Source organism: Mangifera indica, chromosome 7 (genome assembly GCF_011075055.1).
Source record: "Mangifera indica cultivar Alphonso chromosome 7, CATAS_Mindica_2.1, whole genome shotgun sequence".
In the NCBI taxonomy this organism is placed as follows: Eukaryota; Viridiplantae; Streptophyta; class Magnoliopsida; order Sapindales; family Anacardiaceae; genus Mangifera; species Mangifera indica.
Window position 1 is genome coordinate 5,543,159 of NC_058143.1, and position 72,089 is coordinate 5,615,247.

At 31.4% G+C, this 72,089-nt stretch overlaps 5 protein-coding genes and 1 non-coding gene across 7 annotated transcripts in view; 2 read left to right on the top strand and 4 right to left on the bottom strand.

Annotated features, from left to right (window-relative positions):
* Positions 1-625, bottom strand: part of LOC123221745 — a 3,717-nt gene extending 3,092 nt beyond the window's left edge. Inside the window, exons 1-2 of one of the 2 annotated variants that reach the window (XM_044644649.1) lie at positions 546-625; positions 381-433 (exon numbers count right to left, since the gene is read on the bottom strand). In XM_044644649.1, the coding sequence (XP_044500584.1) occupies positions 381-420 (40 nt within the window). In that variant the 5' untranslated portion in view covers positions 421-433; positions 546-625. The other variant, XM_044644647.1, reaches the window with a different exon arrangement.
* Positions 626-20,220: 19,595 nt separating this feature from the next.
* LOC123221406 (F-box/kelch-repeat protein At3g23880-like) lies at positions 20,221-21,534 on the top strand. Its single transcript, XM_044644262.1, has one exon. It carries the CDS (start codon positions 20,221-20,223, stop codon positions 21,532-21,534), a length of 1,314 nt encoding a protein of 437 aa, XP_044500197.1.
* Positions 21,535-23,523: 1,989 nt separating this feature from the next.
* Positions 23,524-23,874, bottom strand: LOC123221407 (protein PELPK1-like). Its single transcript, XM_044644263.1, has one exon. It carries the CDS (start codon positions 23,872-23,874, stop codon positions 23,524-23,526), a length of 351 nt encoding a protein of 116 aa, XP_044500198.1.
* Positions 23,875-42,085: 18,211 nt separating this feature from the next.
* On the bottom strand, positions 42,086-42,192 carry LOC123222229. The gene has a single exon (XR_006503553.1). It is a non-coding gene; the product is annotated as a small nucleolar RNA R71 (small nucleolar RNA).
* Positions 42,193-52,780: 10,588 nt separating this feature from the next.
* On the top strand, positions 52,781-54,253 carry LOC123221408. Its single transcript, XM_044644264.1, has 4 exons — positions 52,781-52,838; positions 53,202-53,498; positions 53,610-53,951; positions 54,153-54,253. The coding sequence occupies exons 1-4, from the start codon at positions 52,781-52,783 to the stop codon at positions 54,251-54,253; spliced, it is 798 nt and encodes a 265-aa protein (XP_044500199.1).
* A 1,538-nt stretch (positions 54,254-55,791) lies between these two features.
* Positions 55,792-56,142, bottom strand: LOC123221409 (protein PELPK1-like). Its single transcript, XM_044644265.1, has one exon. The coding sequence runs from the start codon at positions 56,140-56,142 to the stop codon at positions 55,792-55,794; it is 351 nt and encodes a 116-aa protein (XP_044500200.1).
* Between the last annotated feature and the right edge of the window lie 15,947 nt (positions 56,143-72,089).

The following is a 72,089-nucleotide window of genomic DNA, read 5'->3' on the forward strand; positions in this document are numbered from 1 at the left end:
AAATATACATTATATTACTCTTTATAAACGTAATGAAAATACATATATAAAAATTTGGGGTCACAGTGACATTTAACTTTAATTGTCATTACAAAGTAATAAGTGTATTTTCCATTTTTTCCTTGCTTTTGCTTCAAATATCAGAAGAATTTAATAACAGGATATGACAAAAGTTGCAAATTTTTCATTTCAACTTAAAAGGTGAAAACTTTTATTTTGACATAATTCGGTGGGAAATAGTAGTTCTGCCTTTCAAGAACCATTTTTTTCCATTAGTCAGCTAACATCTTAACCAGAATATTAACATTTATAAGTGTTCAAACGAATCTTTCTTCTATGTAAATTCAATAGAGATAGCAGGGAAGCATGGAAAAAAGTACCTCTTGAGATGCCACTCTGATCAGAGAAAGGAGAATCCATGTTGAACTGCAAGCTGAAATTAAAAAACAATCAGAATTTTTTAGTTGGGTTTGGCTCTTATACACTGAAATCTGAAAGACATGCAACTGAAGCCTAATTAAATTGATGATGATCCAATACTCCACCGTTTTCTGTTCTTCAGCTCTTTATAGCTTCTTCATATCTCCTTCGAATTCCTTTCCTTCTTGACCAAGGCTTGAGAAAATTATTTGTCTCCCCCACAACTTTGAAAAAGATTAGGCCAAAAGACTCATTCCCACCCAAGTTTTAGTCCACACCCACTCTTACCCACGGGGTTTCAAAAATGCAAATACCCACCTATCCCTAAACTTCTGTTAGAATTATCAATTAAATGTAAAGATAAAACTGTAATTTTAATAATATTATTAAAAACTATATACCTTTATCCTATTTTTTCCTCAAGTTTTGAAAATTAACAATTTTCTCCTTAGATCATAATTTTTTAGGTTTGAAAATGGCAATTTCACCCCACCCTGGGTTTTACATTTTCTGTATATTTTTATCCTTCAATCACCCCCTAAGTTTAGAATTCTATGTTTCACCCCTTGTACTTCACATTTTGCAGGGCTTGGACCAACCTTCTCCTTTGTCTCCAACCGACTGACCTTCTTCTTCATCTCTGATCGAATGTCCAACTTGAGATCGAGCTGACACCGATCAAAGCTTTTGGCTTAGAGATGGGTGGCTAGACACGTCAATCGAGCCAGGTCAAAAGGGGGTCCCGCCTAAAGCACAAAAAAAAAAAGCTCGACACGAGAAGACTTGGCTCGACAATGTAGTGTATCGGGCCAGACCCATAGGCCTATCAGATTGAGTTTAGGGCTTTAATATTAAGCCCATGACATAGCCCAGCCTGGCTCAACACTGTATAAAAAATTAAAAAAAAATTTTCTTCTGCCTTGGAGAAGCAAAGCTTCTGGCACTTGGTAGAAACCCTTTTGCTTCTGCCTAGTGGAAGTCGTTGGCCTTTTCAACAGCTTCTACCAAGTTGCTTAATTTTTTTTATTTTTTAATTAATTTACTTTTTTCTATATAAACCATTCAATTTTTCTTCATTTTCACTTTTATTTACAAATCTATCAATCTCAATTATTTAATTATATTTTTAATCTCATTTCTCTCATCAACTCTCTTTCAAAAAATATATGAATCTGCAGATAATAATTCTTAGAGTTTATAATTTCATTTTATTTTAATTTTATCATTACAAAATATTATAAATGGATCCAATATCAAATGAATTCAATCTATTTGAATATCATTATTACAAAATATTAAATGTTATATAGTAAATGTATTTTATTTATTTTTTGTAATTTATATAGTATATAAATTAATTTATTTGTATTATGTTATCAATTTATAATATTTTTTATCATGTAACCACGGTATTCCTCCACCACAAGTGAGAGATTATAAATAAAATATTCATGATACTATCTTCAGTTTTAATAATTGAAAAATAATTTGTGTTAAAAAATTTTAATTAAATTTTTTTAAAATATTAATTAAATGATTCATCTTCGATTAGTGCTCCTCATGCTTCCAGTTGACAAATTGAAGGGAGGAAATGATTGTACCATCATCGACTATTGAAGGAGAGGTTGCTAATGACTCTAAATTGTTGAGATATATTGAGATATTGTTGAGATATTGTTGAGATATTTGTATAGATAGTGAATCATAGAGAATCATATAGATTAGGAATGCTATAATATCCTTCCTAAACTTAGATAGGAGTAGTTAATGGTCTTCCTAAATTAGCTATCCTAATCTCCTATATAATTATAATTCTATTGAATATGAAATATACAGAAAATTATATTTTCATGGTATCAGAGCCTAGAATAAGAATTTGAAATTTTTTGGCATTCTCTATTCAGTTTTCGGCGAATAAAAACCCTCTTTCCGGCTGTTTCTCCAATCACCGTGATTTCATCTTTTTTCGGTGATTGTGCTCACATTAGAAGGATCAGAATAGTCTCGCCATCAAACCCGTCGAAGTCCCATTGTCGTTATCCGCTGCACACACCTACACGCGCGACTTGTCTTTTCGGTATTCTCCGTTGCCGATCTCCTGTTCCGGCGACTGTGGAACGACACCACCCTCTCTATTGGACTCAAACGACATCGACAATTCTATCTATGGAAACTCCGCTGTCATCCGACGTCAGAATATCTCGCACGCACTAGCTGTTGTTCTCGCTCAGGCTGTGATCTCTGATCTGCTTCTCCGGAGAGCGTGCTGTCTCAGCGTCGACACTTTCAATTACAGAAAGCTTCGGTGATCCTCCTCCAACCATCCACGCGCCGTTCTGTCACCGTCCGCCGCTGTTATTGTCGAAAATAAGTTTCTGTCGGCCTTTCTCTTCTCTTCAGGCTGTGATTCTTCTATCGGCCTCATCTTCGGGAGCTTTTCAACGCTTCTTCTACCAGGTGGATTAAGTTTTCTATTTTATTCTGATTATTATGGCTATTGAAAGCTCCAAAGTAGGTACACCATTCTCTTTCACTTCCTTGCCTATAATTACAACTGAAAAATTGATTGGTAGCAGTAATTATACTTCATGGCCTGCTTCTATTGAGTTATGGTGTTTGGGACAAGGAATCGAGGACCATTTAATCACTAAGGTTAAGGATGTTAAAACCGATAAGTCTAACTGGATTAGAATTGATGCTACTTTGTGTAGTATGTTATGGAATACAATTGATATCCAACTTCAATAAATTTTTAAAGCATATCGGACATGTTTTGACCTATGGACTCAGGCTAAACTTCTTTATACTAATGACATCCAACCACTATATTCAGTGGTGTCTAATATGGTTAATTTAAAACACCCTAGGTTGAGCATGTCGGAGTTTCTTGGACGGATGGCTTCCCTGAAAACTGAGTTTAATTCTCTCCTTCCTACCAATAAATCTATTGCAGAAGACTTGGCACAGCGAGATAGATTCTTTATGGTATTAACTTTAGCTGCTATCGGCCCGAACCTTGATAATGTTTGGGATCAAATTTTGGCTAGTGCAGTTATTCTATCACTTGATGAGGTTTTTGCTCGATTGCTCCGTGTGTCCTCTCCAAGTATTATAACAGGTTCCAACCTAGACTCATATGCACTTGCCTCCCAGACTCAACATGGAGAACGTACTGGTCGGGGGAATCAGCCACGATGCAATTATTGCCATAAATGGGGTCATACTAGAGACAAATGCTATAAACTACATGGTCGTCCTCTTCGGGTTGCCAATGTTATTCAGATGGATAGTTCACACTCTTCTAATAATCAATCTCAACCATTATTAACTCTCACAGGTGCTGATTACGAAGAATATCTCAAGTATCAGGCATCGCAGCAGTCCTCATCCAACATTGCTTCTAGTGCACATCCATGTCACTTAGTCGTATGCTTCACTCAGTCCTCTCTTTCTAGCCCTTAGGTTCTCGATTTTGGTGCTTCTGACCACATCCCTAGTAACCTTAATTTACTTTCTCATTGTACTAAATCTCAGTTTCTACCTGCTGTCATGTTAGCCAATGGTTCTGTAGCTCAAGCAATGACCTTAGGTCGAGCACTTCCTCTTCCTTCTTTACCTTTAAACTCTGTACTTTATATACCTGAATGCCCGTTTAATCTCATCTCTGTGAGTAAACTCACTCATTCTTTACACTGTGTCATTACCTTTACTAAAGATTCTTTTGTTATACACGACCGCAGTACGAGACAGACGATTGGCACAAGACGTGAGTCACAGGGTCTCTACCGCTTACATCTACCATCTGAGTCTATAGCCTGTCCAGTTATTGAGTCTCCGATAGTTCTTCACAATCACCTCAGAGATCCTAGTATCTCCAAACTACAGAAGATGGTACCTAGTTTGTCTTCTTTATCATTTCTTCAATGTGAGTCGTGTTAGCTTGACAAACATACTAGAAAAATATTTCCCAAGCGAGTCAATAATCGAACTGCATCCCCTTTTGAGTTAGTTCATTCAGATGTTTGGGGTCCTAGTAGAGTCGCGTCTGTTTTAGGATTTAAATACTTTGTTACTTTTATTGACGATTATTCTCGTTGCACTTGGTTGTTTTTAATGAAAAATCGATCTGAATTATTCTCTATTTTTGAGACTTTTTGTGCTGAAATAAAAACACAATTTTCTACTACTATATGTATCCTTCATATTGATAATGCTATTGAATATTTCTCTGCTCCTTTCACCAAGTTTATGTCTTCTCAAGGTATTTTACATCAGTCATCTTGTGTTTATACCCCTCAGCAAAATGGGGTTGCTGAACGTAAAAATCGACACCTCCTTGAAACTGCTCGTACCCTTCTTCTACACAATAATGTCCTCTCTCAATTTTGGGCTGATGCAGTCCTCACTGCTTGCTTTCTAATAAATCGAATGTCGTCTTCCATTTTACAGCATCAGGTACCTCACTCTATTTTATATTCTGAACAACCTTTATATTCTCTTTTTCCTCTTATTTTTGGGTGTACTTGTTTTATTCATAACCTATCTCTTGGTCAGGACAAGTTAACTGCTTGTGCTCTCAAGTGTGTTTTTTTTGGGTACTCTCGTCTTCAGAAAGGATATCGGTGTTATTCTCCTGAAACAAGTCGATATTATATTTCTAATGACGTTACCTTTTTTGAGTCTTCTCCTTATTTTTCTTCTCTAGGTGGTCTACCTATCATAGAAACTCTTCCATTGCCTTCTATTATCTACTTTCCTAATTCTCTGCCTGAGTTTGCTCTTCTAACTGAGGAGTCTCTTCAGCCAAGTACGGGTCCTATAGGTGAAGATGTTCATGAGGTAACTCCTGAGATTCTTGTGCCTCCATTTCCTGCACCAATCTCCTGCTGATCAGTTTCCCATTGCCATTCGTAAAGGTATGCGTTCCACTCGTAATCCTCATCCTATTTATAATTTCCTTAGTTATCATCGCTTATCACCGCCATATTATGCATTTATGTCCACATTGTCCTCTATTTCTATTCCTAACAATATTCATGAGACCCTTTCTGACCCTGGATGATGACAAGCAATGCTGGATGAGATGTCTGCTTTACATGCCAATGGTACTTAGGATTTAGTTCCATTAGCTTCTAGACACACCACTGTTGGTTGTTGGTGGATCTATACTATTAAGATTGGTCCGGATGGCAAGGTTGATAGATTAAAAGCTCGGTTGGTTGCGAAAGGGTACACCCAAACATATGGCCTGGACTATTATGAAACATTCTCTCCAGTGGCTAAAATATCATCTATTCATCTGTTTCTCTCTATGGCTGCCATTAGGCATTGGCCTCTACATCAGTTGGATATCAAGAATGCTTTTCTACATAGTGAACTTCAAGAAGAGATTTATATAGAGCAACCACCTGGTTTTGTTGCTCAAGGGGAGTCTAGATTGGTTTGTAAACTCCGACGCTCTTTATATGGCTTAAAACAATCTCTCTGTGCTTGGTTTGGATGTTTTAGTACAGTAATTCATGAATCTGACATGAATAGAAGCGAGTCTTATCATTTGGTGTTCTATGGACATACCTCACAAGGGCAAAGTATCTATTTGGTTGTTTATGTGGATGATATTGTTATAACGGGAAATGATCAAGATGACATTATGCAATTAAAGCAACATCTGTTTAGACATTTTCAGACTAAAGATTTGGGGCCACTCTAGTATTTTCTCGGCATAGAAGTGGCACAATCTAAATCTGGAATTGTTATCTCACAAAGAAAGTATGCTTTGGATATTCTGAAAGAAACAAGGATGTTAGACTGTAAACCCATAGACTCTCCCATGGTTCCTAATACTAAACTCTTACCTAGACAGAGGGAGCCTCTTAATGATCTTGGGAGGTATCGCAGATTAGTTGGTAAGCTCAATTATCTCACCATAACACGACCTGACATTTCATTTTCAGTTAGTATTGTTAGTCAGTTTCTTTAGTCGCCATGTACTCATCATTGGGATGTTGTTGTTCGGATTCTACGGTATATCAAAAGAGCACCAAAAAAAGGTCTACTCTATGAGAATAAGGGTCATACATAGATAGTTGGATATTCTAATGTCGATTGGGCAGACTCACCTTCAGATAAACGATCTACTTTTGGGTATTGTGTCTTAGTTGGAGGAAATCTTATATCGTGGAAAAGCAAGAAACAAGATGTTGTGGCTAGATCAAGTGTCGAAGCTGAGTATCGTGCTATGGCATTAGTTACCTGTGAACTTGTTTGGTTGAAGTAGTTAATTCAAGAATTAAAGTTTGCAGATGTTCCACAAATGACATTATTTTGTGATAACTAGGCTGCTCTTCACATCTCTTCTAATCTAGTTTTTCATGAAAGGACAAAACATATAGAAATTGATTGTCACTTTGTTCGAGAGAAAGTTATATCTGGCATTATTAGCACAAGTCATGTCAATTCAAATGATCAACTTGCTGATATCCTGATAAAATCACTTCGAGGGCCACGAATTAATTATATTTGTAACAAGCTTGGTGCATATGATTTATATGCTCCAGCTTGAGGGGGAGTGTTGAGATATGTTGAGATATTGTTGAGATATGTTGAGATATTTGTATAGATAGTGAATCATAGAGAATCATATAGATTAAGAATGCTATAATATCCTTCCTAAACTTAGATAGGAGTAGTTAATGGTCTTCCTAAATTAGCTATCCTAATTTCCTATATAATTGTAATTCTATTGAATATAAAATATACAGAAAATTATATTTTCATAAATCAATAGAAATTGATTCAAATCATTCGCTCAATTTTGGTAGATTTCAACATGGTTTCCATGCTAGGAAGCCACCGGAGAGGGAGAGGATGATGGCAGTTCAGATCTTAGGAAAAGAGGTCATCAAAGATGGAGGGATATGACATCTGAAAAAGAATAGCAAACCGAAAATGTATGGGCGATTGGAGAATTTTCGTAAAATTTGAGGGGCGAATGAAGAATGAAATTTTGAAATGTATGAACCTTAGAGCTAGGGAGAAAAATCATTTTTCAAACATGAAAAATATGAGTTTAAAGAGAAAATGATCTATTTTCAAAACTTGGGAGGGAAACTGGATAAAGTTATATGTATTTTAATAATATTATTAAAATAATAGTTTTATTCTTACATTTAATTAAAAATTCTATCAAAAGTTTAGAAATAGGTGTATTTTTAAATTTTTAAAATTTAATATAAAAGTGTTTGTGAATGAATGAAAACTTGGGTGGGAATAAGTCTTTTGGCGACAGATCAAGACTTTGCAATTAATTCGGACCCATCTTATATTCTATCGCTGACGTCATAAAACTTGGGTGGGAATAAGTCATTTGGCCTTTGAAAAATCGAAACTTTAATGCACTGGTTTTAAAAACTTTAATCCTCCCAAATGCACTGGTTTAAGGGACAATTAATGTTGGCCAACAGGATTTGACCCGCTTTAATGCATTAATTGCTTCACATCAACGGTTGGAATTATTTTGACGAAAATCAACGGCTCAGGATAACGTTTGAATGTTTTAGCCAATAAAGTTGTAACATCTGAAGGTCTCTTTTGTCATTTAACACTGAAATTTGAAAATGGTGGACGAATAAACAATTGTTTATTCGTTTGATGACAAATGATAAAATGCCACGTGTTCTGGATTTCATACGAAAACTGAAAAAAGCAAAAGAAAGTCATTTGGCCTTTCATTTTCCCTTTCCATTGGCTTCTGGTAGCGTTTTGCTCTGAAACTTTTCATTCGTAAAAGTTGTGAAACAATCAGTGAGCTGTTTATGAAGATGGTTAAAACGGCAATGATACCTCCAATAATACAGAAAAACGCCACTTATTTAGTCTAAAATGCAATTAATGTGATTAACCAATCATATCTAACGATTATAATAATTGGATAAACACTGCTTATTTACCTTGGTAAAGGGTATTTTGATTTTTTTTTTTGGAAAAAAGTTTAAAACAATCATTTAAATTGAGGGTATTTTGGTTATTTCATCAGTTAAGGGATAGAATTTATATTAACTAATGAAAGTTTAAAACAGTCATTTAAATCATATATTAACAGAAACTATTTAATTTAACACTTGATAGGGGGGACAAAATCAGTAAAGGATTATTCAACAAAATTCAATCAGTTATCCCAGTATGCCCTCCAAATAGCTAGTATAGAAGTAGAGCGTATACACAAGTTCATGCACGCGCTAGATTTGGGGATAGGCAACGATGTTATGACTGGGGTGCAACCACCCAAGAGTATGCTTTTGGTTCATTTTCTCTACGTTATAAATGATAATTTTGAGATTGAAAAATGTTGTTTTTCATTTGAGGTATCTATATGTGTGATTTTGTTCATGGTAAAGAGTTGAGAAATATTTACAGTTTTACTAGTAATTTCGTTCCACATTTTGATTACATTATTTGATGAATCATAAGTACAGTTATAGTTCGTTGAAAAACTCTTTTTTGATACGATACAATAGTGTATTATACTCTTACGTATGATTATATCATTTATTAAATTGACCGGTCAATAAAATTTAATAATTCATTATTTTTAATAAATTTATAATTATCCATTTGTTTTCAGTATGAATTGAAAAATATTTTATTTTTAATTTTTTTAATTTTAATTATATTTCAATAATGGTATTTTATTTTTAATTTATTCTTTAATTTTATTTCATTCATCTGCCAATGTTTTCTTAATCTTCTCTGGTCCTTCACAAACCATGTATTTGACTCAAATCAAATCAAATCAAAGCACATCTGAACCATCAAGTACACCATATATTTGATTCTACTAAGTAATCCATCAATTCTAATCAAATCAAATCATGCGATAATCTATCCTTTATTACTTATATTGAATTCGATTCGAATTTAATTAAGTAACTCAATAATTATTAATTGAATTCGAACTGAATTAAATTTGATATGATACAATGGTGTACTATACTTTTACGTATGACTATATCAATTATTTAATTCAATTAAGTAATTCTATATAAATTATTAATTAGGTAATTCTATATAAGTCTCGATTTGATTCGGTATAGTGCATCAATTCTATTAAGTAATCCATCAATTCTAGTCAAATCAAATCATGTGGTAATTTATCTTTTGTTACTTACATTGAATTCGATTCGAATTTAATTAACTCAATAATTATTAATTGAATTCAAATTGAATTAAATTTGATACAACACAATTGTATACTACACTTTTACGTATGACTATATCAATTATTGAATTCAATTAAATAGTTCTATATAAATTATTAATTAGGTAATTCAATATAAATCTTGATTTGATTTGGTACAGTGCATCAATTCTATTAAGTAATCCATCAATTCTAGTCAAATCAAATCATGTGGTAATCTCTCTTCTATTGCTTATATTGAATTCATTGGAATTTAATTAACTCAATAATTATTAATTGAATTCGAATTGAATTAAATTTGATACGATACAATAGTATACTATACTTTTACGTATGATTATATCAATTATTGAATTCGATTAAGTGATTCTGTATAAATTATTAATTAGGTTATTCAATATAAATCTCGATTTGATTTGATAAAGTGCAATGTATGTATTGTATAATACGATACAATTAATAATATATATATAAATTTAAACCAAATCAAACTATAAACCATGTATTTAACTCAAATCAAATCAAAGCACATTTGAACCGTCAAGTTGAGTCGAATCGAATCTAATCCATCAGTTCTAGTGAATTCAATTAAGTAATTCTATATAAATTATTAATTAGGTAATTCAATATAAATCTCGATTTGATTCGGCACAGTGTAATGTATATATTGTATAATACGATACAATTAATAATATATTTAATTACTTAATTGAATTTGAGTCTAATTAAATTTGGTGTGACACAATGTATGAATTCAAATTAAACAATAATTTGAATCGAATAAATCCAAGATTTATATTTAATTACTAAATTCGTAATTCATTTTAAAGTCTTCGATCCATATACGGTTGGTTAAGGTTTAAACTCTTCGATCTAAAATCCAAATTGATATGACATGAACACGACGAATTAAATCAAGTTGAGATTTACAATGAATTACAGTGCAATGTTTATCTTTTATTACTTACACTGAATTCGATTCGAATTCAATTAAGTAACTCAGTAATTATTAATTGAATTCGAATTGAATTAAATTTGATATGATACAAATTTAAAAAATATTTTATTTTTAATTTTGTAAATTTTAATTATATTTTATATTATTTTTAAATTGAAAAATATTTTATATTATATAATATATTATTATATAATATAATATATATATTACAAATTAAAAAAAATATATATATATTATTTGTCTTCACATCTTCCACAGTTGCTCCACCTCCCGCTGCAAATTAAAAAAAAATATATTCCACGGTCGTTCCACCGTTCAGTCTCCTACAAATATTTCCACCATCACTCGTTCCCTTGTCTCTTTGCTGACCTTCTTTCAGTTTCAATCCCACCTCTGTCGACTGCGCCCACCTTCTTGTTTGAGCGCCTCGTCGATTCAACTCTGTTCAGTCAACTTCGTCAGCTTAGGGCAGGAGATTTCCACGACATTTCAAGTAAGTATGAACAAGGATTCAAGGGTTTATAATTTTAGGTCTTTGCTATGTTAAAATTTATTTGTTTTCACATCTTGCACCGTCGCTTCACCCCTCAGTCTCCCACAAAATCATCCACCATCACTCCTCCCTTTATTTAGAATTCAAGGGTTTATAATTTTAGGCCTTTGCTGTGTTAATTTATTTAGAATTCAAGGTTTTTATAATTTTACTGGATTGATTTGTTGGATTTTTGGATGGATTTGTTGCTGGCTGTGTTGAAGGGTTGCTTTGTGTTGTTGGATTGTTGTTGTGTAGTTGATTTGTTTCTGGCTGTGTTGAAGGAGTATTTTATTTGCTGTGTTAACTTTTTTTTTTCCTCAACTTTGGTATGTATTAGAGAATGGTTACTACTAATTTCTAAGGCTCACCCCCTTTGGTGTCCTGTTGGAATGGGAGGAGGGGCTTTTGGAAAATGCTTAATAAATTTTGATCAATTTGATGCATTGATTTCAAAATAACCCAAAAAATGTCATTCAAACATGAAGTTGAAGCAGTCAGAGTATCAATACATATTCAAAATAATTTAAAAAATTATCACTAGAATCCACATCTTGAGTGACTATCTAAATGCATGTAAAGATAGGACTTAAGAGAGGCACAAAAAAAAAAAAAAAACAGATCCTGTAAACATAAAAACTTACAGTGAGCAGTCTTTAACACGTCGACTCATATTCAACCCCATATTCAAATGCAAATACAACCTCATTATCGCCCAAGTACCCTCTTTCATCAAGACCATTTTAAAACATTTCACTTCACAACATCAAAATTGTTTGGAAAACTATCACTTAAATATAATAAAAACAAAAAAAAATTTTAAAAAATACCCAGTCGGGACTCAGCCTAGCCTCAAAATGTTGAACGGAAGTCCCGAAGTCACAGACTGTGGCCTTCAAATCATAAACTGCTATCTTAAGATTTTGAATGATACCAAAATTCGGCTGGATGGCATTTTTTTGTTGTTGGCATTTCAAAAAAAAGAGACGAATTGCTGCACCAACCAACACTGCGATGACAGCCCACAAGAGCAGTACTGTAATGACCATCAGTACCTCCATTTCCTGTAATGGCCTTGAGTGCGTTTGGAGTTGCAGAATGAAGGGGCGGGAGATAAAACGCGTTATAAGATGCAGAGGTGGAGGATTATTGGCAGGTGATAGAAATAATATATATTATATAATATATAATAAATTTGAAAGGACAAAATGAGATTCATGAAGGATTATCGGCAGGTGGTAGAAATAAAATTAAAAAACTGTTTAAGCAATAGGTGGATGTCAAATCATCATGTGCAAGAAATAAGAGTAACATCTTTTATATATATTTTTGTTACTGCCTGAAAATTGTACATATATATTAAGTAATTTAACTCAAAGTTTGAAAACGAATCATTACGAATCATATTATATAATTATATTATACTAAATTTAATTAAATTTAAATTCTATTAACATGGATGGTATTGGGTGGAGCTTGATATCGTGTTTACGTATTGTTAATCGGGTAGCAGGTGTCAGAATCAGATTGGTTTTTATTAGGCGGATGAATAAGAGTCTTCCCAACTTCCCATTCTGTGGGTGATCAAGTTAATTAATGTTCTACAAATAAGCTTATTGATGGGTTTGATGCTTCAAATTTTGTTGGCCAACCATTTGTCATTGGATAACGACCCTCACTCTCTAGGATTATAATAATTAAATAAGATTAAGAACAAACGGCTTCAACTTGCAAGCCCCCAATTATTGAAGCCTAATTTTATGCTTTGGCAAGCACATTATTACAAATAGAGTCACCAAAGGTCTGATCCAAAATCACTTTTTCCGTATAAAGCACATTCCTTTAAAACCCAAAATCAAATACCTTCACGAAAAATATATATTTAAAAGGTAACACATTTTTATTTCATAAAATTTATAAAAATGAAAAAAAAAATGACCGACAAAAGATGAACTTAAGATAAGCGGTCCTAGTTTGAGCAAGAGAAGGTGGTGATGAAGCAAGATCAATTGTAGTTTGACGAAGAGAAAATAGTGATGGATGTGAAGTCAAGATCATAACACAAATTGATAATAATCATGAAAGGATTGATGAGAGTTATAATAGTTAATGAATTGATGAAATAGTGACGGTGAAGATTAAAAGAGATCCGAGATCAACAAAGTTAGTAGAGAATAGGTGCGAGTTGTGAACGTCAGTGAGTTGATGAAGAAATATTAGTGGCAAAGGCAAAGAGAGATTTGAACATTGTTTGAGGTGGAGTCAGTTTGTGTTTTTCAATTTTTTTTTTGTTGGTTTTGATTGAATGAAAAATGAGATGATTTAACATACTATCAAATTTAAGTCTTGTGTAAGAGGAAATAGATATTGAGTTATTTAATAGAATTTAAATTTAATTAAATTTGATATAATATATATTATATAATATGATTCGTAATGATTTGTTTCCAAACTTTGAGTTAAATTACTTAATGTATATGTACAATTTTCAGGCAATAACAAAAATATATATAAAAGATGTTACTCTTATTTCTTGCACATGATGATTTGACCTCCACCTGTTGCTTAAACAATTTTTTAATTTTATTTCTACCACCTGCTGATAATCCTTTATGAATCCCATTTTGTCTTTTCTGATTTATTATATATTATATAATATATATTATTTCTATCACCTGCCAATAATCCTCTACCTCTGCATCTTACAACACGCTTTGTCTCCCGCCCCTTCATTCTGCAACTCCAGAAGCACTCAAGGCCATTACAGGAAATGGAGCTACTGATGGCCATTAAAGTACTGCTCTTGTGGGCTGCCATCGTGGTGTTGGTTGGTGCAGCAATTCATCTCTTTTTTTTGAAGTGCCAATAACAACAGAATGTCATCCAGCCGGATTTTGGTATCATTCAAAATCTTGAGATAGCAGTTCATGATTTGAAGGCCGCAGTCTGTGACTTGAGGACTTCTGTTCAACATGTTGAGGCTAGGCTGCGCTCCGACTGGGTATTTAAAATTTTTTTTTTTTGTTTTTATTATATTTAAGTGATAGTTTTTCAAGCAGTTTTGATGTTGTGAAGTGAAATGTTATAGGATGGTCTTTATGAAAGAGGGTACTCGGGCTATAATGAGGCTGGATTTGCATTTGAATATGGGGTTGAATATAAGTTGTCGTGTTGAAGACTACTCACTGTAAGTGTTTATGTTTGCGGGATCTGTTTTTGTTTATTTTTGTGCCCCTCCTAAGTCCTATCTTTATATGCATTTAGATAGTCACTCAAGAGGTGGATTCTAGTGATAATTTTTTAGGTTATTTTGAATATGTATTGATACTCTGACTGCTTCAACTTCATATTCGAATGACATCTTTTGGGTTATTTTGAAATCAATGCATCAAATTGATCAAAATTTATTAAGCATTTTCCAGAAGCCCCTCCTTCCATTCTAGCAGGACACCAAAGGAGGTGAGCCTAAAAAAAAGTAGTAACCATTCTCTAACACATACCAAAAACAAGATTAACAAATGAACGTATAATATTTTTTAACCATATAATGAGACATGAAAAAGACAAATTAAAAGTAATACAGGGACGCTCTTGCAAATATTGTTTCACTGTTTGCATAAAACCAACCTTAGCCACACGGGAGTTTGCAGACACAATTCATCAGCAATTTCCTTTGTTCTCCCTTGAGGAAAAGGAAGCCAAGGAAGGGGAATTGTTACAAACTGAACAAATGAGTCAGAAGTGCAGGGGCATGGTGTTTAAAAGGAACATTACATGCAGTAGTCGTTTGAATAAAGCACGGGTGATGGAATTAGTGGGATTCCATTACGACGTTGTTCCATTTTAATTCAAGGGAAATTGAAATTTTTAGCACTTTTTTATTCCGTGTATACAAAATTGCCACCTATCCTAAAGCTTTCACAAATATACCACAACAGTACTCACCTTCCCCAAAATACCCCTCTTCAATCTTTCATGCATAAATTCTCTCTCCTCTTCTCTGCAACTTTTTTTTCTCTTCTTTCTCTTCTTCCAAAGTTATAAAGAAATCACTCTCTCTTCTCCCTCATCTTCAAAAACAAAAACAGGAAGGAAACAACCAAATTCTTCAAATTAAGAATTCTTCAAAGTAAGGATTTTAAAAAAAAAAAGGGGAAAAAATAGAGCAACCTACAAGATAAAAAATGACCATCGAAGAAATGACCATGTAAGATGATCATGTAACAGTATTTAACTAGAAAAAGAAAAAAAAATTGATATTTAAGGATTTAAGTAAAACAAAAAAAACTGGGCATTTAACTTAAAAAAAAAAAAGGTTGGCGTGAAAGTTGCTGTGTAACGCCAACCCTTAATATATGTATATAATATTAAATAATATTATTATATTAATATAATATATTATATACTATAATATTATAATATATTATAATTTATATAATTAAATTATAATATTTTATAATATAATATTACATATATAATATAAAATATATTATATATAATATATATAATTATTACAGGGGTTGGCGGCATCGCCAACCCCTGGTAATATATATTATATATATAATAATAATATTATATTAAAATATTATAATTATATATTAATATAATATTATTATATTAATATAATATATAAAATATTATAATTTATATAATTAATTTTTAATATTATTATAATATTTTATAATATAATATCATATAATATATAAAATATATTATATTATATATTCTATAATTATATATTATTATAATATATTACATATTTTATATAATAAAATTTATATAATTATAAATATTATATTATAATATAATTTTATATTTTATAAAATATATGTAAAAGCAGTCTGGGTTGGCGATATGGGAAATTGGCCTGTAGCATTAATGTAGGGTGGGCCCACCTTTTATAAAGCAAAACATGATTTATATATATATATAATTATTTAATTTTATATATATATATAATTATATTATATATTAATATATGATATATTATATTTTAATTAGAATATTATAATTATATTATATAATTATATATTATAATATATTATATACTATAATATTATCATATAATAATATATTAATATAATATATAATATATTATAATTTAAATAATATTATTATAATATAATATTACATATATAATATAATATATATAAAATATATTACATATAATTATTACCAGGGGTTGGCGGCATCGCCAACCCTTGGCGTCGCCAAGGGTTGGCGATGTCGCCAACCCCTGGTTATATATATTATATATTATATATATAATATAATATTATAATATAATTTTATATTTTATAAAATATATGTAAAAGGAGTCTGGGTTGGCGATAAGGGGAAATTGGCCTGTAGCATTAATGTAGGGTGGGCCCACCCTTTATAAAGCAAAGCATGATTTTTATATATGTATAATTATTTAATTCTCTATATATATATATATATATAATTATATTATATATTTATATTAATATATGATATATTATATTATATTTTAATTAGAATATTATAATTATATATTATTTATATTATTATAATTATTATTTTATTATAATAGTATATTAATATTAAAATATATTATTATATATTATTATAATATTAAAGATATTCTAGTATTAATAATTATATATTATAATATATAATATTATATATATTAATATAATATATATAATATTATATTAATATATATTTTTTACAGTATTAATAATTATATATTATAATAAATAATATTATATTATATATAATATTATTATTTTTATATATTATATTATAATAAATAATATATTATATTATTAATATATATATATATATTAATATTATATATTATATATATAATATATAATATATAATTGCCAAAGGTTGGCGGCATCGCCAACCCTTGGCGACGCCAAGGGTTGGCGACCCCGCCAACCTTTGGCAGTATTAATATATATTATTAATATATATATATATATATATATATATATATATATATATATATATATATATATATAATAATATTATAATATATAACATATTATAATATAAAATATTATATATATAAATATAATATTATATATAATAAAATAATATATTATATATTATAATATAATTATATTATATTATAATATAATTATAATATAATATAATATAATATAATGGGTTGGTGCCTGGTAACGCCAACCTTTTGCCTGTAAAAAAGTATTATGGGTTGGCGTCCTATTTTAATTTATAATTATGGGTTGGCGTTTCCGCCAACCCCCAAAAATTATAAAACACCAACCCATGCCATCCATTTTTAATTTTTTTTTTCCAGTTTTCTTTTTAATTAAATACCCAATCTATTGATAAGATTTCCAGTTTTCTTTTTCCAGTTTTCTGAAATCTGAAATTTACCGAATAAGATTTGCCAATCAGTTTTATTCTTCAGTTTTTTTTTTTCTGACAACCTGTTTAACTTTTTTTTCAGAAAACCTTTTTAATAATATATATAATATAATATTTTATATTATAATATGTTATATATTATAATATTATAATATATATATATATATATATATATATATATATTTATAATATATATTAATACTGCCAAAGGTTGGCGGGGTCGCCAACCCTTGGAGCCGCCAAGGGTTGGCGATGCCGCCAACCTTTGGCAATTATATATTATATATTATATATATATAATATATAATATTATATATAATATTTATATATATTTATATATTAATAATATAATATATTATTTATTATAATATAATATATAAAAATAATAATATTATATATAATATAATATTATTTATTATAATATATAATTATTAATACTGGCAAAAAAATATATTAATATAATATTATCTATATTATATTAATATATATAATATTATATATTATAATATATAATTATTAATACTAGAATATCTTTAATATTATAATAATATATAATAATGTATTTTAATATTAATATACTATTATAATAAAATAATAATTATAATAATATAAATAATATATAATTATAATATTCTAATTAAAATATAATATAATATATCATATATTAATATAAATATATAATAAAATTATATATATATATATATATATATATATATATATATATATATATATATATATATATATATATATAATTATACATATATAAAAATCATGCTTTGCTTTATAAAGGGTGGGCCCACCCTACATTAATGCTACAAGCCAATTTCCCCTATCGCCAACCCAGACTCCTTTTACATATATTTTATAAAATATAAAATTATATTATAATATAATATTATATATATATAATATATAATATATATAACCAGGGGTTGGCGACATCGCCAACCCTTGGCGACGCCAAGGGTTGGCGATGCCGCCAACCCCTGGTAATAATTATATATAATATATTTTTTATATATTATATTATATATGTAATATTATATTATAATAATATTATTTAAATTATAATATATTATATATTATATTAATATATTATTATATGATAATATTATAGTATATAATATATTATAATATATAATTATATAATATAATTATAATATTCTAATTAAAATATAATAATATTATTATATATATAATATATATTACCAGGGGTTGGCGGCATCGCCAACCCCTGTAATAATTATATATATTATATATAATATATTTTATATTATATATGTAATATTATATTATAAAATATTATAATTTAATTATATAAATTATAATATATTATAATATTATAGTATATAATATATTATATTAATATAATAATATTATTTAATATTATATACATATATTAAGGATTGGCGTTACACAGCAACTTTCACGCCAACCTTTTTTTTTTTTTAAGTTAAATGCCCAGTTTTTTTTGTTTCACTTAAATCCTTAAATATCAATTTTTTTTTCTTTTTCCAGTTAAATACTGTTACATGATCATCTTACATGGTCATTTCTTCGATGGTCATTTTTTATCTTGTAGGTTGTTCTTTTTTTTCCCCTTTTTTTTTTAAATCTTTACTTTGAAGAATTCTTAATTTGAAGAATTTGGTTGTTTCCTTCCTGTTTTTGTTTTTGAAGATGAGGGAGAAGAGAGAGTGATTTCTTTATAACTTTGGAAAAAAGAGGAAGAAGAGAAAAAAAAGTTGCAGAGAAGAGGAGAGAGAATTTATGCATGAAAGATTGAAGAGGGGTATTTTGGGGAAGGTGAGTACTGTTGTGGTATATTTGTGAAAGCTTTAGGATAGGTGACAATTTTGTATACACGGAATAAAAAAGTGCTAAAAATTTCAATTTCCCTTAATTCAATTGCAATAAACAGTAGTGATATGCTGTCGCTTTATTTGGATTCGAAATTCCATTTTATGTACATTGTCGTTTCATTATAGAAGTTGGTTTTAAAAGGTTGAAATAATATCGGCGGGACCAGGCCTTTGCAAATGTTTCATGAATTTTTTTTCTCAAACCCTCTGTAATTCTTGTTCTTAATTTAACTTCTCTATGATCTCCGTTCTTGTTCTTGAGTTTTAGTGGCGACACGCATCATTATGATTTTCTGCAAGTTGATTTTCTGCAAGCTCAACAAAAAGTGATTTTATCAGTAACTGATAACCTCTGAAGTTACCACTGTTACGATTTTTGTACCTGAAACTGCGATTTTCGCCATCATTTTGAATCAACCCACCGAATTTTGTCCTCCCCGAAAATTTTTTTGTTAAAAGAAAGCTTCTAAATTCAAATTGAAGGAGTCCAATGAACCGAAAACGAAACTTTAGAGACAATCGGTGCTATTAGGAGAAAATTTCAAACTAACAAGAAAGGTATTTGAGGTAACCAGTTAATACCTCCATGAGCAATTTGATGTAAAGGTGGTCTTTCAACTCTGAGGACAAGTTAGGGAAATGTTAGGCATGTACATACAACATTAAAGGAAGTCTTTCTAAGGATTCGACGATTTCCCATTCGGCCCAACGACTTTAATTTTCATATTAGGAAAAATAATCTGAAAGACTAGGAAAGTTGAGTTAGTCTTTTATTAGGATTCATTGGGAAATTGGGGCTATATAAACCCTGCAAAATTAAATATAGAGGCAGCTATTCAAATTTCTAGGAATAAAATTGCTAGATCTGAGTGATACATACTGTGTTTCTATGGAGGGTTTTACCGTTTACAGTACAGAAAGTGCAGCACCAGTGCCATTCTTTCCGGATGATATCATACAGCAAATCCTTCTCAAACTACCCACAAAATCTCTCTTGCGATTCAAGTGTGTTTGCAAATCTTGGCGTGACTTAATCTCAACACACGAATTTGCCATAAAACATCTCACTGAAACATCTGAAAGGTTTCGCAGATTTGGAGTCTTCGAATCAGAAAAATTAAGGGAAGGTCGTATTTCTCTATACAGTCTTGCCGCTCAAACCTCATCGCGTGCTGAAGAAGCAGAAGAAGAAAATATTTGTCTTCCTTTATGGGGAAAAGATTGTTATCTCGCTCCTGCAGCTAATGAATACATTATCAACAGATTTATCTATACAAGGGTATTGGGGTCCTGTAATGGTATATTATTGATACGATTGGAAAATGTTGAGGAATCCAGTGGACACCCAAGGACATTCCTGCTATGGAATCCAACAATTAGGGAATTTAAGATGATTCCACCATGCTATTTTAAAAGTTCTTTATGTTCTCTGGTTTCAGGGCTTGGTTACAATTCATCTATTGATAATTACAAAGTGGTAGTAGTTTTTTCTGAAAGAAACAGTGATTTGGCATGTGGTTATGTTTATAATCTCAAGACAAATTCGTGGAAAAGACTTAAAAATTTTTACTTCCCTTACAAGAACTCTAGGCAAGTTAACAATTTTGGAAATCTTTTCTTATCCGATGAAACCTGCTTAGGCTATCTACCTGAGGAAACAGGCTATTTACTTGAGGAAACAGGAACGACAATAGTGAATGGAGCTCCACATTGGGTAACATTGAGTTCAAGCAGAGGTGGGGTTAATAAAATCATTTACTTTGATTTAGAAGAGGAGAAGTTCAAGGAGTTTCTATCTCCTCCACCTTCTGCCGGCACTTTCAAGACTTATTTGAGTATTTATGAAGATTGCCTTTGTGAAACTCGACTTCGACGGGAAAAAGGTTTTTTTGAATATATGTTTGAGGTTTGGATTATGAAGGAGTATGGAGTGAAAGAATCATGGATTAAATTGTTGAACTTGCCATTTGATTTGAGGTTTTCTTTAATGAGTGACATAAGGCCATTGTTTGTTTCAAAGAATGGTGATGAAGTGGTCATGGTTACAGACTGGAGTGACATGATTTCATTCAACACTAGAACAGGAGAAGTGAAGAAAGTTTCAATGCGTGTTGATAGGGGTCATGTGGTAGGTTCTTATGAGGAGAGTCTTGTTTCACCAAATCAATTCAGTATGTCATGCTCAGAAGATGGTAAATACTAATATTTCTTACTCTATTATTATTATTATTGTGGGGTTTTATTGGTATGCAATAGCTAGACATGTAGAGTTCTATATTTTAGAGATGCCTCAAATGTTGGAACTCATGGGTTTGATCCAAGTTATTCTGGAAATAAATTTCTTATTATTGCTTTCAACTAGAGCACTAAAAACAATCTGGGTGTTTAAGCATATCTTGTTGGTTCTGAATTTCTTTCTGCGAGCACGGGGAAACCGGAGTTGCTAGATCTGTTTTTCAGCAGCAACTTCAGATGTCACCTGCAAAAGTTAGCCAAATTTTTACAAAGCCAATGTTGTTAGTTAACGGATGATTCATATAGAAACACAACACAAGACCAGTATCAATACCAATTATATGATCCGACAAACAGATTCTCAAGGTGCATCATGAGATTATTATGTTGAGAAATGTTCTGTAATCTTATCTAGAGAATCATAAAACTTAATTATCATCATGATTCTTCAAACTTGTAAATGTAAAGGACAGACTATGCAAACAGACATAAACTCCTCTATATAATGTCATAAGGTATTATGTCAGACAATCATATTAATTGCATTGACAGGTACCAGATGGTCTAAAAACTTAAGAATTGTAGGTAAAGAATGCATTTGGATGAATTTCCTTTTTAAGAGAAATTTTAAAATGGCAAACAGTTTTGATCCAATAACCAATATGAACTGCAATAAAAGTTGCTCACCCGGACTTTGAAAGGGAAGCGAAGAGTTCATACTTCTACCCCAAAGAAAACGCTCACATCCATATGTTTATACTATGACAAAAGTTAAACACCATGATTGATATACTTTCATATCATGCCTTGTAGCTGCCAAAACACCTCCATTGTATCAAATTGAACAATAAAAAGATCCAGGTAAGGTCCTACTAAAATAGTTGGTTAAGAAGTTTGCTTGATGATACTGTGTTGCTTGAGATTTATATACCATAAGTTTCATGACAATTTGTAAACATAGGTAGGTGATAAAATTAGTTGCATTCAGTTTTTTCTTCAAATCTAATGAAGCTAAGTGAAGTATGCAGTTGTTGGATTTTTTTGATATATTGAAGATGTGCTTGGGTGCTTTGAAACAAAGCCAATATAAATTTGTTTTTGTTGTTTAATATGCTGACAAACTTTCTTATCTATTTTGAGTTGTTTTAGTTTGTATTTGGTTGGAATGTAATCAATGTAGCTTGGAGTTGTTAGAGTAGGTAAGCTTTTGGTTACTTTTGGTTTGCTTTGTAAGAAATTATATGGTTTAGCTTAATTTGAACTGCTATGTACATGTTTTAAGTAAAATAGGAAGTACATATAAATGTTTTATTGATATAATGAAAAGCAGGATGATCATCACAACTATCAGAACTTTCTTCTCTCTTCTCTGCTTTTCCTGTTTTTTCTTTCCATTTCTCTATCTTAGCATATAATCTTCCCACTCAAAAAACCAACAAAATCTTCACACCAAACATATAAAAATGCAAATTTTTTATTTCAAAACTTACTCTATATAGTAATAGAAATGTATAATGAATAGCATTTTTGAATAATTGCTGAATTGTATTGCACCTAATTCCCTTTTCACTGAAGTGATCAATAATTGCTGAAGTAGAGTGTATAAGGGCATCAGGCTCAGCATCTTCAAAGTCTTAATTGCAAGCTAATCGGATACTGCACATAACAAAATGAGGCAGATTTTGAATGCCAGGTTCAAAATCTGAAACTCCCAAAAAAGAATGCAATACTAAATCTGCTGTGAACTTGATGAAACTAGAAATAACAAGCAATAATACAAACAACAGAAAGCTTCAGATTTGCCAGTGACACAAAAAGAAGCCTTCCTGTACGCAAGACAACATACTGCGGGACAAGACATCACTGATACAAAAACAAGGCTTTCCCATATGACAAGCAACTGCAACATCACACCAATGATAGGGACCAGGGAGAATATATAAATAGATTAAACAGTTTAATTTGAAGGAGGTGGAGAGAAGAATGGCAATGGAATAGAGGGAATCGTAGTTGGAATTGAAGGTATGCTTGGCAATGGTGGGAGAGTGAGCTTTGGGACAGAAGGAATGGTGGGCAAAGCCGTAGGAAGTGGTGGCAAAGTGGGGTTTGGAAAAGATGGTTGTGCGGTCGTTGGCAGTGTAGGCACCGAAGGCAAAGGCGGCAATGCGGACGGTTTAGGCAAATTTGGCAAAGTGGGTAACGGTGGCAATTGCAGTAGACGGCGAGATGCTAACCCAACATCCATGGAAGAAAATATTGTCAAAGCAACAAAGAAAGCTGAGATCAAACACTTGTTGCTCGAAGCCATTGTTAGATGTCGTGTGGGATTAATATTCTTAAATGGCTATTGCTATTGAGTTTTGAGTGGTGAAAACAAGTAGTAATGTTGGGTTTTTATAGCTAGCAAATCCACAGGTTGCAGGTAGGGTGTCAATCAAGTTGATTAACTGGCCATCAATACATGTGTATGGTTGAGAAAATTTTGCATGGTTTTTTCTGAGCTGATTGTTAGTTCACCGTCTCCTAGCTACATTACAGATTTATTTAATCAAGTCAAACCTCTTGTTCTTGGTGTTATGTGTCCTTACAGGAAAACCATTGTAGTATGACATGATCTTGCTTTTACATTAAGTAATTGGACCGAATCGCAGGACTGGAACGTCATCAACAATTGATAGAAGTACCTACTTATTAACCAACTGGATAGTAGAATTTACACTGTTTATTAATTTCAAACGAATAACATCATTGTAAAATTTAATGATTATTTTACTTAAATACTCTTGAATATAATTATTTTAAATATTTTTATATTATTTGTTATATTAATTAAAATAAACTTATTTTTATCTCCAATGATTAATGAATAATAAAATCAAAATTACCTTAGTAATTTTTTAATACTTAAAGTGAAGGTGGTAATCAAATTATCATCTGTATTATTTGGTATATTAGTATTGATAGTAATTTTTTATTACTAATAAACCAAACAAGATAATCTTTAAATCTCTAGAATCAAACGGCTCCTAAGAATAATTATCAAAGGTAAGTAAATCATACAATAATGAATACATGCTACAATTACATCATACAATAATGTATAAATGCTACCATTAGATTAATCTCTTAAAGTAAGTCAATCATATAATGATGATATCAACTTCATAGTTATTAGAATTTTAATATACATAATACTGATGAAATAATATGATACATGTAAAAATTTGTATATTCTCTAATATATAAATATTACACATGATGATATTTTCTAACATTATAGAATTTCAAGGAGTGTATGTGATTTTTTTAAGATGATGATGTGCTAGTTGAAATTTTTTATCATTGAATAATTATTTTTATAAAACTGTATCTTACAATACGAAACAATATATGATACAAAAAATAGTTTTTGATATACAATATAATATATAATTCAACCAACATGATCAAATAATCTAATTAGTTAGGTAAGTTAAATTATACAATAATTGTAACCCCACAAAGCCCCCCACCGCCTGCCCCTACCTCCAAGGTCAAGGTCCTACACCACCACCACCCCCTCTGCTGGCAAGGTCCCCCTACCTCCTCTCCCCATCCCCCATCCTCCATCCCTACCCTCACCCCCACCCCCATTCCCACCCCCAAAGTCAAGGTGGTAACTTGAATTTGGAAACTTGGGCACGAAATTGACTTGGAAGGCGGGGATAAATATTTGATTGACATAAACACTACTATCTTAATTCTAGTTACCAAATATTTGTACTCTCACACAAATTAAACAAATTTTTTTTTAGTAATGTACTTTTTAAATTTTTCACTAAAAACCAAACATGCCCATCATTATTGTTTTTTGTTATTTGAATGTGCAAGAAGTAATCCAAACTGAAAACTTGGACCAAATCACTTGAAAATTATAATTTAGTTTAATTTGAGTTAAAATATGGTTTGGTTTGAAAAATTAAAAAGAGTTTAAGTTTTTAATTATTATTATAAAAAATTTGAAGTGAAAAAAACTAATATTTAAAATTATTTTAAAGAGATTCAAGACAAAATTATTTTTTTATTATTTATATAAAAAAATTTCTCTATGAGTGTAAGAATCTTTGTTTTCTTCACTAAAAATTAATATCTCTTGTTTTGTGTCAAATTTAAGTTGGAATACGATTTTTAGATTTTTATTTTTATCGAAATATAAATTTTATTAATACATTTTCTTTTAACTTATGTTAGTTTACAAGAGAAAATCAGAAAATATAAAAAAAAATATATTATAAATTAAATATGCAAGGTTGAATAATCAATTAAAATCTTAATAAATACATAATTTACTTTTTAATCAATCATAAACATTATTTGTCTAATTTTGTATATAAACAATGATGTGTTATCATATAATTAGATATTAATTTATTTTTAATTTTTAATTATCTAATTATATAATGATATATAATTATTTATATATATAAAATTATTCTATTTAATATATTATGAGATTTTTCTAAATAATTATAAGGAGATTTTTATACTTTTTAACTCCATGAATTTCATGTTAAATGATTTCATACAAAAATAATGAAATAAACACATTTGAATATGAATAATGAATTCTTATCGGTAATACCCAAGCATGGGAAAATGAGATTTCAAAGAACAAAAAATAATTCAGAATGATTTTTAATTTCTCATCTCAAAAGAGAATTGGAAAATGTAAAAGTTAGAAGTGACGTATCATTTGAGCCCACTGACAAAGAATTAAATTCAATATGGGACATGGATTATGATAGGAGATATGGGACTGCAATTAGTGGGGTTCATAGTAATATGGTTATTTTATAAGGGTTCAAACTTTTTTTTTCAAATAACCCCCGGCTATTTGTGTTTTACAGATTGGACCCAACTAAATTGCCTGTGTCTCAAATTCAAATGTGAAAAGAAGAAATGGGGTAAGGAGTAAAAGAGAAAAGAGTGAGGTAAGAGCGGTTTTAATACAATTCACTAGATTTGAGTACCTAATAAATATTTACATAATATGTTTTTGTATGATTAAATATTATTTTTTAATTCAAAATCACTTAATTGAATAATGATAAATCATTAAGATATCTAATAAGTATACATAATTTTATTGATTTTCTTTTGTAGGTTAAACTTTAAAGTTTAAACACATTTTTGCGAAAAGTAAGGATTAAGAATCATCAAGACGGTTGTTGCTTTTTTATTTTTTTATCAATAAAACTGTACGCATAATTTTATGTATAACTTTTTCCACAAATAATGATATGTCACTATACGATTAAATGTTATTTTATCTTTAAGTTTTAACAATTTAATCACATGATGACATGTTATTTTTTATGTGCAAATTTATATATAAAAATTCTACACATAACACTACTCTTTTATTATTATTATTTTCTCCTTTGTCATTTTTCTTTAGTTCCCATTATTGTCTTTGGGCTAATTCATACTTAATCTTCAAAACATATGCAATTAGCCATTTGGGTTAGGATTTAAAAAAAAAAAAAAAACCACTCTAAAGGCTAATTTTATTTTAAGGTAATTTTTTTTACAATAAAACTATGTGTACCCACTTTGGGTACACAAATATATACACATTTATATGTGTCATCATGTGATTGGATGATTTTGAATTAAGAATAAAACAATAACCAATCAGATGATAACACACATGAGTGTGTATATATTTGTGTATCCAAAGTGAGTACACATAGTATTGCTCTTTTTTTTAACAAATAAATAGAGAATTTAGCAAGCCTCTTTAATGAATATCTAATTTGATTAAAGATTCGGATCTCTTCTAGGAGAAAAGATTTAATTCATATGAATTTTGAGATAAATCTTACCTTAGGGGTTGTTTGGTTTGAGAAATGTTTTAAAATTAAAATTAAAAGATTGCTTTGAAGATAAATTACTTTGAGGATTAGAGTCATTTTGGTTGGAAAATTTAAAGATTACCTTTGTAATATATTTTTTATTACTTCCATTACCTTGTTTGATTTGTAAAATAATAAAAAATTCTAATAATCTTTCATTACTAATAGTAATGTGACAGGTAATATAGAAGGTAATCTAATTATCATATTCACCTTAGGTATTAAAAGATTATCATGATAATCTTAATTATTATTACTATTTTATCCTTACTTAATAAAATTTTAAGACAAAATTACCCTCCATTTTAAATTAAATTAATAAATAATATGAAAAATATATTTTTATACCTATTAATTTTCATATAATAAATAAAATATTATATTAATATTCTTTTATTATTTCTAACTAAACACAATAATTATTTATATATACTAATTTTATCAAATATAATCAAATATAGTAATAAATTTATATCTGGTAATACTCAAGGTAATTTTGATAATATAATATTTTTCAAACCAAACGCCCCTTTACTGGGTATAAATTATTACTATGTTTGATAAAATTTTGTAAAATTGGATAAATATAAATAATTATTGTGTTTAGTTAGATGTAATAAAAGAATGCTAGTATATTATTTTACTTGAATTCTATTGGGTATAATTATTTTAAAATATTTTTATGTTATTTTTTATATTAATTGAAAATGAAATTATTTTTATCCTAAAAAATTAATAAATAAAGATATAATTATAATAAAAATTAATATTATCTTAGTAATTTTTTAATATTTAAGGTAGAGATGGTGATCATATTATTCTTTACATTGTCTGTCACATTATCATTGGTAATAAAAGATTATTAAAATATTTTATTACTTATAAACTAAATAAAGTAATAAAAGATTACCAGAGTAATTTTTAATTCCCTCAACTAAAAACCCTCTTAGAATAACTAACACTTTCCCACCCAAGGTTTGGTCCAAAAATACTTTTCTACCCCTAGTTTGCATAAACAAATTTTGCCACCCAAACTCAAACTCTATTTAAAAAAGTAATAGCGTAAAGATAAAATAGTAATTTTACTATTTATTAATTTTAAAAATAAAAAAGGTAAATTATTAAAAATAGGCAAAAGTAAGGGGGCTTAAGCAAAATTGCCCAAAAAATTCATATTTAAGCAAAAATGCCCAACATTTGTGAAATGTCTAAAATACCCCGATATATAAACAAGCCAAAATTTCATAATTCCCATTGTAAAACGCCCATAATTACTGTGCAAATCCAAAAAAATAGACTTTTCTCCCACTGTGAACCGCGTTCCACTGTCGTCCCACTGTGAAGCCATTTCCGACGATTTTCTTGATCTCCGACGACCGAAAATGGTCAAGAAAGTTAGTATGTCTTCCGTGATCTTGTTTGAATCAAGTTATTGTTCATTTTATTGAGATTTGAGTGAGATATTGCGTTTTGAAATATTAGGGTTTGCGGTTTGAACATTGCTTAATATGTTGTGATTTTTTGCTGTTTTTGTTAAATTTGTTGAGGGGTTTTGTGTTAAAGCATATCTAGATTCAATTTATGTTGAAATTGGAGGCCGAAATGAGAGATTTTTGGCCGAAAATTGCGTCGGAAGTCATCGGCAGTGCGACAGTGGAACAGTGTTTTCCACTGTAAAGATGAATAGCCCACTGTGACAGTGGTTAGGGGGGTTAAGTGGCTTTTTAAAAATAATAGGGATCCGATTGTTATTGTTAGTCCACTGTAGGCGTTTCTGAAATTTGCCATTTCACAGTGGATTGGGGGGAAAATTAACAATTTTGAATCTGTAGGGGCGGTAATAACTTCGAGAATTACTGAGGGGCAAGAGATAAATATTGGAGCTGTTTGTAATAGACATTTTTTCAAGGGGTAAATTGATATTTTTCACATCTAGGGCTTCTTGACGCGTAGTTTTCGAATTTTATATCCGTTTTATCTGTTTTAAGATTTTTCAATATGTAGTTTTAGAATTTTAGATTAAGTTTCTTGATTTTTGTGCCTCTTGGACACATTTTACGATGTAATGACCTTGTATTTTTAAAATTTCAGAAAATTTTTTCGATTATTACCGTTCTAAGGGATTTCAACTTTTAGAATTCGAATTTCAATTCCGTTTTTTCGAATTTTACCGTTTTACGATATATCGACTCGTATTTTTCAAATTTTCGAAGAATTTCTCGATTGTTGCCATTCTACGGTTTTTCAACCTTTAGAATTCGAATTTCAGTTCCGTTTTTTCGAATTTTACCGTTTTACGATATATCGACTCGTATTTTTCAGATTTCCAAAGAATTTTTCGATTGTTGTCGTTCTAGGGTTTTTCAACTTTTAGAATTCAAATTTTACCGTTTTACGATATATCGACTCGTATTTTTTAGATTTCCAAAAAATTTCTCGATTGTTGCCATTCTAGGGTTTTTCAACTTCTAGAATTCGAATTTTAGTTTCGTTTTTTTGAATTTTACCGTTTTACAATATATCGACTCGTATTTTTCAAATTTTCGAAGAATTTTTCGATTGTTGTCGTTCTAGGGTTTTTCAACTTTTAGAATTCGAATATCAATTCCGTTTTTTCGAATTTTACCGTTTTGCGATGTATCGACTCGTATTTTTCAGATTTTTGAAGAATTTCTCGATTGTTGCCATTTTAGGGTTTTTCAACCTCTAGAATTCGAATTTCAGTTTCGTTTTTTCGAATTTTACCGTTTTACAATATATCGACTCGTATTTTTTAGATTTCTGAAGAATTTCTTGATTGTTGCCATTTTAGGGTTTTTCAACCTCTAGAATTCGAATTTTAGTTCTGGTTTTTTGAATTTTATCGTTTTATGATATATCGACTCGTATTGTTTAGATTTCTGAAGAATTTCTCGATTGTTGTCATTTTAGGGTTTTTCAACTTTTAGATTTTGAATTTCAGTTCTGTTTTTTTGAATTTCACCATTTTACAATCTTGAAATCTTATTTTTAAAATTTTTCATTCACCTTTATTGTTTTGTATTTTTTTTCTTTTTATGATTTTTCCATGAAGACATTTGTTTATATATTTGCTATTTATGAATAACTAACGAATTTAGTAAATTTTCGCAGGATATTTCTCATAAAAGAAGATGTGTTGAAAGCGAGCTGCGAATCCCGGATGAGTCCAAACACTTTCGAACAGATCTGATATGTCGTGCACAGCGCACAATATTATATAGGGTTATGTCTACACTGACCCCAGACCAACTACGACTATTTGAGAGGACATGTTTTGGGTATCTTCTTCGTTTACCCGAGACCAAATTATCTGGTATATTAGTTCATTCATTTATACTATGGCAGCTACATCGATTCTCTGCCAGAGATGAGTTTTGGTTTCGGATTAGCGGGGTTGATGTTCGTTTTAGCTCGTTTGAGTTTGCTTTGGTGACGGGTCTTTCGTTTAGTCGACGCATTGATATTTCTTCATATATTCCTCGCTCCTCCAGTCATAGGATCAGAGATACGTACTTTCAAGGTTGTCCGAAGGTGCAGTATCATGACCTAGAGCGTGTTTTCTTGTTGAGGCCGTGGGGGGATGATGATATTGATGCAGTCAAGATGGCCTTATTGTATGTTCTTCACATGGTTTTGTTAGGGAATGATCGGCGAAAGAAGGTGTCTTTAGAGTATTTACAGTTGGTCGATCATCTGGATGGGTTTAATTCCTATCCCTGGGGTGTTCCCGTGTGGCAGATGACATACGAGTCTATGTCATAGGCGAGTGACAGAGTATGCTCCGGACGGATGCCTGAGATACGTAGATACGACCTCTACGGATTTCCTTTCGCCTTTCAGGTTAGTTAAATTTATTGATTATATATATTAATTTGAAAAAATGTCAAATGATTTATTTAAATCGTAAATGATTATATTGCAGTATTGGATATATGAGACTCTGGACACATTACACGATTGGATTGACCTCGGTGATCCCTATTCGTCCCCACGTATGTTTAGGTGGCGTACGCGAGACATCCCTAGTTGGACTCATATAGGTCGTATTTTCACTGGTGATCCGGTATGTACTAATGAATTAATAAGTTGATTAATTCATTATATGTTACAATTGTTTTGACTTATATATCTTCATCATTAGGAGGATGTCACATTCCCTCTTCGTCCATCATCGATCGAGGAGGGTTTACCCTGGTACGGTGAGATTCGTGAGTACACCGGGTTACCCGATGCTGATTCCTCCTCATCTTCTTCGATTTTGACTGCGACTAGAGATGGGGCGTCTCCAGCGTCAGGACCTTTAGCTGTACCTGTCGAGTCTTCTGAGTCACATGAGGAGCCTATTTAGCCCCTTGTTACGGACCAGCCTATATGTTCCCCTGTAGTTCATAGCCCACGGATGACAGAGCATCCTGGAGTGGAGGACCGCACTACCCATTATGCCACCGAGCAGTGTCCCCCATTTATAGCACCCAGTATTTCTACATTAGATGCTACATTAGCGCACTGGGGTGCTACGATTTTACATGAGATATCGAGTTTTTGTGACGATATCTCTTCCCAGATGTCTCGATTACGTGACGATATCTCTTCCCAGATGTCTCGATTACATGACGATATCTCCTCCCAGATGACTCGATTAGAGGATCGTATGACTTGTTTGGAGGACATCGTCACGCGTACATATCCAGCCCCCGTCGCTCAGATTGTAAAACCACTTCTAATTTATTACTTATAAAAAATGTCTATAGTGTTATTATTCTGACAACTATTATTACATTCGTATAGGAGAGGGACGACGATATCCGACCGACGTCCCCCATTGATACTGCAATACCATCTCATCACTCACACAAGGTTCGTATGACATTTCAAATTTAATTTATTGTTAAATATCATTATTATATTATAGTATTGTTATTTATGAAATGTCACTAATTAAGTTATTATTACTATTATCTTAGGGTAGTCGCCAGGAGGACGCATCGGTTAGCCCTTCTGTTGCATTACCTGTCCGAGCTGAGGTATGTCACTTACCAATGGAACTTTATTTTGTATTTTTTTTGGTTATCGATTAATATAGGGAATATATATTCGTATAGGGCCTTCCTCATGAGGGTCATCCGGTCGGATCTCATATAGGTTCTTTAGATCCTCCACATGAGGTATGATAATTATTATACATTATATCGACTTTTAGATATGATATTATATTTTATATGAAATATCATTTACCATTTTGTCATTTTCATGTATATAGGGAACCGGTATTGATATATTAGCGATCGAGGGTTCTCCCCGAACACTTTCCTCGGAAGTCCAGGTTATAGGGATTTAAGAAATATCATTGATCAATTTGTCTTTAATATTTTATTTTTTTAATGAAGTTTTGTCTCTTTTTCAGGACGAGCGACTATGGTTACTTGCTGATATCCCGAGCTCGACCAAAAAGCTTGTGGATATTAGTTCACAGGAGGAGGACTTCGAGGAGGATGTTTTTGAGACTGTCCACATTGAGGTTAGTCAATTATAATTAGTGAATAAATATATTTGACAAATATATGTCACTAAGATGTTTTTATATATAATTATGCAGTCTGTCGAGGGAGCACGCGATGTGGACTTGACCGTGATTCAGGATTCTCCAGCTAAACCTCTTCCCGCATACGTGGAGAAGGTAACATAAATCGAATAATGTGTATGATTTTGTAGAATGAAATAATGAATTAATAGTTTTTTGTATCATGTAGTTGGTTCGTACAACATGTGGTCGGATCGTCCGGAAGGATCCACTGGTTCGCACCCCGTATACAAATCCACTCAGAGGGAGGGCAAAACGACAACTCACGACGATTCCATCCTCTACGTCACAGCGTGAGGAATCTTTCCTCACATGGTATACCAGAGCTGCGGCTTCTGACACACATGATGTCTATTTCATAGGATCAAAGTCAAAGGCTAGCTTTTGGAGGCTTGTAGTAGAGTTACGCGAGTGGTTGACCGACGATGTGAGTTGTCTATACTATATAATTTGGTAAAAAATTTGATATATTTATTAATAACTAACACGTAAACTTGTTTATACCATTTTAGCATGTGGATTCCTTTTTGGCTTTATTACGTCGGCATCAGGCCGATCGCCAGTCGACTGTCTCATAGCGTTGGACGACTGCCTGCACATTCTTTGGAGGCCATATTGAGATGGCTTGGAAGAGTTGGCAGACCACACCGATTGGTGAGTTTGAGTTTTCGGGGCTCTTCACGAGGATGATTGATGCAGCGTACACCCCAGGATTACTGTACAAACCATGGGGGATGGTCGATCAGGTATAGTATATATATATACATATATTTCTATTACATTCAATTGGTTAACGACAACGATAATTAACTAAAATGTGTCACTGTTTATAGGTTTAGATCCCTATAAACTTCGAGAACACATATTGGGTCGCTGGAGTTATAGATTTCCGTGAGTGATCGATTACGGTATACGATTCAGAGGTATCATATTCGAGGAATATAGGGACTCTTGAGCAGCGCATGCGACCGTATATGACATTCATTCCTGCGTTATTAGAGGCGACGAGTTTTTGGACAGCTTTGGGGAGGCCTCCACGACGTGATTCCCTCACTTTGCATCGAGCGACGGATGTCCCTCAGCAGGGATTGGGCTCCGGTGACTGTGGCGTGTTTATGTTACAATTTTTTGAGTGTTTGCCATTGTCACGAGGCTATGATTTTCCCCAAGAGTCGTCTACCTCTATGCGTCGACGTTTAGTGGCGCAGTTGTATATTCATTGTATCGAGTAGCTCACGGATGTATATTTAGTTGACTCATTGTTTATTTATCATTCTTTCTATGTTTAGATGTATATATTTATTGTATGTGCGTATATGTATGATATACTTTATCTGTGGTTATATATGAATATGTGATTTTAGTGATATTACTATTAAGCATGACTTGATATATCGTAAAACAAAACTGAAATTTGAATTCTAAAAGTTGAAATACCCTAAAATGGTAACAATCAAAAAATTCTTCAAAAATCTGAAAAATACGAGTCGATATATAATAAAACGGTAAAATTTGAAAAAACGGAACTGAAATTTGAATTCTAAAGGTTGAAAAACCCTAGAATGGCAACAATCGAGAAATTCTTTGAAAATCTGAAAAATACGAGTCGATATATCGTAAAACGATGAAATTCAAAAAAACGAAACTGAAATTCAAATTCTAAAAGTTGAAAAACCCTAGAATAGTAACAATCGAGAAATTCTTCGAAAATCTAAAAAATACGAGTCGATATATCGTAAAATGATAAAATTCGAAAAAACAAAACTGAAATTTGAATTCTAGAGGTTGAAAAACCCTAGAATGGCAACAATCGAGAAATTCTTCGAAAATCTGAAAAATACGAGTCGATATATCGTAAAACGGTAAAATTTGAAAAAATGGAACTGAAATTCGAATTCTAGAGGTTGAAAAACCCTAGAATGACAACAATCGAGAAATTCTTCGAAAATCTGAAAAATACGAGTCGATATATCGTAAAACAATGAAATTCAAAAAAACGGAATTGAAATTCGAATTCTAAAAGTTAAAAAACCCTAGAATGGCAACAATCGAAAAATTCTTCAGAAATATGAAAAATACGAGTCGATGTATCAAAATACCCCCCAAATTTTAATAACTTTTCATTTGACCCCTCAATTATCTATTCCTAATGTTTAATATCAAAATACCCCCTAATTTTAATAAAATTTCATTTAACCCTTTTTAGTAAGTAAGAAGGTTTATATAAATGAAGAGAAGGGCAATTTTGACATTTTAAAAAAGGTCATGGGCATTTTTGCTTAGGATTAGTGAATTTGTCTATTTTTGCTTGAAAATAGTGATTTTGGGCATTTTTGCTTAATAGGAGGGCATTTTTAATAATTTCCCAATAAAAAACAACTTTCTGTTTGTCCCAAACATTTTAAACATGATAATTTGACCCAAAAAAGCATGGTTGCATTTTATTCAATTCTTTGAGGGTGTAATTGTCATTATTGAAACTAGTAAGGGGTAAATTGATATTTCAAAAATTTATAAATGACCCCGAAATTTTTTAAAATTCAAATAACCCCCTTAAATTTTCATAAAAAAATTTTAAAAAATTACAATTTATCTCTTAAAATAGGATTATATGGCAAAGACACATTTATCTATAAAAAGAGAGAAATAAGAAAGTGAAAAAAAAAAAATTAAGTGGTTTTTTAATAACTTAAAATTTTAAAAGTTTATTTTTAAATTTTGTTAATATAAGATTATATAATAATTTTAAAAAATGAAATAGTAAAGATAAAATCATAATATTACTTCTGCCAAGTAGGGGTGGAGGAAAATGTAATTCACTCTAACTTTTGTCAATGAGAGTTCAAATTTGAGTGGAAGAGATTATCTTAGGTGATTGATTTGATTTATTTTAAAGTTATCTCTTCATTTAAGTACATAGATTTAGTTATCAATGAATTTAAATTTATATACATTTTAAATTCTAAGGACGACAATTCGAGTTTAGAGATTATACTTCTCTAAGACTATTAGCTCTTCTCCAACTGAAATATTTATGAAAAATTTGTTAGTTTTGTCATCTAAAACGATTTTAATATTGGGATGAAATTTTAATTTAGTCTAACAAAAATTAGCACTCAATTTTGGAGATGAATGGTGATTGTCTTTCCAAGAAGAGATCTCTTCAACGATTTTTGTAGAAGAGAAAGCTAAAAGCTTTAGCTACATCTCCATACGGGCATTGAGCACTAATTAGTTCTAAAAATGATGGAAACAAAACCGTGCATCCATGTTGAACAAATTGTTTGTTCTAAGAATAGACTCTTGATTCATTCTTCATCAATAAAAATGTATGAACTATGGAGGAAAACAATTTTGTTTAAGTGAATAGTATTAAATACCCTAGACAGGAACCAGAATTGGTCGGATAGGTTTCAGGTAAGAACCTGTCCTCACAAGTTTTTGTTTCTTAAATATTAGGAGCCAATTGGTTCTAATTCTGAGGTTTTTGCTTAGAGTCTTCAACCTCTTGTAACTTATGTCAAGCCTCAGATAACACATTAGCTAAATTTTAATAAATAATGTATTGAATCGCAGAAAATGCATAAAAATAATCCAGTAAAACCCTAGATGCCTTGCTATTGCATACAAACAAAACCCCAGATATTTTTTTCTCTTGCATACAATTAAGCAAGAGCATAACAATAGAGTAAGCAATATTAGTATTTACCATCTTGCGAGCATGCCATACTGAATTGATTTGGTGAAACAAGACTCTCCTCCTAAGAAATCATGTTATCCTTTACTTGTGTTACTAGAATAAACACTTAACGAAACTTTCTTGACTTTTCCTTGATAGAACAAAGTATCCCTTACTTCTGTTCTTGGGTTGAAAGAAATTACGTTACTCCAATCTGTAACCATAATCACTTCATCATCATTCTTTGAAACAACCAATGGCATTATGTCACTTATATTTCTACACCTTGAAACCTAATGACAAATTCATCAACTTAATCCATGAATTCTTTCACTCCATATTCCTTCATAACCCAAACCTCTAATGTGTATTCAGTATAATTTTCTTCTCTTCCAAGTCGATTTTCACAAAGACATTCGTCAAATTGCCGGTTGAAGGAGGAGGAGATAGAAACTCCTTGGACTTCTCCTCTACTAAATCGAAATAAATTATTTATTAACCCCGCCTCCGTTTAAGCTCAATGCTACCCAATGTGGAGCTCCATTTACAAGTGTTGTTCTTATTTCATTAGGTAAATAGCCTAAACAGGTTTCATCGAGTAAGAAAAGATTTCCAAAATTGTAAACTTGCCTCGAGTGCTTGTAAGGGAAGTGAAAATTTTCGAAATGTTTCCATGAATTTTTCTTGAGATCATATATATAACCACTTACCCAATTACTCATTCTTTCAATAAAAACCATTAACACTTTGTAATTATCAATAGATGAATTGTAACCAAGCCCTGAAACCACAGAACGAAAAGAACTGCTAAAATAGCATGGTCGAATAATCTTGAATTCCCTAATTGTTGGATTCCATACCAAGAATGCCCTTGGGTTCCCATTGAGTCCCTCAAAATTTTCCCATCGTATTAGTAACATACCGTTACGGGACCCCAATACCTTGGCGTGGAAAATAAACGCCATATCCTGGCAAAAACGAATTCGTTGGCTGCAAGAGCGAGATAACAATATTCTCCCGTTAAAGGAAGACAAATTGTTTCTTCTTCTGCTTCTCCCGCACGCGCTGCACCTTGAGCAGCAAGACTGTATAGAGAAAGACAGCCATCCCGTAAGTTTTTTGATTCGATGACTCCAAATCTACCGACATTTCAGATGTTTCAGTGAGATTTTTTATGGCAAACTCGTGAGTTGAGATTAACTCACGCCAAGATTTGCTTACGAACTTCAATTGCAAGAGAGATTTTGCGGGTGGCTTGAGAAGGATTTCCTGTATAATTTCATAGGGAAAGAATGGCATGGGTGCTTATTTTAACTAATTATAATAATAGTAATGCTACCTGTATAACTTTGTATATAAATAATGATGTGTTATCGTATGACATTTAATCACAAAATCACACGTTATTATTTATATATAAAATTGAACATATAGTTTTGTTGTTATAATAAACTATGATTAAAATTTCCTATTTTAATCATGATATTTCTGTATCAGGGATGATGAAGATAATGCTATGATCACGAAAAGTTGAAGCTGAGTAGCTCTTAGTGTTTATGTATTTTTTTTTTTGGGTCCTAGAATAAGCAACTGTTGCATTTAGTTTTTATTAAAGCAAAGGATGGAGCTGATTAGCAGTTAGCCATTCCGTTTTACTTGCATTCAAAGGTTGATTTGTAAGCAACCTCCCCAAGGATTGTCCCACCTAAGTATTGCCAACGCCGTGAATCATATTGCAATTGGGATAAATAATATTATTAGATAAACAAATGAATTAATCTAATGCCTAATCTATAAATTAGAATCCCAACATGAAATTCACTCATTCAAGTTTAGCTATTGTTTCAATCCGAGCTCTAGTTGTGAAGCTTCAAGGATCCTAGAAGTCAAAAAGTATCCAAATTCATATCTTTTGACTGAATCTACATGTTGATTAACTAGGAAATGTCCAGCAAACCCATTTAACATAGGCAGTCCCTCGGCTTTAACCAAAATGCCAATGTTGCTCAACTAGAGAATACAAAGAAAGCCCTCTTAAATCTGCCTAAGTTTTGAAAGATTGGATTTTGATTAAAAAACTTAAGAAATTTCGTCCTTTTTGGCACCAAAATGGTTGAACTTCAATTTACAAAGCCTGCAAAACACATAAAGACAAAAATAAGCCAGCGGGAGGAGATATGTAAGGCTTGGATTTAGCTTTGAAAGTAAAACCTTGAGAAGTTCAATGGCTGCAACATGGAGCAGTCTCCGGGTTGCCCCGCCAAGAAAGGGGTCTCAAAGAGTCATACTCAAAGCCCGAAAACTTCTTCACAGCCTCATTACATTGAAGTTTACAAGAAGAGAGATAGAAGGGAAGAGACTTTGAGTCAATTTCAGAAACCTCAGTTTAGAAATGAATTATTTGATTTAGACGTTGAGTCAATTTACTTTGAAGTTTCCATGCACTCTTTCTTCAATTTTGTTCGCATAATGATTGACTGAATATTTTGACTCTAGTTAATTTCTTGGAAAGATGAATGGGACAAGTCACACATAAGACAGAAATGCAAATGAAAGACAATGACCTTAGAAGCGTCGAATTGTAAATTAATATTATTATAGAAATATTAGATAATATATAGAATTACAATTAAACTGAAATAGTTTCTTAATGTTATGAACTAAGAAAATTAGTGTACAATAAATCAGAATTATATCAACTCATAATATCAGAATCAGAGTGCAAGGGCAGCGCCATTGCAATTCTTTCCGGATGATATCATACAGCAAATCCTTCTAAAACTACCCACAAAGTCTCTCTTGCGATTTAAGTGTGTTTGCAAATCTTGGCGTGACTTAATCTCCACTCACAAATTTGCCAAAAAACATCTCACTGAAATATCTAAAAGGTTCCGCAGAATTGGAGTCATCGAATCAGAAAACTTAAGGGAAGGTCGTATTTCTCTATACAGTCTTGCCGCTCAAGCTCATCACTAGCTGGAGAAGCAGAAGAAGAAACAATTTGAGTTCCTTTATGGGGAGAAGATTGTTATTTCACTCCGGCAGCTAATGAATACATTACCAACAGATTCATGTGCGCTCAGGTATTGGGGTCCTGTAATGGTATACTATTAATCCAATTGCAAATTGTTGAGGGATTCAATAGGAACCCAAGGGCATTCCTGCCATGGAATCCAACAATTAGGGAATTCAAGATGATTCCACCATGCAATTTTAAAACTTCGTTTCTTTTTCTGGTTTCGGGACTTGGTTACAATTCATCTATTGATAATTACAAAGTGGTAGTGGTCTTTTATGAAGAAAATAGTGATTTGGTATGTGGTTATGTTTTTAGTGTCAAGACAAATTCATGGAAACCACTTGAAAATTTTTACTTCCCTCACAAGCATTGGAGGGAATTTGACTTTGATGATCTTGGAGATAATTACATAGCTGATGAAAAAGGAAGATCGCTTGTGAATTGATAACGTCGTTAATTGTTATTATTTTGAGTTCTAATTCCCTTATATTGTGTGAAAATTTAATGCAATCTAATAAAATTATTTATCTTTTGTACTTAGGAAGCGTTGAATATTTTTGGAGTGAAGTTTGGGCCAAAGAGACTAAAATTGGAGCAAGCTTACTAGTTAACAAAACCTGTGATGCTGACTAGACGTGGGCACGTGAATGACAAGAGCAGATTTTAAAAATTAAATTTAGACGTCCAGAGCAGTTGAGATAGTCTAGAAAAGTCAAGATTTGCTTCCTAGAAAATGAATAATTATTAGCTAGAAAAGAGGATTTTTTTAGATAGATAAGGAAGAATATTTTTGGGGGAATATATCTTTCCTTTCTTTTTGGGAAGATATGTATCACATTTGCTTGACTGGATTAGAAGATGAGAATTACCTTTTATTTCCATATCTGAGTAGGGCGAAAATATATATTTTTATTTTTATTTTTGCTGGGATTGAGGATTGCAATTGGCGAGAAACATTTTTTTTCTAGAATTTTGGCTGGCTTAGGATGGTTTACAGTGGCTAAATATTTTCTCTTGGTTGAAGGGATCTGAAACCATGAAACTAGAAGAATTGTGAGATTAAGTTTTGTTCTTTAATGCATCTTTTAATTATTCAAGTATTGATTATTTTCCTGAATTATTTACTATGATTGTATTAGTTGATTGCTAAGGCACGCAATTAGTTTATTAATTAATACGATTTAATGCTAGTTTAGATGTTGAATCCATAATTGTTCAATCTATCTAATCGAAGTGACAACTAGGATTTATTGTTTGTTGAGTCAGAAACTGTAATTCCTAAGGAAAATATTCAACTAGATTAAATGCAACGTCGTACGCTTGTGTTGTCTTGCTTCGTTGGTCTTTCTAATTTTTAATGCTATTGTTTAATTAAATTCGAGATCGTATCCGAGTTGTTAATCAATAAGAGTTAACTGAAATACATGTGTTTGATTAATTAATCGTAAGGAAAGATAGGTAACTAATACCACAATGAATATTTGAATAATTAATTTGATGTTTTTGGTATCAATGATCAATCGTAGTTCAATTGTGGATGTGACCGTAGACCAAGGTTTGTTTAATTGATTATTTGTTTTAGATTATTTTTTTAAATTTTTATTTACTGTTTTTAATTATAATTCCCGTTCAATTCAAAACCCCTCTCATTTCCTTGTTTTGATTGATTTGTGACGACGTACTAATTGGAACTCTTTGAGGGAACTATCCCTACTTTCTTTTACTACATTTTTGTTGCAAGAATTTAGGATTTTAATTTGGGTGTTGACGACAACACTTACCAAATTTTGGCGTCATTGTCGGGGAGTTTTTAATTTGTATGTTTGTTACGCGATCTTTGAAACAAGCTAATTTACAATTTCATCTAAAGATTGAAAAGACTGTAAAAGGGTTAAGAAAAGAACCAAAAAAGAGACTGCAAGCACACAGATTTGCTCACGAACAGAAGTAAACATGGCTAAAAATCGAACTTGAAGAGAGCTTGCTACTCCATATTTGAATCAACAACCACACTGCATTACTTTTCCTAATTTAGATGTTAATACTACATTGGAATTAAAATCTGGACTGATCCATCTTTTACCTATTTTTTGTGGCTCCGTAGGTGAACATCCTCATAAAAATTTAAAGGAATTTCATATGGTGTGCACAGGTATGAAACCGAATGGAGTAACCAAAGAACAAATCAAGATGAGAGCTTTCCCATTTTCTTTGAAAGATAATACGCAAGATTGGCTTTATTACCTGCCTACTGGAAGCATCACCACTTGGCATGAGATAAAGAGGTTATTTTTGGAGAAATTCTTTCCAGCATCAAGAACTGCCAACATAAGGAAGGAAATCTGTGGCATTAGACAACATACTGGAGAGTCTTTATATGAATATTAAGAGCGCTTTAAAAAACTCTGTGCAAGCTGTCCGCACCATCAAATTAGTGACCAACTCCTTATTCAATATTTCTACGAAGGACTTCTATCAAATGATAAGAATATGATTAATGCAGCGAGTGGTGAAGCATTGGCTGACAAAACACCTGAGGCAACCTGAAATTTAATTACAAACATGACGTCGAATTCACAACAATTTGGGAATATATTAGACCATTTGTCTCGGTGTGTCAATGAGGTAAATGTCTCTTCTCTTGAAAGACGACTTGATGATCTAACTTCTCTTGTACGTCAAATGGCTATAGGAAAAATAGAGGCAACAAAAGTTTATGGAATCTGTTCAGTAGGGGGCATCCAACTGATATGTGCCTAACACTTCAAGAGGACTGCTTTAAGCAAGCAAATGCAGTAGGTGGATTTCTAGGACAACAATAGCGAAATCAAAATTATAATCCTTATTCGAATACTTACAACCCAGGTTTGAGGGATCATATTAATCTTCGTTATGGGAATGCACATGCGAATCAACCTTCGAATAACTTTCAACCATATTAGCAGTCTTACATTCCTAGACAACAACAACCAACTCAAAATTCTGATTCACGTACATCTCTTGAAGATATTGTTAAAACTTTGGCTACTAACACTGTGAAATTTCAGTAGGAAACCAAAACCAGCATTCAAAATCTGGAAAATTAAATGAGTCAGATGGCTACTGCAATCAGTAGGCTAGAAACACAGAATTCAAGCAAACTGTCATCACAAACTGTGGTGAATCCAAAGGAGAATACTAGTGCAATAGTGTTGAGAAGTGGAAAAGCGTTAGAGATACCGATTAAGACACCACTTGCACCAACGCAACAATCAGAAAACAGAGAGGAAGTGGTAATAGAAAATAATTCTTCTGAAAATGCAATGACAGGTAAATATCCTTCTTTCAGTGGATATAAACCTATTCCTCCTTTTCCTGAAGCTTTAAATCTGAAGTATGAACGTAATACGAATTTATATGAGACTTTTCAAAAGTGTGAAGTCAATATCCTACTTTTTGATGCAATCAAACAAGTGCTTCGCTATGCTAAATTTCTGAAAGAGTTGTGTATAGTGAAAAGAAAGCAAAGGCTCAAAAGATGTGAAAAAATAAAGGTAGGAGAAAATGTTTCAACCATAATTCGAAAAAGTCTTTCTAAAAAATGCAAAGACCCAGATATGTTTTACATCTCTTGCACAATAGATGGCATTAAAATTGAAAAGGCCATGTTAGATTTAGGAGCATCTATTAATGTAATGTCATATTCCATTTATTCTACTTTTAATCTTGGACCTTTAGAAAAAGCTGGTGTAGTTATTCAGTTGGCCGATAGATCGAATGCATATCCTAAGAGGTTGATTGAAGATGTTCTTGCTCAGGTTAATGACAAGTTAATTTTTCCAACTAATTTTTATGTTCTTGACATGGAAAATAATGATCAATCAGCACCTATTTTGTTAAGAAGACCTTTTTTGAAAACAACCAAAACAAAAATTGATGTTCATAAAAGCATATTGACCATGGAGTTTGATGGTGAAGTTGTCCAATTTAATATTTATGATGTTATGAAATATCCTGATGTGGATTTTCCTATTTATTCAATTGATTTAATTGATTCTCTAATGCAAGATATTTTTGAACTTGATGGTGAAGATGAGTTGAAAGTGGTTAACCATGAAAAGCTTTTCAAAGAAAATGATGAATTTAAATTAAATTCTAATGTGCAGGATGTAGTGGTAGAAATAAATGAGTTCAGGGAGTTGAAAAATACAAGTAATGTATCTTATATTGAGCTGCAATGCCTAATGGAAAACTAGTACCTTTTATTTTGTAGGCACTAGAGCTAGAGCTGAAACCTTTTCCAGATCACCTCAAATATGTGTACCTTGGAGATGGGGAGACCTTACCAGTAATTATTTCTAGTAAGTTAAATGAGCAACAAGAAAAAAAACTGGTGTAGATTTTGAAGAAGCATAAAACAGCCATAAGATAGACCATTGCTGATATTAAAGAAATTAGTCCCTCTACCTACATGCATCGAATTCTTCTTGAAGAGGGAGCTAATGGTTTATAAGGTCAATATTAGAATTAATGAATAATAACATCTTAACCTTAAGCATTTTATATCCAACAACAACCATACTCAATGTGCCTATGTAGTGGTGGTTCTAAAATCAATATTGTGAATTCCTCATTCTTGTTTAACTAAAGTATGGTGTTGTTCTAGCTAAAGTTTCAAGGCCTTATGTATGGAATGGCTCGGTTAAACTTGTAAGATAATAGACTTTGTCATGAAGGCTTTCTCTAGTCTTGCATTAACTAAATTGTTTGTTTCCCTTTTCCTTTATCACCCTAGTTGCACTTTGTGTCTCTATTGATTGTCCTTGTAAACTATAAAATGGCTTCTATATATTGTTATTGTTTTCTTCCTCTTTTTGGTATTTGTTTTGACAGTAGATAACCTAAAATATATAACATAGTGAATATAGAAGGATTATGTCAAACATTATTGAGCTTAAGGACTAGTGACATTATGATTACTTCTTATATGAGTATGCTTAGGTATTCTTTTTCCTCATTACCTTGAAAATTGAGGTTTTATTGTGTCAACATGTTATTGGACAATTTAATATGACCATAATTTAAGAGATGATTACCATAAATTTAATACATAGATCATTTGTGACTACTGGTAATATTAAAACCTTACTAACATATAAAAAAAAATCTTATGGCAGGTCATGAGCAACTTGCATTTGCTGTCTAATTGTAAATTTTTCATTTGGTTAAAAGTTTTACAAAGTTTTACTTGAAAATCATAGAGTTGACAAATTCAGGATGATGTAATTGTTTATAGTTAACTTGTTAGCTTTATTTGTTTGGGTTCAACCACCTATGGTGTTGAGGATACCATTGTAACCCGAGAACAAGAAGCACTTTGATGAGGAAAATTCTTGTTTAGTAGTTTACTTATATCCTTTGACCCCCAGGAATCATTGTTTGATATTTTATTCTTCTTGTTCTTTCTATTGCCTTTCCACTTTCTTTCTTTTCAAAATTCATGTTATCTTTTCACTATACCGTTATTGGAAGCTGAAATTTGCTACATTCGCTAGTCGTTTTTCTGCTTGGAATGTGATCTTCGATCCACTATTTTGACACACGTGGGACTACACCACCTTCGTCAATCGATTCAGTAAAAGCTAATGATCATTTCTATTGAAGACCTACTTCCCCTAGTTACAAAATGTGCTGCTGGTGACATCACCGAAAAGTTCCTTCAGTGTTCACACATCAAGAAGTTGTTTTTCACTATTTAACAGTCTCTTGATCAGTTTTGTAAGCCCTAGTTGCTCTGAATCTTCACTATTCTCTAGAAAGCTTTTTCCATTCTCTGATTTATGATTCAATATGTACATTGAAAGCTCTAAACCAGGTTCTCTCTTTCCTTTTAATTCTCTTCTAGTAATTACTACAGAAAAATTAATAGGAAGCAATAATTATACTTCATGGGTTGCATCCGTTGAAATATGGTGCATGGGACAAGGTCTTGAAGATCATCTCACTAATAAAGCTGAGGATATTACATCTGATAAAACTATATGGACTAAGACTGATGTTTTGTTATGTAATATGCCATGGAATACCATTGATCCTCAACTAAATTCTATCTTTAAAGGTTATCACATATGTAATGACATATAGACTCAAGTCAAACTCCTGTACACTAATGATATTCAATAGTTATACTCTGTTGTATTAACTTTGGTTACCTTAAAATAACAAGGCATGAGTATGTTTGAATTTTTGGGTCGAATGGCATCTCTGAAGACTGAATTCAATCTGTTTTTACTATTGACTCTTCTAGAGTATAGTCTCCACCATCTTTGACTCTTACAAGTGCTGATCTTGAATACTATCTCTGATATCAGACAACAAAACAATCTTCATCTTCTGTTGCTTTGATTACTCATCTAGGTAATTCAGCTATGTGTCTAACTCACTTTTCCTCTTCCGAGCCAAGGGTCCTTGATTCCGATGCCTCTGATCATATATCTGGTAACCCTCGTCTATTTTCTCACTTTACTAAGTTACTTCATTACCTACTGTAACATTAGCTAATTGATCTATTGTTACTACAAAGGCAGTAGGTTGTGCCCATCCTCTCCCACTCTTGCCTTTGGAATTTATCTTTTATCTCCCTGACTGTCCATTTAATCTTATTTCTGTTAACAAATTTACTCGTTCCCTAAATTGTACAATTACCTTTACTAATGATTCTCTTTTTATATAGGACCGTAGTATGGGTTGGATGATTGGCGTAGGATGTGAGTCATAGAGCCTTTACTAACTAAGTCTACCTGATTTTGTAGCATGTACCATCACTAAGTTTTAGACGCTCCATAATCGTTCGAGACACCTTAGTTTATCCAAACTATAGAAGATGGTTCTTGGTTTGTCACATTTATTGTCTTTTAATTGTGAGTCTTGTTAGCTTAGAAAACATACTCGTATATCGTTTCTAAAATGTGCCAATAAATGGGCTACATCGCCCTTTGAGTTAGTCTATTCCGATGTATGGGGTCCTAATCGAATTGTGTTTGTTTTGGGTTTTCAATATTTTATTACAATTATTGATGATTATTTGCACTGCACTTGGTTATTTTTAATGAAAAATAGATTTGAATTATTCTCTATTTTTGAATCTTTTTGTGCTAAAGTTGAAACACAATTCTCCACTACTATTCGTACATTACGTAGTGATAATGCAAGTGAATACTTTTCTACTCCATTTACTAAATTTATGACATCCAAGGGCATTTTACATCATTCCTCCTATGCTTATACTTTGCAACAAAATGGGATTGCCGGACATAAAAATCAGCATCTTATTGACACTGCCAGTACCTTACTCATACATAGTCATGCACCTTTCCGCTTTTGGGCAGATGCTGTTCTTACTGCTTGTTTCTTAATTAATCGAATGTCTTCTTCAGTTTTGCAGGATCAGGTACCTCACTTTATTTAATATCTTGATCAGTTGTTATTTCCTCTTCAATCTTGTGTCTTCGGATGTACTGTTTTGTTCATGATTTATCTCCTGATCGAGATAAATTGTCTACTCATTTCGTTAAATTTGTCTTCCTTAGATACTCGCATCTTCAGAAGGGTTATTAATGTTATTATTCTAACACACGTCGCTACTACCTTTTTGTAGACGTTACATTATTTGAGTCTTCTTTTTATTTTTCATCTTCTTCTCAACAGGAAAGTCTTTTATTAATCTAGTTTAAGGGATAGATTTAGTAAAGGAATATTCAACAAAATTCAATCAGTTATCCCAGTATGCCCCCCAGATAGCTAGTACAGAAGTAGGGCGTATACAAACGTTCGTGTATGCGCTAGATCTGGAGATAGGTAGCGATGTTATGATTGGGGTGCAACCACCCAAGACTATGCCTTTGGTTCATTTTTTCTATGTTATAAATGATGATTTTGAAGTTGAGAAATGTTGTTTTGTCATTTGGGATATCTATGTGTGATTTTGTTCATGGTAGAGAGTTAAGAAATATTTATAGTTTTACTACTAATTTCGTTCCACATTTTGATTGCATTATTTGATGAATCATGAGTACAGTTATAGTTCATTGGAAAACTCTTTTTTGATACGATACAATGATGTATTATACTCTTACGTATGATTATATCATTTATTGAATTGACTGGTAAATAAAATTTAATAATTCATTATTTTTAATAAATTTATAATTACCCATTTGTTTTCAGTATGAATTGAAAAATATTTTATTTTTAATTTTTAAAATTTTAATTATATTTCAATAATGGTATTTTATTTTTAATTTTTTCTTTAATTTTATTTCATTTACTTGCCAATGCTTTCTAAATCTTCTATTGTCCTTCACAAACTATGTATTTGACTCAAATCAAATCAAAACACATCTGAACCATCAAGGCGTAAGGGTTTATTAATCTAGTTCAGGGGACAGATTCAGTAAATGAATATTCAACAAAATTCAATCAGTTATCCTTGTATGCCCCCCAGATGGCTAGTACACAAGTAGGGCATATACAGAAGTTCGTGTATGGGCTAGATCTAGAGATAGACCGAAATGTTATAACTGGGGTGCAACCACCCAAGACTATGCCTTTGGTTCCTTTTCTCTATGTTATAAATGATGATTTTGATATTTCAATAACGGTATTTTATTTTTAATTTTTTTCTTTAATTTTATTTCATTCACCTGTCAATGCTTTTTGAATCTTCTCTTGTCCTTCACAAACCATGTATTTGACTCAAATCAAATCAAAGAACATCTGAACCATCAAGGCTTAGGAGTTTATTAATCTAGTTCAGGGGACAGATTTAGTAAAAGAATATTCAACAAAATTCAATCAATTATCCTTGTATGCCCTCTAGATGGCTAGTACACAAGTAGGGCATATATAGAAGTTCATGTATGGGCTATATCTGGAGATAAACTGAAATGTTATGACTGGAGTGCAACCACCCAAGACTATGCCTTTAGTTTCTTTTCTCTATGTTATAAATGATGATTTTGAAGTTGAGAAATGTTGTTTTGCCATTTGAGGTATCTATGTGTGTGATTTTGTTTATGGCAGAGAGTTGAGAAATATTTACAATTTTACCACTAATTTCGTTCCACATTTTGATTGCATTATTTGATGAATCATGAGTACAGTTATAGTTCATGGAAAACTCTTTGAATCCTTTTTTCAATAATATATAGTTTTTGTATTATTTTGAGACTGTTTGGACTATTAAATTGTTTAAACAAAAAGACTGCTCCACTAAATGAACAATAATTACAATTTTGGAAAGAAATGGAGAAAGAAAGCTTATTTTGACTACTTTATTTGATGAATAATGAGCTGCATCATATTATCAATCTCCCTAGTATGCACCAGTCTAAAAAATTGATGATACAAAAGACCCAATAGTAGTTGAAGAGTGGTTGGAATCAGTAGAGAGTGTCATGACCCTATTTAACATGACTGACTAAGAGAAAGTGAGATATGCTACCTATCTTTTTAAGTGAGGGGCAAAAATATGGTAGAACTTAGTCAGAGTAACGATCAATATCTCCGAGATAACTTGGTCTGAGTTTAAACACCAATTCAAGGCAGAGTACAGAGGCGCCAATGTTACTTGCATTATGGCTTAGAAGTTTATTAATCTAGTTCAGGGGACAGATTCAGTAAAGGAATATTCAACAAAATTCAATCAATTATCCCAGTATGCCCCCCAGATAGCTAGTATATAAGTAGGGCGTATACACAAGTTTGTGTACACGCTAGATCTGGGGATAAGCAGCGATGTTATGATTGGGGTGCAACCACCCAAGACTATGCCTTTGGTTCCTTTTCTCTATGTTATAAATGATGATTTTGAAGTTGAAAAATGTTGTTTTACCATTTGAGATATCTATATGTGCGATTTTGTTCATAGTAGAGAGTTGAGAAATATTTACAGTTTTACTACTAATTTCGTTCCATATTTTGATTGCATTATTTGATGAATCATGAATACAGTTATAGTTCGTTGGAAAACTCTTTTTTGATACGATACAATGGTGTATTATACTCTTACGTATGATTATATCATTTATTGAATTGATCGGTCAATAAAATTTAATAATTCATTATTTTTAATAAATTTATAATTACCCATTTGTTTTCAGTATGAATTGAAAAATATTTTATTTTTAATTTTTAAAATTTTAATTATATTTCAATAATGGTATTTTATTTTTAATTTTTTCTTTAATTTTATTTCATTCACCTGCCAATGCTTTGTGAATCTTCTTTTGTCCTTCACAAACCATGTATTTGACTCAAATCAAATCAAATCAAAGCACATCTGAACCATCAAGTACACTATGTATTTGATTCTATTAAGTAATCCATCAATTCTAATCAAATCAAATCATGTGGTAATCTATCTTTTATTACTTACATTGAATTCGATTCGAATTTAATTAAATAACTCAATAATTATTAATTGAATTCAAATTGAATTAAATTTGATACGATACAATGGTGTACTATACTTTTACGTATGACTATATCAATTATTGAATTCAATTAAATAATTCTATATAAATTATTAATTAGGTAATTCAATATAAATCTTGATTTGATTTGGTACCGTGCATCAATTCTATTAAGTAATCCATCAATTCTAGTCATATCAAATCATGTGGTAATCTCTCTTCTATTGCGTACATTGAATTCATTGGAATTTAATTAAGTAACTCAACAATTAATAATTGAATTCGAATTAAATTAAATTTGATATGATACAATGGTGTACTATACTTTTACGTATGATTATATCAATTATTGAATTCGATTAAGTAATTATATATAAATTATTAATTAGGTTATTCAATATAAATCTCGATTTGATTCGGTAAAGTGCAATGTACGTATTGTATAATACGATACAATTAATAATATATATATAAATTCAAACCAAATCAAGCTACAAACCATGTATTTAACTCAAATCAAATCAAAGCACATTTGAACCATCAAGTTGAGTCTAATCGAATCTAATCCATCAATTCTAGTGAATTCAATTAAGTAATTCTATATAAATTATTAATTAGGTAATTCAATATAAATCTCGATTTGATTCGATACAGTGCAATGTACATATTGTATAATACAATACAATTAATAATATATTTAATTACTTAATTGAATTTAAGTCTAATTAAATTTGGTATGACACAATGTATGAATTCGAATTAAACAATAATTTGAATCGAATAAATTCGAGATTTATATTTAATTATTAAATTGGTTATTCATTTTAAAGTCTTCAATCCATATACGGTTGGTTAGGGTTTAAAGTCTTCGATCTAAAATCCAAATTGATATGACACGAACAAGACGAATGAAATCAAGTCAAGATTTACAATGAATTACAGTGCAACGTTTATCTTTTATTACTTACACTGAATTCGATTTGAATTCAATTAAGTAACTCAATAATTATTAATTGAATTCAAATTGAATTAAATTTGATATGATACAAATTTAAAAAATATTTTATTTTTAGATTTTTAAATTTTAATTATATTTTATATTATTTTTAAATTGAAAAATATTTTATATTATATAATATAATATATATATTAAAAATTAAAAATATATATATATTATTTGTCTTCACATCTTTCACAACTGCTCCACCTCCTGCTGCAAATTAAAAAAAAATATATTCCACGGTCGCTCCACCCTTCATTCTCCCACAAATATTTCCATCGTCATTGGTTCCCCTGTCTCTTTGCTAGCCTTCTTTCAGTTTCAATCTCCACCTCCGTCGACTGCGTCCACTTTCCTATTCAAGTGCCTCGTCGATTCAACTCCGTTCAGTCAACTTCGTCAGCTTAGGGTGGGAGATTTCCACAACATTTCAAGTAAGTATGAACAAGGATTCAAAGGTTTATAATTTTAGGTCTTTGCTATGTTAAAATTTATTTGTTTTCACATCTTGCACTGTCACTCCACCCCTCAGTCTCCCACAAAATCATCCACCGTCACTCCTCCCTTTATTTAGAATTCAAGGGTTTATAATTTTAGGCCTTTGCTGTGTTAATTTATTTAGAATTCAAGGTTTTATAATTTTACCGGATTGATTTGTTGGATTTTTGGATGGATTCGTTGCTGGCTATGTTGAAGGGTTGCTTTGTGTTACTGGATTGCTGTTGTGTAGTTGATTTGTTTCTGGCTGTGTCGAAGGGGTATTTTGTTTGCTGTGTTAACTTTTTTTTTTCTCAACTTTGGTATGTATTAGAGAATGGTTACTACTTTTGTCTAAGGCTCACCTCCTTTGGTGTCCTGCTGGAATGGAAGGAGGGGCTTCTGGAAAATGCTTAATAAATTTTGATCAATTTGATGCATTGATTTCAAAATAACCCAAAAAATGCCATTCGAACATGAAGTTGAAGCAGTCAGAGTATCAATACATATTCAAAATAACCCAAAAAATTATCACTAGAATCCACCTCTTGAGTGACTATTTAAATGCATGTAAAGATAGGGCTCAAGAGGGGCACAAAAATTAAAAAAAAACAGATCCCGCAAACATAAAAACTTACAGTGAGCAGTCTTTAACACGACGACTCATATTCAACCCCATATTCAAATACAAATCCAGCCTCATTATCGTCCGAGTACCCTCTTTCATCAAGAGCATCTTAAAACATTTCACTTCACAACATCAAAACTGTTTGGAAAACTATCACTTAAATATAATAAAAACAAAAAAAATTTTAAAAAAATACCCAATCGAGACGCAGCCTAGCCTCAACATGTTGAACAGAAGTCCCCAAGTCACAGACTGCGGCCTTCAAATCATGAACCGCTATCTCAAGATTTTGAATGATACCAAAATCCGGCTGGCTGACATTCTGTTGTTGTTGGCACTTCAAAAAAAAGAGACGAATTGCTGCACCAACCAACACCGTGATGACAACCCACAAGAGCAGTACTGTAATGACCATCAGTACCTCCATTTCCTGTACTGGCGTTGAGTGTGTCTGGAGTTGCAGAATGAAGGGGCAGGAGACAAAACGCTTTATAAGATGCAGAGGTGGAGGATTATTGGCAGGTGATAGAAATAATCTATATTATATAATGTATAATAAATTTGAAAGGACAGGATGGGATTCATGAAGGATTATCGGCAAGTGGTAGAAATAAAATTAAAAAACTGTTTAAGTAGCAGGTCGACGTCAAATCATCATGTGAAAAGATTGTTATCTCGCTCTTGCAGCTAATGAATACATTATCAACAGATTCATCTATACAAGGGTATTGGGGTCTTGTAATGGTATATTATTGATACGATTGGAAAATGTTGAGGAATCCAGTGGACACCCAAGGACATTCCTGCTATGGAATCCAACAATTAGGGAATTTAAGATGATTCCACCATGCTATTTTAAAAGTTCTTTATGTTCTCTGGTTTCAGGGCTTGGTTACAATTCATCTATTGATAATTACAAAGTGGTAATAGTTTTTTCTGAAAGAAAAAGTGATTTGGCATGTGGTTATGTTTATAATCTCAAGACAAATTCATGGAAACGACTTAAAAATTTTTACTTCCCTTACAAGAACTCTAGGCAAGTTAACAATTTTGGAAATCTTTTCTTATCCGATGAAACCTGTTTAGGCTATCTACCTGAGGAAACGGGCTATTTACTTGAGGAAACAGGAACGACAATAGTGAATGGAGCTCCACATTGGGTAACATTGAGTTCAAGCAGAGGTGGGGTTAATAAAATCATTTACTTTGATTTATAAGAGGAGAAGTTCAAGGAGTTTCTATCTCCTCCTCCTTCTGCCAGCACTTTCAAGACTTATTTGAGTATTTATGAAGATTGCCTTTGTGAAACTCGACTTCGACGGGAAAAAGGTTTTATTGAATATAAGTTTGAGGTTTGGATTATGAAGGAATATGGAGTGAAAGAATCATGGATTAAATTGTTGAACTTGCCATTTGATTTGAGGTTTTCTTTAATGAGTGACATAAGGCCATTGTTTGTTTCAAAGAATGGTGATGAAGTGGTCATGGTTACAGATTGGAGTGACATGATTTCATTCAACACTAGAACAGGAGAAGTGAAGAAAGTTTCAATGCTTGATAGGGGTCATGTGGTAGGTTCTTATGAGGAGAGTCTTGTTTCACCAAATCAATTCAGTATGTCATGCTCAGAAGATGGTAAATACTAATATTTCTTACTCTATTATTATTATTATTATTGTGGGGTTTTATTGGTATGCAATAGCTAGACATGTAGAGTTCTATATTTTAGAGATGCCTCAAATGTTGGAACTCATGGGTTTGATCCATGTTATTCTGGAAATAAATTTCTTATTATTGCTTTCAACTGGAGCACTAAAAACAATCTGGGTGTTTAAGCATATCTTGTTGGTTCTGAATTTCTTTCTGTGAGCACGGGGAAACCGGAGTTGCTAGATCTGTTTTTCAGCAGCAACTTCAGATGTCACCAGCAAAAGTAAGCCAAATTTTTACAGAGCCAATGTTGTTAGTTAACGGATGATTCATATAGAAACACAACACAAGACCAGTATCAATACCAATTATATGATCCGACAAACAGATTCTCAAGGTGCATCATGTGATTATTATGTTGAGAAATGTTCTGTAATCTTATCTAGAGAATCATAAAACTTAATTATCATCATGATTCTTCAAACTTGTACATGTAAAGGACAGACTATGCAAACAGACATAAACTCCTCTATATAATGTCATAAGGTATTATCTCAGACAGTCAGATTAATTGCATTGATAGGTACCAGATGGTCTAAAAACTTAAGAATTGTAGGTAAAGAATGCATTTGGATGAATTTCCTTTTTAAGAGAAATTTTAAAATGGTAAGCAGTTTTGATCCAATAACCAATATGAACTGCAATAAAAGTTGCTTACCCGGACTTTGAAAGGGAAGCGAAGAGTTCATACTTCTACCCCAAAGAAAACGCCCGCATCCATACGTTTATACCATGACAAAAGTTAAACACCATGATTGATATACTTTCATACCTTGCCTTGTAGCTGCCAAAACAGCTCCATTGTATCAAATTGAACAATTAAAAGATCCAGGTAAGGACCAACTAAAATAACTGGTTAAGAAGTTTGCTTCATGATACTATGTTGCTTGAGATTTATTTACCATAACTTTCATGACAATTTGAAAACATAGGTAGGTGAAAAAAATTAGTTGCATTCAGGTTTTTTCTTCAAATCTAATGAAGCTGAGTGAAGTATGCAGTTGCTGGATTTTTTTGATATATTGAAGATGTGCTTTGGTGCTTTGAAACAAAGCCAATATAAGTTTGTTTTTGTTGTTTAATACGCTGACAAACTTTCTTATCCATTTTGAGTTGTTTTAGTTTGTATTTGGTTGGAATATAACCAACGTAGCTTGGAGTTGTTAGAGTAGGTAAGCTTTTGGTTACTTTTGGTTTGTTTTGTAAGAAATTATATGGTTTAGCTTAATTTGAACTGCTATGTACATGTTTTAAGTAAAATAGGATGTACATATAAATGTTTTTTGAATAGCTTAATTTCTATATAGTAATAGAAATGTATAATGAATAGCATTTTTGAATAACTGCTGAATTGTATTGCACCTAATTCCCTTTTCACTGAAGTGATCAATAATTGCTGAAGTAGAGTGTACAAGGGCATCAGGCTCAGCATCTTCAAAGTCTTAATTGCAAGCTAATCGGATACTGCACATAACAAAATGAGGCAGATTTTGAATGCCAGGTTCAAAATCTGAAACTCCCAAAAAAGAATGCAATACTAAATCTGCTGTGAAGTTGATGAAACTAGAAATAACAAGCAATAATACAAACAACAGAAAGCTTCAGATTTGCCAGTGACACAAAAAGAAGTCTTCCTGTACGCAAGACAACATACTGCGGGACAAGACATCACTGATACAAAAACAAGGCTTTCCCATATGACAAGCAACTGCAACATCACACCAATGATAGCGACTAGGGAGAATATATAAATAGATTAAACAGTTTAATTTGAAGGAGGTGGAGAGAATAATGGCAATGGAATAGAGGGAATCGTAGTTGGAATTGAAGGTATGCTTGGCAATGGTGGGAGAGTGAGCTTTGGGACAGAAGGAATGGTGGGCAAAGCCGTAGGAAGTGGTGGCAAAGTGGGGTTTGGAAAAGATGGTTGTGCGGTCGTTGGCAGTGTAGGCACCGAAGGCAAAGGCGGCAATGCGGACGGTTTAGGCAAATTTGGCAAAGTGGGTAACGGTGGCAATTGCAGTAGACGGCGAGATGCTAACCCAACATCCATGGAAGAAAATATTGTCAAAGCAACAAAGAAAGCTGAGATCAAACACTTGTTGCTCGAAGCCATTGTTAGATGTCGTGTGGGATTAATATTCTTAAATGGCTATTGCTATTGAGTTTTGAGTGGTGAAAACAACTAGTAATGTTGGGCTTTTATAGCTAGCAAATCCACAGGTTGGCAGGGTGTCAATCAAGTTGATAAGTTATTATTTGTGTATAAAATTATACATAAAAATTATATATATAATATTATTGATAAATAAATAATATATTTATTAGGTTACAATTTTTTACTTTTTAAGTTAAGGATGTTTATTTTTCCACTCATAATGTGAATTTATCAATAAAGTAAATTAAATATTTTTTGTAAAGTTGGTGAAGAAAAGAAAACGCTATATATTTATAATTTATTTTTATCTCCACTGATTAATGAATAATAAAATAATTATAATAAAATCAAAATTACCTTAGTAATTTTTTAATACTTAAAGTGAAGGTGATAATCAAATTATTATCTGTATTATTTGGTATATCAGTATTGATAGTAATTTTTTATTACTAATAAACTAAACAAAATAATCTTTAAATCTCTAGAATCAAACGGCTTCTAAGAATAATTATCAAAGGTAAGTAAATCATACAATAATGAATACATGCTACAATTACATCATACAATAATGTATAAATGCTACCATTAGATTAATCTCTTAAGGTAAGTCAATCGTATAATTATGATATCAACTTCATAGTTATTAGAATTTTAATATACGTAATACGGACGATACAATATAATACATGTAAAAAATTATATATATTCTAATATATAAATATTACCCATGATGATATTTTCTAACATTATAGAATTTCAACGAGTGCATGTGATTTTTTTAAGATGATGATGTGTTAGTTGAAATTTTTTATCATTGAATTATTATTTTTATAAAACCGTATCTTACGATACAAAAAATAGTTTTTGATATATAATATAATATATAATTCAACTACCATGATCAAATAATCTAATTAGTTAGGTAAGTTAAATTTTACAATAATTGTAGCCCCACAAAGCCCCCCACGGCCGCCCCTACCTCCAAGGTCAAGGTCCTACACCACCACCACCCCCTCTGCTGGCAAGGTCCCCCTACCTCCTCTCCCCATCCCCCATCCTCCATTCCCCATCCCCCATCCCGACCCTCACCCCCACCCCCATTCTCACCCCCAAAGTCAAGGTGGTCACTTGAATTTGGAAACTTGGGCACGAAATTGACTTGGAAGGAGGGGATAAATATTTGATTGACATAAGAACTACTATCTTAATTCTAGTTACCAATTATTTGTACTCTCACACAAATTAAATAAGTTTATATTTTTAATAATGTACTTTTTAAATTTCTCACTAAAAAACAAACATGCCCATTATTATTGTCATTTGTTATTTGAATGTGCAAAAAGTAATCCAAACTGAAAAATTGGATCAAATCATTTGAAAATTATAATTGGTTTAATTTCGGCTAAAATATGGTTGGGTTTGAAAAATTAAAAAGAGTTTAAGTTTTTAATTATTATTATCAAAAATCTGAAATGAAAAAATTAATATTTAAAATTATTTTAAAGAGATTCAAGACAAAATTATTTTTTTATTATTTATTTAAAAAAATTTCTATATGAGTGTAAGAATCTTCGTTTTCTTCACTAAAAATCAGTACCTCTTGTTTTGTGTCAAATTTAAGTTGGAATACGATTTTTAGATTTTTATTTTTATCGAAATATAAATTTTATTAATACATTTTCTTTTAACTCATGTTAGTTTACAAGAGAAAATCAGAAAATATATAAAAAAATATTATAAATTAAATATGCAATCAATTAAAATCTTAATAAATACATAATTTACTTTTTAATCAGTCATAAACATTATTTGTCTAATTTTGTATATAAACAATGATGTGTTATCAGATAATTAGATATTAATTTATCTTTAATTTTTAATTATCTAATTATATAATGATATATCGTTATTTTTATATATATAATATTACTCTATTTAATATATTATGAGATTTTTCTAAATATTTATAAAAAGATTTTTATACTTTTTAACTCTCTGTGAATTTCATGTTAAATGATTTCATACAAAAATAATGAAATAAACACATCTGAATTTGAATAATGAATTCTTATCGGTAATACCCAAACATGGGAAAATGAGATTTCATAGAACAAAAAATAATTCAGAATGATTTTTAATTTCTCATCTTAAAAGAGAATTGGAAAATGTAAAAGTTGAAGTGACATATCATTTGAGCCGACTGACAAAGAATTAAGTTCAATATGGGACATGGGTTATGATAGGAGATGTGGGACTGCAATTAGTGGGGTTCATAGTCAGATAGTTATTTTATAAGGGTTCAAATTTTTTTTTTCCAAATAACCCCCGGCTATTTGTGTTTTACATGATTGGACCCAACTAAATTGCCTGTGTCTCAAATTCAAATGTGAAAAGAAGAAATGGGGTAAGGAGTAAAAGAGAAAAGAGTGAGGTAAGAGCGGATTTAATACAATTCACTAGATTTGAGTATCTAATAAATATTTACATAATGTGTTTTTGTATGATTAAATATTATTTTTTAATTCAAAATTACTTAATTGAATAATGATAAATCATCAAGATATCTAATAAGTATACATAATTTTATTGATTTTCTTTTGTAGGTTAAACTTTAAAGTTTAAACACATTTTTGCGAAAAGTAAGGATTATGAATCATCAAGACGGTTGTTGCTTTTTTATTTTTTTTATTAATAAAACTGTATACATAATTTTATGCATAACTTTATCCACAAATAATGATATGTCACTATACGATTAAATGTTATTTTATCTTTAATTTTTAACAATTTAATCACATGATGACACGTTATTTTTTATGTACAAATTTATATATAAAAATTATACACATAACACTGCTCTTTTATTATTATTATTTTCTCCTTTGTCATTTTTCTTTAGTTCCCATTATTGTCTTTGGGCTAATTCATACTTAATCTTCAAAACATATGCAATTAGCCATTTGGGTTAGGAATTTTTAAAAAAAAAAAAATCACTCTAAAGGCTAACTTTATTTTAAGGTAATTTTTTTTAACAAATAAATAGAGAATTTAGCAAGCCTCTTTAATGAATATCTAATTTGATTAAAGATTCGGATCTCTTCTAGGAGAAAAGATTTAATTCATATGAATTTTGAGATAAATCTTACCTTAGGGGCTATTTGGTTTGAGAAATGTTTTAAAATTAAAATTAAAAGATTACTTTGAAGATAAATTACTTTGAGGATTAGAGTCCTTTTGGTTGGAAAATTTAAAGATTACCTTTGTAATATATTTTTTATTACTTTCATTACCTTGTTTGATTTGTAAAGTAATAAAAAATTCTAATAGTCTTTCATTACTAATAGTAATGTGACAGGTAATATAGAAGGTAATCTAATTATCATATTCACCTTAGGTATTAAAAAATTATCATGATAATCTTAATTATTATTACTATTTTATCCTTACTTAATAAAATTTTAAGACAAAATTACCCTCCATTTTAAATTAAATTAATAAATAATATGAAAAATATTTTTTATACCTATTAATTTTCATATAATAAATAAAATATTATATTAATATTCTTTTATTATTTCTAACTAAACACAATAATTATTTATATATACTAATTTTATCAAATATAATCAAATATAGTAATAAATTTATATCTGGTAATACTCAAGGTAATTTTGATGATAGAATATTTTTCAAACCAAATGCCCCCTTACTAGGTATAAATTATTACTATGTTTGATAAAATTTGATAAAATTGGATAAATATAAATAATTATTGTGTTTAGTTAGAGGTAATAAAAGAATGCTAGTATATTATTTTACTTGAATTCTATTGGGTATAATTATTTTAAAATATTTTTATGTTATTTTTTATATTAATTGAAAATGAAATTATTTTTATCCTAAAAAATTAATAAATAAAGATATAATTATAATAAAAATTAAGATTATCTTAGTAATTTTTTAATATTTAAGGTAGAGGTGGTGATCATATTATTCTTTACATTGTCTGTCACATTATCATTGGTAATAAAAGATTATTAAAATATTTTATTACTTATAAACTAAATAAAGTAATAAAAGATTACTAGAGTAATTTTTAATTCCCTCAACTAAAAACCCCCTTAGAATAATTAACACATTCCCACCCAAGGTTTGGTCCAAAAATACTTTTCTACCCCTAGTTTGCATAAATAAATTTTGCCACCCAAACTCAAACTCTATTTTAAAAACTAATAGCGTAAAGATAAAATAGTAATTTTACTATTTATTAATTTTAAAAATAAAAAACAACTTTCTGTTTGTCCCAAACATTTTAAACATGATAATTTGACCCAAAAAAGCATGGTTGCATTTTATTCAATTCTGTGAGGGTGTAATTGTCATTATTGAAACTAGTAAGGGGTAAATTGATATTTCAAAAATTTATAAATGACCCCCAAATTTTTTAAAATTCAAATAATCCCCTAAAATTTTCATAAATAAATTTTAAAAAATTACAATTTATCTCTTAAAATAGGATTATATGGCAAAGACACATTTATCTATAAAAAGAGAGAAATAAGAAAGTGAAAAAAAAAAATTAAGTGGTTTTTTAATAACTTAAAAATTTAAAAGTTTATTTTTAAATTTTGTTAATATAAGATTATATAATAATTTTAAAAAATTAAATAGTAAAGATAAAATCATAATATTACTTCTGCCAAGTAGGGGTGGAGGAAAATGTAATTCACTCTAACTTTTGTCAATGAGAGTTCAAATTTGAGTGGAAGAGATTATCTTAGGTGATTGATTTGATTTATTTTAAAGTTATCTCTTCATTTATGTACATAGATTTAGTTATCAATGAATTTAAATTTATATATATTTTAAAATTTAATTTTTGTTGACCACAGTTCGAGTTTAGAGATTATACTTCTCTAAGACTATTAGCTCTTCTCCAACTGAAATATTTATGAAAAATTTTTTAGTTTTGTCGTCTAAAACGATTTTAATATTGGGATGAAAATTTAATTTAGTCTACCAAAAATTAGCATTCAATTTTGGAGATAAATGGTGATTGTCTAGAAGAGAAAGCTAAAAGCTTTAGCTACATCTCCATACGGCTTTGAGCACTAAGTAGTTCTAAATTTTAATTATACTGAATTAGAGAATGAGTTTCACCTATTGTGGACAAAAAATGATGGAAACAAAACCGTGCATCCATGTTGAACAAATTGTTTGTTCTAAGAATAGACTCTTGATTCATTCTTCATCAATAAAAATGTATGAACTATGGAGGAAAACAATTTTGTTTAAGTGAATAGTATTAAATACCCTAGACAGGAACCAGAATTGGTCGGATAGGTTTCAGGTAAGAACCTGTCCTCACAAGTTTTTGTTTCTTAAATATTAGGAGCCAATTGGTTCTAATTCTGAGGTTTTTGCTTAGAGTCTTCAACCTCTTGTAACTTATGTCAAGCCTCAGATAACACATTAGCTAAATTTTAATAAATAATGTATTGAATCGCAGAAAATGCATAAAAATAATCCAATAAAACCCTAGATGCCTTGCTATTGCATACAAACAAAACCCCAGATATTTTTTTCTCTTGCATACAATTAAGCAAGAGCATAACAATAGAGTAAGCAATATTAGTATTTACCATCTTGCGAGCATGCCATACTGAATTGATTTGGTGAAACAAGACTCTCCTCCTAAGAAATCATGTTATCCTTTACTTGTGTTACTAGAATAAACACTTAACGAAACTTTCTTGACTTTTCCTTGATAGAACAAAGTATCCTTTACTTCTGTTCTTGGGTTGAAAGAAATTACGTTACTCCAATCTGTAACCATAATCACTTCATCATCATTCTTTGAAACAACCAATGGCATTATGTCACTTATATTACTACACCTTGAAACCTAATGACAAATTCATCAACTTAATCCATGAATTCTTTCACTCCATATTCCTTCATAACCCAAACCTCTAATGTGTATTCAGTATAGTTTTCTTCTCTTCCAAGTCGATTTTCACAAAGACATTCGTCAAATTGCCGGTTGAAGGAGGAGGAGATAGAAACTCCTTGGACTTCTCCTCTACTAAATCGAAATAAATTATTTATTAACCCCGCCTCCGTTTAAGCTCAATGCTACCCAATGTGGAGCTCCATTTACAAGTGTTGTTCTTATTTCATTAGGTAAATAGCCTAAACAGGTTTCATCGAGTAAGAAAAGATTTCCAAAATTGTAAACTTGCCTCGAGTGCTTGTAAGGGAAGTGAAAATTTTCGAAATGTTTCCATGAATTTTTCTTGAGATCATATATATAACCACTTACCCAATTACTCATTCTTTCAATAAAAACCATTACCACTTTGTAATTATCAATAGATGAATTGTAACCAAGCCCTGAAACCACAGAACGAAAAGAACTGCTAAAATAGCATGGTCGAATAATCTTGAATTCCCTAATTGTTGGATTCCATACCAAGAATGCCCTTCGGTTCCCATTGAGTCCCTCAAAATTTTCCCATCGTATTAGTAACATACCGTTACGGGACCCCAATACCTTGGCGTGGAAAATAAACGCCATATCCTGGCAAAAACGAATTCGTTGGCTGCAAGAGCGAGATAACAATATTCTCCCGTTAAAGGAAGACAAATTGTTTCTTCTTCTGCTTCTCCCGCACGCGCTGCACCTTGAGCAGCAAGACTGTATAGAGAAAGACAGCCATCCCGTAAGTTTTTTGATTCGATGACTCCAAATCTACCGACATTTCAGATGTTTCAGTGAGATTTTTTATGGCAAACTCGTGAGTTGAGATTAACTCACGCCAAGATTTGCTTACGAACTTCAATTGCAAGAGAGATTTTGCGGGTAGCTTGAGAAGGATTTCCTGTATAATTTCATAGGGAAAGAATGGCATGGGTGCTTATTTTAACTAATTATAATAATAGTAATGCTACCTGTATGACTTTGTATATAAATAATGATGTGTTATCGTATGACATTTAATTACAAAATCACACGTTATTATTTATGTATAAAATTGAGCATATAGTTTTGTTGTTATAATAAACTATGATTAAAATTTCCTAATTTAAACATAATATTTCTTTGTCAGGGATGATGAAGATAATGCTTTGATCACGAAAAGTTGAAGCTGAGTAGCTCTTAGTGTTTATGTATTTTTTTTTTTTATTTTGGGTCGTAGAATAAGCAACTGTTGCATTTAGTTGTTATTAAAGTGAAGGATGGAGCTGATTAGCAGTTAGCCATTTCGTTTTACTTGCAATCAAAGGTTGATTTGTAAGCAACCTCCCCAAGGATTGTCCCACCTAAGTATTGCCAACGCGTGAATCATATTGTAATTGGGATAAATAATATTATTAGATAAATAAACGAATTAATTTAAAGCCTAATCGATAAATTAGAATCCCGACATGAAATTCACTCATTCAAGTTTAGCTATTGTTTCAATCCGAGCTCTAGTTGTGAAGCTTCAAGGATCCTAGAAGTCAAAAAGTATCCAAATTCATATCTTCTGACTGAATCTACATGTTGATTAACTAGGAAATGTCCAGTAAACCCATTTAACATAGGCCGTGCGTCGGCTTAAACCAAAATGCCAATGTTGCTCAACTAGAGAATCCAAAGAAAGCCCTCTTAAATCTGCCTATGTTTTGAAAGATTGGATTTTGACTTAAAAAACTTTAGAAATTTCGTCCTTTTTGGCACCAAAATGCTTAAACTTCAATTTACAAAACCTGCAAAACACATAAAGACAAAAATAAGCCAGCGGGAGGAGATATGTAAGGCTCAGATTTAGCTTTGAAAGTAAAACCTTGAGAAGTTCAATGGCTGCAACATGGAGCTGTCTCCGGGTTGCCCCGCCAAGAAAGGGGTCTCAAAGAGTCATACTCAAAGCCCGAAACCTTCTTCACAGCCTCATTACATTGAAGTTCCCAAGAAGAGAGTTAGAAAGGAAGAGACTTTGAGTCAATTTCAGAAACCTCAGTTTAGAAATGAATTATTTGATTTAGACGTTGAGTCAATTTACTTTGAAGTTTCCATGCACTCTTTCTTCAATCTTGTTCACATAATGATATACTGAATATTTTGACTCTAGTTAATTTCTTGGAAAGATGAATGAGACAAGTCACACATAAGACAGAAATGCAAATGAAAGACAATGACCTTAGAAGCGTCGAATTGTAAATTAATATTATTATAGAAATATTAGATAATATATAGAATTACAATCAAACTGAAATAGTTTCTTAATGTTATGAAATAAGAAAATTAATGTACAATAAATCAGAATCATATCAACTCACAATATCAGAATCAGAGTGCAAGGGCAGCGCCATTGCTATTCTTTCCGGATGATATCATACAGAAAATCCTTCTAAAACTACCCACAAAGTCTCTCTTGCGATTCAAGTGTGTTTGCAAATCTTGGCGTGACTTAATCTCCACTCACAAATTTGCCATAAAACATCTCACTGAAATATCTAAAAGGTTCCGCAGAATTGGAGTCATCGAATCAGAAAACTTAAGGGAAGGTCGTATTTCTCTATACAGTCTTGCCGCTCAAGCTCACCACTAGCTGGAGAAGCAGAAGAAGAAACAATTTGTGTTCCCTTATGGGGAGAAGATTGTTATTTCACTCCTGCAGCTAATGAATACATTACCAACAGATTCATGTGCGCTCAGGTATTGGCGTCCTGTAATGGCATACTATTAATCCAATTGCAAATTGTTGAGGGATTCAATAGGAATCCAAGGGCATTCCCGCCATGGAATCCAGCAATTAAGGAATTCAAGATGATTCCACCATGCTATTTTATCACACAACACCATGTAATGGTATACTTGTTTCTTTTTCTGGTTTCGGGACTTGGTTACAATTCATCTATTGATAATTACAAAATGGTAGTGGTCTTTTATGAAGAAAATAGTGACTTGGTATGTGGTTATGTTTTTAGTGTCAAGACAAATTCGTGGAAACCACTTGAAAATTTTTACTTCCCTCACAAGCGTGGGAGGGAATTTGACTTTGATGATTTTGGAGATAATTACATAACTGATGAAAAAGGAAGATCGCTTGTGAATTGATAACGTCGTTAATTGTTATTACTTTGAGTTCTAATTCCCTTATGTTGTGTGAAAATTTAATGCAATCTAATGAAATTATTTATCTTTTGCACTTAGGAAGCGTTTAATATTTTTGGGGTGAAGTTTGGGCCAAAGAGACTAAAATTGGAGCAAGCATACTAGTTAACAAAACCTGTAATGCTGACTAGGCATAGGTACGTGAATGACGAGAGCAGATTTTGAAAATTAAATTTGGACATCCAGAGCAGTTGAGATAGTCCAAAAAAGTAAAGATTTGCTTCATAGAAAAATGATAATTATTAGCTGGAAAAGAGGATTATTTTAGATAGATAAGGAAGAATATTTTTGGAGGAAAAATATACATTAAAATATATCTATCTTTTCCTTTCTTTTTGGGAAGATATGTATCGCATTTGCTTGGTTGGATTAGAAGATGAGAATTACCTTTTATTTCCATATCTGAGTAGGCAAAAATATATATTTTTATTTTTAGTTTTGCTGGGATTGAGGATTGTAATTGGTGAGAAACATTTTTTTTTTGGAATTTTGGCTAGCTTAGGATGGTTTACAATGGCTAAATATTTTCTCTTGGTTGAAGGGATCTGAAACCATGAAACTACAAGAATTGTGAGATTAAGTTTTGTTCTTTAATGCATCTTTTAATTATTCAAGTATTGATTATTTTCTTGAATTATTTACTATGATTATATTAGTTGATTGCTAAGGCGTGTGATTAGTTTATTAATTAATACGATTTAACGCTAGTTTAGATGCTGAATCCGTAATTGTTCAATCCATCTAATCGAAGTGGCAACTAGGATTTATTGTTTGTTGCGTCAGAAACTGTAATTCCTAGGGAAAATATTCAACTAGATTAAATGCAATGTCGTATGCTTGTGTTGTTTTGCTTCGTTGGTCTGTCTAATTCTTAATGTTATTGTTTAATTAAATTCAAGATCGTATCCGCGTTGTTAATCAATAAGAGTTAACTAGAATACATGTTTTTTGTTAACTAATAGTAAGAAAAGATAGGTAACTAATACTACAACGAATATTTGAATAATTAATTTAATGTTTTTGGTATCGATGATCAATCGTAGTTCAATGGTGGATGTAACCATAGACCAAGGTTTGTTTAATTGATTATTTGTTTTAGATTATTTTTTTGAATTTTTATTTACTGTTTTTAATTATAATTCCTGTTCAATTCAAAACCCCCCTTATTTCCTTGTTTTGATTGATTTGTAAGGACGTACTAATCAGAACTCTTCGAGGGAACGATCCATACTTTTCTTTACTACATTTTTGTTGTAGGAATTTAGGATTTTAATTTAGGTGTCGATGATAACACTTACCAAATTTTGGCGTCATTGCCCAGGAGTTTTTAATTTATATGTTTGTTACAAGATCTTCGCAATAAGCTAATTTACAATTTAACCCAGAGATTGAAAAGACTACAAAAGGGTTAAGAAAAAAAGCAAAAAGGAGATTGCAAGCACACAGATCTGCTCACGAAACAGAAGTAAACATGGCTAAAAATCAGACTCTAAGAGAGCTTGCTGTTCCAAATTTGAATCAATAACCACACTACATTACTTTTCCTAATTTAGATGCTAATACTACATTGGAATTAAAATTTGGACTGATTTATCTTTTACCTATTTTTTGTGGCTCCGCAGGTGAAGATCCTCATAAACATTTAAAGGAATTTCATGTGGTGTGCATAGGTATGAAACTGAATGGAGTAACCAAAGAACAAATCAAGATGAGAGCTTTCTCATTTTCTTTGAAAGATGATGCGTAAGATTGGCTTTATTACCTGCTTGCTAGAAGCATCACCATTTGGCATGAGATGAAGAGGCTATTTTTGGAGAAATTCTTTCCAACATCAAGAGTTGCCAGCATAAGGAAGGAAATCTGTGGCATTAGACAACATATTGGAGAGTCTTTATATAAATAATAGGAGCGCTTTAAAAAACTCTGTGCAAGCTGTTATCAAATTAGTGACCAACTCCTTATTCAATATTTCTACGAAGGACTTCTATGAAATGATAAGAATATGATTGATGCAGTGAGTGGTAGAGCATTGGCTAACAAAACACTTGAGGTAACCTGAAATTTAATTGCAAACATGACATCAATTCACAATAATTTGAGAATAGACTGGACCATTTGTCTCGGTGTGTTAATGAGATAAATATCTCTTCTCTTGAAAGACGACTTGATGATCTAACTTCTCTTGTACGTGAAATGGCTATAGGAAAAATAGAGGCAACAAAAGTTTGCGGAATCTGTTCAAGGAGGGGGCATCCAACTGATATGTGTCTAACACTTTAAGAGGACTGCTTTGAGCAAGCAAATGTAGTAGGTGGATTTCTAGGACAACAATAGTGAAATCATAATTATAATCTTTATTCGAATACTTACAACCTAGGTTGGAGGGATTATCCTAATCTTCATTATGGGAATGCACATGCGAATCAACCTTTGAATAACTTTCAGCCATATCAGCAGCCTTACATTCCTAGATAACAACAACCAACTAAAAATTCTAATTTACGTACATCTCTTAAGATATTGTTAAAACTTTGACTACTAACACTGTGAAATTTTAGCAAGAAACCAAAACTAGCATTCAAAATCTAAAAAATCAAATGAGTCAGATGGCTACTACAATCAGTAGGTTGGAAGCATAGAATTCAAGTAAACTACCATCACAAACTGTGGTGAATCCAAAGGAGAATGCTAGTGCAATAGTGTTGAGAAGTGGAAAAGAGTTAGAGATGCCGATTAAAACACCACCTGCACCAACGTAGCAAGCAGAAAATAGAGAGGAAGTGGCAATAGAAAATAATTCGTTTGAAAATATAGTGACAGGTAAATATCCTTCTTTCAGTGAATATAAACCTACTCCTCTTTTTCCTGAAGCTTTAAATCTGAAGTATGAACGTAATACGAATTTATACAAGGCTTTTTGAAAGTGTGAAGTCAATATCTCATTTTTTGATGCAATCAAACAAGTGCTTCGCTATGCTAAATTTCTAAAGGAGTTGTGTATAGTGAAAAGAAAACAAAGACTCAAAAGATGTGAAAAAATAAGGATAGGAGAAAATGTTTCAACCATAATTCGAAAAAGTCTTCCTAAAAAATGCAAAGACCTAGATATGTTTTACATCCTTTGCACAATAGGTGACACTAAAATTGAAAAGGCCATGTTAGATTTAGGAGCATCTATTAATGTAATGTCATATTCCATTTATTCTGCTTTTAACCTTGGACCTTTAGAAAAAACTGGTGTAGTTATTCAATTGGTCGATAAATCGAATGCATATACTAAGGGGTTGATTGAAAATGTTCTTGCTCAAGTTAATGACAAGTTAATTTTTCCAGCTGATTTTTATGTTCTTGACATGAAAAATAATGATTAATCAGTACCTATTTTGTAAGGAAGACCCTTTTTGAAAACAACCAAAACAACAATTGATGTTCATAAAGACATATTGACCATGAAGTTTGATGGTAAAGTTGTCCAATTTAATATTTATGATGTTATGAAATATCCTGATGTGGATTTTCCTATTTATTCAATTGATTTAATTGATTCTCTAACGCAAGATATTTTTAAACTTGATGAAAGAAAGTGATGAATTTAAATTAAATTCTAATGTGCAGGATGCAGTGGCTGAAATAAATGAGTTCAGGGAGTTGAAAAATACAGGTAATGTATCTTATATTGAGCTGTAGTGCCTAATGAAAAACTGGTACCTTCTGTTTTGTAGGCACTAAAGTTGGAGCTGAAACCTCTTTCAGATCACCTCAAATATGTGTACCTTGGAGATGGGGATACCTTACTAGTAATTATTTCTAGTAAGTTAAATGAGCAGCAAGAAGAAAAACTGGTGTAGATTTTGAAGAAGCACAAAACAGCCATAGGATGGATTATTGCTAATATTAAAGGAATCAATCCCTTTACCTGCATGCATCGAATTCTTCTTGAAGAGGGAGCTAATGGTTTATAAGGTCAATATAAGAATTAATGAATAATAACATCTTAACCTTAAGCATTTTACATCCAACAACATCCACACTCAATGTGCACATGTAGTGGTGGTTCTAAAATCAATGTTGTGAATTCCTCATTCTTGTTTAACTAAAGTATGATGCTACTCTAGCTAAAGTTTCAAGGCCTCATGTATGGAACGACTCGGTTAAGCCTATAAGATAATAGACTTTGTCATGAAGGCTTTCTCTAGTCTTGTATCAACTAAATTGTTTGTTTCCCTTTCCCTTAATCACCCTAATTGCACTTTATGTCTCTATTGATTGTCCTTGTAAACTATAAAATGGCTTTTATACATTGTTATTGTTTTTTTCCTCTTTTTGATATTTGTTTTGACAATAGATAACCTAAAATATATAACATAGTGAATATAGAAGGATTGTGTCAAACACTATTAAGCTTAAGGACTAGTGACATTATGATTACTTTTTATATGAGTACGCTTAGGTATTCTTTTTCCTCATTACCTTGAAAATTGAGGTTTTATTGTGTCAACATGACATTGGACCATCTAATATGACCATAATTTAAGAGATGATTACCATAAATTTAGTGTAAAGATCATTTTTGACTGTTGGTAATATTAAAACCCTACTAACATGTCAAAAAAAATCTCATGGCAGGTCATGAGCAACTTGCATTTGTTGTCTAATTGTAAATTTTTCATTTAGTTAAAAGTTTTACAAAGTTTTACTTGAAAATCATAGAGTTGACAAATTCAGGATGATGTAATTGTTTATAGTTGACTTGTTAGCTTTATTTGTTTGGGTTCAACCACCTATGGTGTTAAGGATACCATTGTACCCTGAGAACAAGAAGCACCTTGATGAGGAAGATTCTTGTTCTGTAGTTTACTCATATCCTTTGACCCCCAGGAATCATTGTTTGATATCTTATTCTTCTATACCTTTTTGTTCTTTCTATTGCCTGTCTACTATCTTTTTTTTCAAAATGCATGTTATCTTTTCACTATACCATTATTGGACGCTGAAATTTACTACATGCACTAGCCATTTTTTTGCTTGGAACATGATCTCCGATCCACTATTTCGACACATGTGGGACTACTCTGCCACCATCAATCAACTCAGTAGAAGTCGGTGATCATGTCTGTTGAAGACCCACTTCCCCTGGTTGCGAAACATGCTGCTAGTGACATCACCAAAAAGTTCTTTCAGTGTTCACATATCGAGAAGCTATTTTTCACTATTTAATAGTCTCCTGATCAGTTTTGTGAGCTCTAGTTGCTCCGAATCTTCACTATTCTTTAGAAAGCTTCTTTCGTTCTCTGATTTGTGATTCAACATGTACATTGAAAGCTCCAAACCAAGTTCTCTCTTTCCTTTTAATTCTTTTCCAGTAATTACAGCAGAAAAATTAATAGGAAGCAATAATTATACTTCATGGGCTGAGTCCGTTGAAATATGGTGCATGGGACAAGGTTTTGAAGACCATTTCATGAAGAGAGCTGAGGATATTACATCTGATAAAACTATATGGACTAAGATTGATGTTTTGTTATGTAGTATGCTATATAATACCATTGATCCTCAACTTCATTCTATCTTTAAAGGTTATCACATATGTAATGACATATAGACTCAAGCCAAACTTCTATACACCAATTATATTCAATAGTTATACTCTGTTGTATTAACTTTGGTTACCTTAAAACAACAAGGCATGAGTATGTCTAAATTTCTGGGTCGGATGGCATCTCTGAAGACTGAATTCAATCTGTTGTTACCTCCTAGTAAAATTACAATTGAAGACTTAACCAAATAAGACAAATTCTTTATGGTTCTCATATTGAAGTCAAATTTTTGCTAGTGTTGTCGACCCCACTTTTGATGAAGTCTTTGTTCTTCTACTCTGTGTGTTTTTTCTAAGAGTTATGACTGGATCTTCTGATACCTTTAATTTTGACTCATCTGTCCTTGTCTCCCAGAATCAATAGCCAGAAGAGCGTGGTGGTCAAAAAATAGATCAAAGTGTAATTATTGTAATAGATGGGGTCACATTAGAGACAAGTGTTATAAGATTCATGGTCATCCTCCTCAAACAACTAATATTGTTCAGACCGGTATATCTGATTCTACTATTGACTCTTCTAGAGTACAGTTTCCACTATCTTTGACTCTCACAGGTACTAATCTTGAAGACTATCTCTGATATCAGACAACAAAATAATATTCAACTTCTGTTGCTTCGATTACTCATCCAGGTAATTTAGCTACGTGTTTTACTCACTTTTCCTCTTCGGAGCCAAGGGTCCTTGATTCTGGTGCCTCTGATCACATCTCTGATAACCCTCGTCTATTTTTTCACTTTACTAAGTCTACTTTATTACCTACTGTAACATTAGCTAATGGGTCTATTATTACTACAAGGCAATAGGTTATGCCCATCCTCTCCCACTCTTGCCTTTGTAATTTGTCTTTTATCTCCCTGACTGTCCAATTAATCTTATTTTTGTTAGCAAATTTACTCGTTCCCTAAAGTGTACAATTACCTTTACTAATGACTTTCTTCTTATATAGGACTGCAGTATGGGATAGATGATTGGCACAGGATGTGAGTCACAGGGCCTTTACCAACTAAGTCCACCTGATTTTGTAGCATGTATCATCACTGAGTTTTTGACGCTCTTTCATAATCATTCAGGACACCCTAGTTTATCCAAACTATAGAAGATGGTTCCTGGTTTATCACATTTATCGTCCTTTAATTATGAGTCTAGTT

What these genes read in the sequence shown, in the direction of transcription:
- LOC123221408 (XM_044644264.1), top strand. Translation starts at nt 52,781, where the DNA reads ATGAAGGGGCAGGAGACAAAACGCTTTATAAGATGCAGAGGTGGAGGA. An exon ending in AACATTGAGTTCAAGCAGAG is followed by an intron (nt 53,499 to 53,609) that starts GTGGGGTTAATA and finishes GTATTTATGAAG; the next exon opens with ATTGCCTTTGTGAAACTCGA. An exon ending in TATGTCATGCTCAGAAGATG is followed by an intron (nt 53,952 to 54,152) that starts GTAAATACTAAT and finishes TGGGTGTTTAAG; the next exon opens with CATATCTTGTTGGTTCTGAA.
- LOC123221406 (XM_044644262.1), top strand. Translation starts at nt 20,221, where the DNA reads ATGGAGGGTTTTACCGTTTACAGTACAGAAAGTGCAGCACCAGTGCCA.
- LOC123221409 (XM_044644265.1), bottom strand. Translation starts at nt 56,142, where the DNA reads ATGGCTTCGAGCAACAAGTGTTTGATCTCAGCTTTCTTTGTTGCTTTG.
- LOC123221407 (XM_044644263.1), bottom strand. Translation starts at nt 23,874, where the DNA reads ATGGCTTCGAGCAACAAGTGTTTGATCTCAGCTTTCTTTGTTGCTTTG.